At 33.2% G+C, this 54,653-nt stretch overlaps 3 protein-coding genes and 1 non-coding gene across 7 annotated transcripts; 2 read left to right on the forward strand and 2 right to left on the reverse strand.

Annotated features, from left to right (window-relative positions):
* Positions 1-9,253: 9,253 nt before the first annotated feature.
* LOC18595397 (RNAse THREE-like protein 1) lies at positions 9,254-11,046 on the forward strand. 2 transcript variants are annotated; one of them, XM_088807108.1, is made up of 4 exons: positions 9,254-9,428; positions 9,526-9,778; positions 10,288-10,417; positions 10,640-11,046. In XM_088807108.1, exons 1-4 carry the CDS (start codon positions 9,297-9,299, stop codon positions 10,809-10,811), a joined length of 687 nt encoding a protein of 228 aa, XP_088663234.1. In that variant the 5' UTR covers positions 9,254-9,296; the 3' UTR covers positions 10,812-11,046. The 2 variants fall into 2 exon arrangements, with proteins under 2 accessions (XP_088663234.1, XP_007023378.2); XM_007023316.3 differs by having other exon boundaries at positions 10,303-10,417.
* Positions 11,047-12,155: 1,109 nt separating this feature from the next.
* On the reverse strand, positions 12,156-17,163 carry LOC18595398 (plasma membrane ATPase). 2 transcript variants are annotated; one of them, XM_018123799.2, is made up of 15 exons: positions 17,025-17,163; positions 16,522-16,641; positions 16,318-16,416; positions 16,110-16,247; positions 15,669-15,983; positions 15,215-15,541; positions 14,975-15,094; positions 14,734-14,856; positions 14,554-14,658; positions 14,145-14,454; positions 13,445-13,959; positions 13,201-13,374; positions 12,912-13,094; positions 12,640-12,821; positions 12,156-12,545 (listed from the first exon to the last, which is right to left on the reverse strand). In XM_018123799.2, the coding sequence occupies exons 1-15, from the start codon at positions 17,076-17,078 to the stop codon at positions 12,449-12,451; spliced, it is 2,862 nt and encodes a 953-aa protein (XP_017979288.2). In that variant the 5' UTR covers positions 17,079-17,163; the 3' UTR covers positions 12,156-12,448. The 2 variants fall into 2 exon arrangements, with proteins under 2 accessions (XP_017979288.2, XP_088663392.1); XM_088807266.1 differs by having other exon boundaries at positions 13,445-13,998; positions 14,118-14,454.
* A 16,048-nt stretch (positions 17,164-33,211) lies between these two features.
* Positions 33,212-38,407, reverse strand: LOC18595399 (plasma membrane ATPase). Of its 2 annotated transcripts, XM_018122610.2 has the most exons (15): positions 38,354-38,407; positions 37,743-37,862; positions 37,548-37,646; positions 37,316-37,453; positions 36,870-37,184; positions 36,383-36,709; positions 36,093-36,212; positions 35,777-35,899; positions 35,583-35,687; positions 35,181-35,490; positions 34,336-34,850; positions 34,091-34,264; positions 33,810-33,992; positions 33,523-33,704; positions 33,212-33,426 (listed from the first exon to the last, which is right to left on the reverse strand). In XM_018122610.2, the coding sequence occupies exons 1-15, from the start codon at positions 38,405-38,407 to the stop codon at positions 33,330-33,332; spliced, it is 2,862 nt and encodes a 953-aa protein (XP_017978099.1). In that variant the 3' UTR covers positions 33,212-33,329. The 2 variants fall into 2 exon arrangements, with proteins under 2 accessions (XP_017978099.1, XP_088663212.1); XM_088807086.1 differs by lacking the exons at positions 37,548-37,646; positions 37,743-37,862; positions 38,354-38,407 and having other exon boundaries at positions 33,523-33,571; positions 33,638-33,704; positions 37,316-37,357.
* Positions 38,408-53,534: 15,127 nt separating this feature from the next.
* On the forward strand, positions 53,535-53,627 carry LOC148761994 (small nucleolar RNA snoR8a). The gene has a single exon (XR_016027262.1). It is a non-coding gene; the product is annotated as a small nucleolar RNA snoR8a (small nucleolar RNA).
* Positions 53,628-54,653: the final 1,026 nt, after the last annotated feature.

A 54,653-nucleotide genomic window follows, 5' to 3' on the forward strand; every position in this document is an offset into this window, starting at 1 on the left:
ATTGCTTCAAACCATATAATGCCTTCTTTAACCTATAAACCTTCCTTTTAGTCTTATCATCATCAAATCCTAGAGGAATTTCCATATACACCTCTTCTTCCAAGTCTCCATGTAGGAAGGCATTCTTGACATTAAATTGTTGTAGGTCCTAATCAAGGTTAGCTGCACATGATAACATGATTCTGATAGTATTCATTTTTGCAACAGGAGCAAACGTCTCTTGATAGTCCACCCCATAGGTCTGGGTGAAGCCCTTTGCCACTAATCTAGTTTTGTACCTTTCAATTGAACCATCTACCTTATGTTTCACTGTAAACACTCATTGGCATCCAAATGGTTTCTTTCTCAATGGGGGAGTAACAAGTTCCCAAGTCTCATTTTTTACCAAAGCCTTCATCTCTTCAACCATTGTCTCTTTCCATTTTGGATCATGATATGCTCCTTGCCAACCCTATGGAATAGAAATGGAGGAAATAGACAATACAAAAGCTCTATAGGAAGGAGACAAAGAATTTTAGGAAACAAAATTAGAAGTAGGATGTTTAGTACAAGTTCTGACTCTTTTTCTGATGGCAATAGGAACATCAAGATCATTAGCAATGGGATTAGAATTAGGGTAATCAAAAGGTAAATAAGACTCACCACATGTATCAAAAGGTAAAGAAGACTCACCATATGTATTTTTAAGGACTGAACTTAGAGATGGCACTTGACTAGGTATAACATGCTCGATGGCTTTATCTGTCTTGTCCCGTCGTGTGTAGGTTTTCAAATCTAGCCTATCTAATTGCCTAGTTTTAGGTTGTTCCTTGTCATCACAAGGATTTTCACTAGAAAAATGTATATAGGTAGGTGCTATCACCTCCACCTTTTCCTCCTTATTCTCCCCTGAAGAGGTGACTGAGGTGCATGAAAATAAGGCTCAGACTCCCTAAAGGTAACATCCATACTTACAAAGTACTTTATCGAGGGTGGATGATAACACTTATATCCCTTTTGAGTTACAGAGTAGGCAACAAACACATATTTAAAGGCCCTAGGTTCTAATTTACCTACGTTCCTCTTATGAACAAAACATACACCTCCAAAAATTTTTAGAGGAACAATATATGAATTACTACCTTGTAGAACTTCTAAAGGACTCTTAAAATTAAGTGTTTTTAGGGGCATTCTGTTAATAAGGTATGTGGCTAAAAGTATTGCATCGCCTTAATAAATCTTTGGAACATTCATAGTAAACATGAGAGATCGAGCCACTTCTAATAGGTGCCTGTTCTTCCTTTCAGACACTCCATTTTATGCACTAGTGTTTACACAACTAGTTTGGTGTAATATTCCATTGGAATCTAGATATGCCCTAAACAAGCCATCCATATATTATGTACCATTGTCGGTTCTCAAAATCTTAACCTTGGCATCAAATTGTGTACAAATAATTTTGTGAAATAATTGAAAATAAGAAAAAACCTCATTCTTTGCGTTCATAAAATAAACCCAAGTTAATCTAGTACAACAATCGATAAAGGTAACAAACCATCTGTAACCGGATAGAGAAACTGTTCGACTAAGTCTCCATACATTAGAATGAATAGTCATAAAAGGAATTGAACTCTTATTATTAGTTGAAGGATAAGAATGTCTGCTGTGTTTAGCAAATTCACAAGCGTCACAAAATAACAAATCCAACTTGCATTGTTTAAACAAACTAGGATATAATTTTTCTAAAACAGAACAAGATGGGTGTCCTAATCGTGTATGCCATTAGATTATTTCTTGGTTAACATTCATAGAGTCTCTTAATAGGGCTCGAGTTATACCAGGAATCAAGTTACTGCAACCTTCCTCTAGTAGATACAAGCCATCTTGCAATTTACCAAAGTCAATCGTTCTCCCTGTTTTTAGGTCTTGAAAAACACAATGAGTTGGAAAGAATTCAATTTTGCAATCAAATGCTTTTGTAATTGAACTAACAGGTAAAAGGCTAATAAGAAAACTAGGAACATGAAGAACTGAAGATAGATTAATGGTGGGAGTACATTTAACAGAACCTGTTCCAGATATAGATGCTAAAGATCCATCTGCTATACGGACTTTATCATTGTCTAAACACAGAGAATAAGTTGAGAATTTATTGGAAGAGCTTGTCATATGTTTGTTTGCTCCAGAATCTATAATCCATGAATCATTATGAGTATTAACATTGCCAAGAAAAGCAGTATCTGTTTTGACAAAATTGGAGGAAGCAGTTGTGGTTGATTGAGACTCAAGCTGAGACAATAAACGCCTTAGGGTTTTTACTTCTTCATTGGAAAGACTCCTAGTATTAGTTGTCTCTTTAGGTATTTCTACTACTTCGGATAGGTTTGCTTGTGGTCTTGTTGAGCCTGTCCGTTTACCTCCACGACCCCTAGTTGGTCGACCATTCAGCTTTCAACAAATCTCCTTAGTATGCCTTAGCTTCCTACAATAATCACAGTGTAAATGATCCTTGTTTAATAGACCTTGGTTATTGACTTTCAATTGTTCACGAAAGGAATTTGCAATTAACCCTACCTTGTCTACTGAAACTATGTGTATCATGGCATTTCTTCAACTTTCTTCTTGCTGCACATATGAATAGGTTTGCCTTAATGAAGGCAAAGGATCCTTATCAAGTACCTGAACCCGTATTTGATCATATGCCATATTTAAACCAGCAAGAAAATCATATATGCGTTCTTTTTCCACTAATTTTTGGAATTTGGCTGCATCTTCAAAACATGCTACTTGGAAATCTTGGTAATAGTCGTTCCTACCATAAACCACTCAATTCAGCAAAGTATTGAGCAATAGTCATCTCACCTTGTTTCTTCTCATGCACTTTATTTCGTAATTCATAAATCTATGCATCATTGCCCACTTGAGAATAGGTTTGCGAGGTTGTATTCCAAATCTTAGATGCAATATTCAGCAACAGATAACCTCGGGCAATTTAAGGTTGCATGGAATTAATGAGCCATGACATTACAAGAGAGTTTTCAGATTCCCACTAATTGTAGGTGAGACTGGTGACGTTTGGCTTTTGTTTATCTCCAGTAACATATCCTTTCAGACCTCTAGCTTGGATGAACAATAGACAAGATCTTGACCATGCAAGGTAATTAGTTCCATCTAGCTTTATGGGACTGATTTGTAATGAAAGATTCTCACCGATCAAACCAACCTTATTTTCAGTAGTTGTTTTCTTCCCATCAGCCATTATTTGAAACACTAGTCAAGCAAGGCTTTTGACGGCTGTCAAGAGTAGCAGACAAGATCCCCTACTGCCGAGCGATAAAAAATATGACTTTTTTAGTTGGTAGAAGCTCTGATACTATGTTGGGAGGAAAAACAAGAGAGTTTTTTATTCTCTGTCATATGCAAAATTATTTACACCAGCTTATATATTTATAGATCCATGGTAACCCTAAAACAAGAAGTTATCACAAATATAGAAAGCATAATATTAAATCCTAAAAATCAAACACAAAAATACAATAATTCTTAAAATTATTCCTAAAAGATCTCTACCAAACACCAGTCAATAGTAAGGTCTTTCCTTTTGTGTTTTTTCTTACTTTCCTTCCCTAATTTTGGTTGGCTTTTTGACTTTGATCTAACATCTTTGTCCACAGACGAAGGCTTCTTTAGCTTAAAAGGTCTTTTAAGGTGGAAGATAGCTCTTTTTTCCTTTAGCCTTTTTGTTTGGTTTTGGACTTTACTATAATTGGTTCCGTTGATGATGAATTGATAGGTGTTGGTGGCTTTGATTGAGGAGGTTGGGCAGCTTTTTCTTTTGAGTGTGGAGCATATTGGGTTTTAAAGGCTGAAAGCTTTAGGAAGTTTTAAGATATGGTTTTTTCAGATGACAAGCTTGGATGATATGGGATAAGCTTTGTTTAGGGTTGGGCTTTGATGTGTAGGTTTGGTGTTTGGCTGTGGGTATGAAAGGAAGAATGACTTGGGCTTATATTTGTGTTTGTGTGGGCTGGGTTTAATAAGGTTGGGGTGTAGGTTTGTAGGGTGTTTTGTCTTTTTGGGCTTTTATGGGACTGGGCTTGGTTTGGTGATGGAGGGGCTGAGTGGTGATTAGATAGTTGAGGGCTTTTGCCTTCGGTTTGGTTATGGGCAAGCTTGTTGTTGGATGGGTAAGTTTGTGATGTAGATTGAGAGCTTTGAATCCTTATGTGTTCGGGTGATTGGTCTTGGAAAGTGAATGGGCAGTCTTTGTCAAGATTGTGCTGGGTTCACTACTTGATGTTGATTGGCATGGGCTGTCCCATCTATTAGATTAGGTAGGATACTTGGCGTGGCTATTTATAGAATGCACAGTGGTTGGCGTTTGGTGGTGGCATGCCTTAGTTAAAGGCGAAAAGGTAGAGTAAGGGGGTTGACGATTGTAGTGGAGAAGTGGGATGTCGGTGACCGGTTCTGTGGACAGTGCCAACTGGCACATGTTTTCATTGATCAAACAAGTCACAAAATGAGGAATGAGAGCTTCCTTTTTTACAGAGAGGAGGAGCTTAGCCATGTCCAATCTCCTTCTTTTTATGGTGTTGTCATTAGTTGAGATGAAGGATCCCCAAATCTCCCATATTTCTTTAAAAATTTGCATCAAACCAGAGGTTGAGCAAAAAGTTCTTGACTTTTAATAATATAAAGCGTTTGTCTGGATAAGAGTGTTCCTCCCATGGAACCACTTTTTTGAACCATAAATTGAGCCAGACTTTGTAATTACCAGTGCATGCCTCAAAATCCTCTAATGAAAAAAAAGTGACAAACACTGAGTTTCCTTCTAAGGGCCTAACAACACATTGGAATCCCTCTGAGATGAAGATTTCTTGGAGGATACTGTGATCCACATAATGGATGAGGGTACCCACTGCACTACTCTTTAGTCAATCCGTATCATTTGGGGTAGCGTCAATGACGTAACGGTTTTGTTGTTGTTGGGTTGGTTTTGCGCGGGTTGTTGGCTGTGGATTAGAGTTATTGGCAAGAACTTCTTTGTAGGTTCTACCATCTTTAGGGGAATTGGGAAATGGTCTGCTTGGTGGTCAACTTTAGGGTACTAAGAGTGGGTGCTGAGTTATTGGCAATTTGACTGGTAACGACCTCTTGTGATCCCATTCATAAGTTGTTTTCTTGACAGAGATGGGATGGCCATCGAAAATGATACCATTTGCATGCTTAATGGCACTGTCCATTCCCCATTTGTCACGGAAGTGAACAAAAGCAAAAGTAGTTAGTGAATTTCCATTCGGTCGGAAAGATATGAAGACATCTCTAACTTAGCCATAGCAAGAGAAAGCATCCCTTAGGCTAGTTTTTGAGATCTTGCGACTGAGGCTAGCAATGAAAATGGTGAACAGGTTATATCTCCAATCTTGCTGTGGTGGGTTTTTTGTTGAAAGTGGGTTGGATGGCTGTGTTTTAGGGGGATAGGATAAGGTTATGAAGGGTGGGGGCGACGGAGGGTGATGGGCCCAATGGGTGGGGTAGGGGTGGGCAAGGGCGGCCTAATAAGTTCAAAGGCCTAAAACGAAATATTCAAATGAGGCTTTTTTTATTGAAATTAAAAAAATTATTAAAATTTTATTTTTCTAGCTTTTTGAGATGCAAAATTTTTAATTAAACTTTTATAATCAAGTTCTTCTAATATTTCTTTTTCAATTGATAATATAGCCAATCCATTTAATCTTTCTTAAGACATTGTTGATCTTAAATAAGATTTTATTAATTTTAGTTTTGAAAAACTTCTTTCTCCTGAAGCAACACTTACTAGAGTTGTTAACATTATTCTAAAAGCAATATATACATTTGGAAAAGAATCAAGTCTTCGTTTATGATTAAGTATGTCAATTGGACTGTTTTCTTCCTGTATAATTTCTTTTAAAATTTTTAACTCTGAAAATAAATCTAAAACATCAATATCAGAATAGTTGTTATATTTTAAGGAACATTCAAGATTAAGGCAATATTCTTTCAAACTATTATCATCTAATGACTTCAACTTTTTACCGCTAAATAAAAAACCAAAATATTTTCATATATCTTAAATTGTTCAAATCTACGTTGAAGTGAAAAAATTGCTTGATTTACTATATACAAGAAGTAATCAATTCTAAATGATTCTTCAAGAGATGTAGTTATTTCATTATCAACATTCTCACCAAATTATTTTTTCCTACGAATAATACGTGTATCACGAAATTTAGATTCTATATTCATTTCAGATGCAATTTCTTTAGAAGAAATCATAGCAGATGCAAATCCATTTTTTCTATATTTTTCAAAAAAAGAAAGAAGACCTTTTAATTGTTCTATAGCAACATCAATACACATATCTTTTGATTGCAAATTTTTGCTAACAGAGTTAACAGCAAACAATATATCATACCAAATAGTCATGCCCAACAAAAACTCAAAATTTTCAAGCTCATATGTTGCTAAGCAATTAGCTTCACTTTTAGTTTTAGGATCTTCACTAACTTCTGCTAATTTCAATAAAGCATCTCTTATTTGTGAAACTTGGAATCTTATTGCTTTAACACTTTCAACACGACTTTCCCAACGTGTTTGTGACAATGATTTAAGAGTTAGACTAGATATATTGTCTTGTAAAATTTTCCATCGCTTGGTAGAAGAAGAAAATAGTGAATATATTCGTTGTACCACTCCAAAAAATGATATAGCTTTAGTGCAAGAATTTGCCATGTCACAAAGTACTAAATTTAGATTATGACAACCACATGGTGTATAAAAGGATCTAGGATTTAAGTCTAAAATTCTTTTTTGCACTGTTTGTTGCTTGCCCTTCATATTAGATCCATTATCGTATCCCTGTCCTCTTAAATTATTAATATCAAGCCCAATATTTTTTATTTCATCCACAATGGCATCAAAGAGACCTTTTTTAGTTGTATCATCTACTTTTAAGAATTCAAAAAAATACTCTATAACTTTAATTGGACTTGATGAAATATTAACACATCGTAATATAAAAGACATTTGCTCTTGATGACTTACATTTGGAGTGCAATCAAGTATTATTGAAAAATATTTTGCTTCTATGAGGTTTTTAATAATTTTATTTCTAATTTCACTTGCTAACAAATTTATCAATTCATTTTGTATTTTATGTCCATGGTAATAAGTATGAATTTTATTGTCTTTAATGCGTCGAATATGTTCTTGCATCACTGGATCAAATTCTGCAATCATTTCGATTAGACTTAAAAAATTTCCATTACTTTCTTGATAGATCTTCTCATTTTTCCCACGAAAAGCCAAATTATTTTTACCAAGAGTTTTTATTACAGCAAGAATTCTTGTTAATACTTTTTTCCAATGTTCTTCATCTTTTTTTATTTGTTCTTGAACACTTTCATCAATTGTTTTATTTTTCAATAATCTCATTTCTAAATCAATCCAAGAACTCATATTAGTAATATGCTCATTACTCATTTCATGACTCTTAAGCTTAGCACTAAGGTTTCTCCAATCTTTGGTGCCAACATTAGCTAATTTACTTGTACTAGAAGCCAAATTAAACAATTTACAACAAAAACAAAATACTCTATCTAAGTCTTTCGAATAAACTAGCCATTTTCTTTCATGTGTCTCCCAATTTGCCAACTTTTGAATATAGTATGTAACAGAAAAATGTCTTGAAAACTCATCTTTGAGAAAATCTAAATCATTAACTTTAATTGGACCTTTTTCTACTAATAAATCTCTTAAATTTGTGTCAATATTTGTCCATTGACTTCGATCATAAATATTTTTAGGAATGCAATCATTTAAATTATTAGGTTGATCCTCTTCACCATGATTTCTATGATCATTTTGAATCTCTTAATTAACTTCTTGTTCTAGTATTTCATCATCATCTAATTCTCTAAGATTACTAACTTGTTCGTTCAAGGGACATTTATTAATAATTTTTGATTCATTATTTTTATCACTTGTAAAAAATTTATCAAGAGCTCCTTTTTGAGATTGTATTAAACTTTCAATTCTTCTTTTTTTTTTTGTAAGTTTTGAATAACCAGATTCAAATGTTTGATTTGGCATGAGGTGCAAAAATATTTAACTATTATAATTATCTTATATTTTTTAAATGGCCAATAAAATCAACAATCAAAATTTCTAATTCAAATAAATGAACTATCACATAAAATAAAAATAATATAACAATATAATATAAACTCTAAATTAAAGTAAAAAAATCTGTAAAGATTAGAATAATAGTACCTAATTGTTGAATGCTTATTGCAAACCGTAAATGAGACTCACAGCTTTATGAAGATAATAAAAGAACAGATTTCTTGTGTATTCTTTGGAGAAAAATTGAAGTTAAAGAAAGAAAGAGCAAATGAGAATGGAAGATTTTAAAAATAGATATTATACATTGAAAAAGATAATTGGTTTTATATATAAGAAAAAAAATAGCTGTTGAAAATCATTAAATACATTGATTGGAAATAAGAGACATAAATGAGAAAAAAATAGCTGTTAGAGATGATTAAATACATATGACTGTTAATTTATTAAAAATAAGATAATATAATTGAGAATTAATAACATTCTAGAAATAAAAAAGTAATAGAAAATTAATATTTATTAGATACATAATTAAAAAAAATAAAAAAATAAATAATTTTATTAATTATTTTTTATTTTTATATTTTATCATTTTTATATATATTTAATATAATTAATTATATTATAAAATTATAATTTTTTCTTAAATTTGAGGCCTCCCCAAAGGAGGCCTAAAGCCCTTGCTTGGGTGGCTTCACCCAAGGGCCGGCACTGGGGGTGGGGTAAGGTGCTGCTAATGTTTTGGTAGACTACTGGGCGGTGGAACTTTGGTGCAGGTCCTAAGGGGAGCTGCATGTTTTTTGAAAGTTTTCTTTGCATGTTGTGTATTGAAAGTGTTAATTCAATTAATAAATGAGAATTTGCAATTATGAGATTTTTCAAGAAAATTGTAGAGACAAACTTGTTGAAAATTCTTGAGGTAAGGAAACATTTATAAATTTCATCAAGATATTGAAAGAATTTAAAAGATTATCCAATTAAAGGGTTTTCATTTATTTAATGAAATTAAAATTATTTAAAAAATAATAAAAACACCATTAATAAAATAAATTTAAATTTTAAAATCAAGATCCTCTACTATAAAATACCGACGCATCCAAGCAAGTTGCTTGTTTTGCCCTTTTACCACCACAATTTATTGCTGTGCCTTTTGTCTTATTTGCTATTAGGATATGGCAGAAAATTTATGTAAGAGAAAGAGAGAGATGGAGAAGACAAAAAGCAACAGAAAACCTCAGAAATTCATTGTCAATCTCAAGGACCTTCCTCCTATCGATCCTTCACTCATCACCCCACTCTGTCAGGTAAATAACCCATAAGATAAAAATTTACTAGCTATTCAATCTGCTAGCTGAATTTTTTATCACATAACTGAAACCTCTTTGTTTTGTGTTTTTCCAGGACAAGTATGAGAACCCCAGTTCCAGAAATGACCATAACGTAGCAAGGCGAAGCCCCAAAGAAGGAACGAATCTGGTAGGATTTGATGAGGGTCTCAGAATAGCAGATATTGCTGACAGAAATCTAGGACAGGATATGAAGGTTGAGGAAAGTGTTTGTTTATCTTCAACCAAGTTAATAGACTCCAACAACGCCAAAGGCTTCAACTTCAACAGGGAGAATGAGAATTGCCATAATAACTTGGCTATTCAAGGTGAGGATCCTGTCGATTCTGAATTTTTTTTTCCCATTTTTGTTAATTGAGCCCATTAGACTATCAGCCAAATAGCTTTACTCATTGAGGGCAACTTAGTAACTGAATCTCAAGTCTCAATGTGAAAAGACAAAAATGTGCATTCTTTCTCTTTTATACCTTATCTTTCAGTCCTTTAGTATGTTCGAAAGGAAGCATTCTCTACCCGCCAATTAGTTTAACTTATTAAGGGCAAACTAGTAAATAAACTTTACTCTCAACTTGAAATGACAAAAATGTACATTCTTCCTTGATTAATACCTATCTTTTTTTTTTTTGGTATTCTGTCCTTGAAAGTTATCCATTCAATACTCATCAAAGAGTCACTTTTCCACACTATTATTTAATTTAAGGAAATTGAATTTAATTTAAGTGTTCATTCTTTCCTTCCCTTTTTATTGTTGTTACCAAAGCAAATTCCAATTGGTGAATTGAAATGAAATCTACTACTAGGATCTAATATGATCTAGTGCTTTATCTGTTAGATGCTCCTAAAAGGGTATCAGCTAAATCAGAGTTGCATGAGATATGTGCTACAAACAATTGGAAATTACCGTTGTATGAATGCTGCAAGGAGGAAGGCCTTTCCCACATGAAATTGTAAGTAACATCAGCTGCAGTTCTTGAGCCACTTCCCCTACATATCCTTTTCCTTCCACTGAAAAACAGAAAGAACAGGACAAATTATAGTTTAGTTCCTAAAGTAAGCTATAACCGTAGAAGCTATTCTAATGATCCATGGAATTTGTAAATCTTAATATTGCCGATTTATATGGTGACTATGGGATAGCTAACATGTGACTAAATTCATGTATTAAACAGATTCACCTTTAAGGTTGTTGTTGAGATGCAGAAAACATCGACTACAATTTTGGAGTGCTTTAGTGATCCTCAGCCCAAGAAGAAAATGGCAGCAGAGCATGCAGCTGAAGGGGCATTGTGGTACTTGAGGCATCTAGGGTATTTTTCGCCCAACAAGTCAAAAGCCTGCTGACTGATAGGATCAGGAAACTCACATGATTAGTTGTTTCTTTTCTTTCTAACAGAAGGTAACAGGAAATTTTCAAGTTGTACCTATTGCTGATGATCTAAATATCTTGTTATATCTTCATTTTTAATAACAATATTGCTTAAAGCATTGTAAAATATATGTAAATGATTATAAATCTTTCATGTAAACACACAATAAGGAAATGAAAGATCCAAGAAGCCTTCATGATTCTTGAAAAGCATAAATTATAGAAGCAAATATATGTTTATGAGTATTATATATGCCAGAAATTGAATAAGCAGTGCATGATGTATCTGATATATGGTGGATAGTCCATGGTCTAAAATTTTTCAAAACGATATTGTTCGGGGTCAGTTGGCATTCCTGGATTATGGCCTACCCCTTTGGACCATGGGATTGGGCTCTGTATCCAAAGGACTTAAACCAATTTCATTTTATTTTCTCTTTGTTTTAATTTAATATATTTTTTAATAAATATGAACAATCTCAATGATGAAGCAAGAAGATACTTGATAAATGACTCAATTTCTTAATTTAGCTAAAATCCTTTCCCAGTACCATATGCGTTCAGATTTTTTTCTAATTTTATATAAATAAAGACTTATTAAATTTGGTTTTTTTATATTGTAAGTTAATGAAATGGACCTGTACGTGTTTGAAAGCCATTTAAATCTCACATATCATTATTTATTTTATTATTATGATCTTAAAGAGTTGTTGAATGTTGATAACTTTTATGATATTGGTAAATTATTGGCCTTTATAGTTAGGAATAATATGAGTTTCTAATTTCTTATAATGTTGTGGAGAACTTTGTTGATAGATTTAGAGATTTGCAAATTTAATTGAAATTTATGGATTTGTGCAATTATTAAAATTGTGACAAATGAAGTTAATCTTCCTGATTTAGTATGGTATCATGGTAAGTCATAATTTAGTAAGTAACTAGCTATGGTAAGTGGAGTAGCTCTTTTGGGAGCCCTAGAGAGGGCAACCTTGTAATTGTGTCTTTTACTCTAGGTGGAGTTGGAGTAGGTGTAAGTGAGTGGTCTTCTGAGACTATTGAGAAAGAGTGCATAAAAGGGTCTTTTCTTTGATTTGAGAAACCGTTGAAAAAGATTTTATTGTACTTTAATTTTTAATAATAGAAGAACTGTTTCACTCGTGGCTATAGACAAGAAACCAAATTACGTAAATCTTTGTGTTTTTTTATATATTTGATTTCTTTGAATTTTATCTTTAATGTTTATGAGCAATTTTCATAATAGATTGATTTTTGAACCAGATTAAATCAATAGGACTAGCCTTATGAGTAGATATCCAGGATCCAAGAATTTATTGACACTATCGTAATGAGCAGAATTCTTGTATGCTTGCGCATACTACATTTTGAATAAAAATGATGTAACAAAATCTTTGCATGCTCCAAGCAAGGATTGTCATGAGTTAACTAAGACAATCTCTTGTGTTGGATTATTCAAAACATTATTCCAATACCATGTCTTCTCCTACTACAAATTCATCAAATAGGATACATGCTGATTTCAAGAGCCTAAAACTTCCTTTATCTCTTCTAGCTTTCATGGCATTAGCAACAACTCCTGTTCTATTCTTTCCCTTCAAACAGTGTAGTGCTGTTGGATGGTGTCAATGTCTAGTCCTTTGAGTTTCACTACAGATTCAACATGTCCTTTGAGAGTATGAAGCTCCCTCAACCTGGTAAACAGAATTTATATAGATTAAGCAAGAATCAGTATTATAAATACAACTATTGGAAGTAATTTTGAGTTTAGCTTCGAAGGATTATCACCTTGCAACTTCGGCACGCTTCCTGGCTTGCTCAGCAATCTCTGACAGTTCTCTATAGTTGGTCTTCTCGTTGAAGAGATCTGTCGTTTCAGGAGGCTGCAAGCCATGAAGGGTGCGTTGAGCCATGGCCCATTGTGCCTCCCTCTCTCCTCTTCCATAATCCTTCTTTGTTGTGAAGGCAGTCTACAAATTTGTATGAGTGTAAGACAACTGGCAGGGGAAGTCAAACACGAATTATTGTTCACATTAAGAAACTAGTAATTAGATTATTACCTTATTTTGAAGCAAATTATCCCAAGCCTTGCCACTCAAAGAGTACCGGATCAAGAACTTGAGCACATCAAGTGGGAAGTAGAAGACTACGCTATATATCCAAATAACACCAGCCCAACCCCATCCAATGCCTTTGATCCTGGCAAAGCCCCAGTTTGCATAAACGGCAAGTATCGTTGCCACCTAAAAGTTTATACCAATGGGAAAACAAATATCAGCAAGTTGTTCTTGAATAACTTGTACAACAATTTTATTCCAACGAATTGACTTGAAATTTTATAAAACTCACAAGTTGTGCTATAATGAAGGCAGTGACAAGCAGGAGACCAGGGCGTTCAATAAAAGACCAGCTCCGAGAGCGAGTGACAAAGATGAGTGCCTGACTCACGATACTCACTTGGAGGTAGACGGCGGCTGTAAGTTCCTCATGACTGTTCCTAATGGATCTTACCCCGAACTTGTCCTGCAATTGTTATCAACCTTTAGTTGATACTTTAACTAGTTTTAGGAGAATCTAAAGAGTCTTTTCTTACAGAAAAGAAGTCGGACTCTTGAGCAGCCCAAAAGAAAACAACAGTCATGCAAGCAAGGTAGGCGCCAAGGACAATGCCAGTGGCAAAAATCTCCTTGAGCTTCCATGAGTCTGGCATAGGAGATGGCTTAACCCTGTCCTTGGAAATGGTCATAATTGTTCCATCATTGAGTATGGCAATGATCAAAACCATGAAAGGCGAGAAATCAAACTTCCATATTAGAGCAAGGAGCATGAAACCCGGTACAATACGGATAGTGATAGAGACAGCATAGATGGTATAGTTTTTCATTCTCTGAAAAATTGCTCTGCTTGTCAAAACAGCACTCACGATCACACTTAGTCCTGGTTCTGTTAAGACTATATCTGATGCACTTCGAGCTGCATCAGTTGCATCATCAACTGCAATTCCAATGTCTGCCTTCTTAAGGGCTGGTGCATCATTCACACCGTCTCCTGTCATGCCGCATATGTGATTTCTTTGTTGTAGCCTCTTCACGATCTCATACTTGTGCTCTGAAAGGTAGCCATCAGTTAGGACAACAACGACACTACCTCGAAGATAACCATCAAATTAATACCAAAATGATATTCCATTTCAGGAAGAAGGACAATAAATTTAAAAAATCAAGTAAATTAACACAAAGTGAAAAGGGAAATCTCACAAGTTGAACCCAAAGACGAAAAATGTACTAAGTTACCAGGGAAAACGCCTGCAAAGCCATCAGCCTTCTCAATAAGCTCGTCAACGGCAATTGCCTCAATTGTCTCATCCTTATTTTGACCAAGGAGAGCAGATGATGGATACATGTTGGTTCCCATGCCGAGCCTGCGACCAGTTTCCTTCCCAATGGCTAGTTGATCACCAGTGATCATCTTCACATTGACACCAAGATTTAGAGCACGGCGAATTGTCTCTGCACTATCATGCCTTGGAGGATCAAACAGAGGCAATAAACCCACAAATTGCCACGATTCTCCAGGGCTCTCCTTGGTTTTCTCTGGCACAGTCTACAAAATCAAAAAGTTCATATCGATGACAACCTTTTCTTCCCACTTACTACTCGATAATTCAAACAAAATTGGGGAGAAAGTAGCATAGAAACTCACTTGTTTAGCCACAGCAAGAGAGCGAAGCCCACGATCAGCAAAGTTAGCGATGACATCATGAGCTTTCTTCTTTAACTCGTCTCGGAGGTTGCATAGTTCAATAATCTGGTAGAGATATCAGGTACAACGTATTAGCAAAGAAAAGGAGAAGAACTGTGATGATAAGAAAAGCACATTTACCTGTTCGGGTGCACCTTTGCTGACTCGATGCCAACTACCATCAGACTCAATATATGTCATGGCTGTGCGCTTGTCCACTGGGTTAAAGGGGAAGAAATGCACCTCTGTAATACCTGCTCGGGCCTGAAAATAAAATGAAAGGTAAATGTTATATGTTATTAGTTATCACGATACAAGGTAAGGTTTAGAAAATTAAATGCTTAATTTGCTCCATGAGACAAGTAGCTCAATCGTAACTCACCTCCTTGGGATCACCTAGCATTCCAACAATACAGGCATCAATGGCATCTTGATTCTCAACCCTGGAAGCTCTAGCAGCAAGTAGAATGACCATGTCCTTGTCGACATTGTTTGTGAACACCTGAAATTTCATAAAATCATTTCCAATGTCAACTCAACAATTAATGTTTCTCCTCACAAAGAGTCATGCCCTGTTTTTTATGTCTCTCCTTTTATTTATGTCTTCAATTTAAAGACCAACCTCAATCATACTCTTGTCTACAGTAAGCTTGTTGAGAGTAAGTGTCCCAGTCTTGTCACTGCAGAGCACATCCATTCCAGCCATTTCCTCAATAGCTGTCATTCTCTTAGTGATAGCTCCTTGCTGTGAAAGCCGGTGAGATCCAATGGCCATTGTCACAGATAGAACTGTTGGCATGGCAATTGGAATTCCTCCAATGAGAAGCACCAACAGATTATCGATTCCATCTCTGTACCTGCGGTGCTGGATTGGATACATCACCACTACCTCGATAATCATTCCTACTGCAATTGAGCATATGCAGAAGTTCCCAATTGCTGTCAGCACCTAATTAAAGTAATCACCATTCAGATACAAGTGAAGAACATCTGCAAGTTCCATACTTAGAAATGCTGCTAAGTTTTAATATTCTTCTTCAGCACAAAAGACATTTCAGCACAGCTTGTGATGTTACCTTCTGGAAATGCCCTACGTTATTGGTGCTATCAACAAGGTGAGCAGCTTTGCCAAAGAAGGTGTGGACGCCAGTGGCGATAACAACAGCCTCAATCTCACCTTGCTTGACAGTAGAACCAGAGAATACCTCATCCCCTGGGTTCTTGTTTACAGGCAAAGACTCGCCAGTAAGGGCAGACTGATCAATCTTAAGTGGATCACCTTCAAGGAGACGCGCATCTGCTGGGATGATGTCTCCCAACTTAATGCTGATGATGTCACCCGGTACCAAAATTGCAGCTTCTTGCTCGCACCACCTTCCATCTCTTAGGACCTTCAATAATTCGAACATTAAAGGGTTAGAGACATTATTCTCCTCTCCTTGCAATATAAGTCATTTCTATTGTACATTTTAAGTTAGTAAATATTGCATTTTCAAGTTATTCATATTCTTAAGCACCTTGGTTTTGGGAGCAAGACCAGCCATAAGTGCTGCAGCTGCATTGCCTGCATTGTTTTCTTCAACGAAGCTAATAGTGGAGTTGATAAAAAGCAATACCAAAATGCCAGCAAAATCTTGCCAATCTGGGGGCTTGCCCTGCATTTATTCATAGAATTAGAGAGTGCTTTTCAAAGTCTATTCAAGCACGAGAGAGAGATGAGCATACTCCTCCATTTGCCAAACAAATGGCCATAATGGCAGCAATCTCCATGACCCATGAGAGAGGATTCCACATAAATCCCAAGAACTTTAAGAACTTGCTTTCCTGTTTGTTGTCGTTTTACACTTATCATTTTCTCCGCGCATTAGAAACAATATGGAGATTAATAAAGGGGAAAACAAAAAAGGGTTGAAATTATAGCAAATTTGCCTTTTTCTCTTCAAGCTTGTTTGGGCCAAAGATATGCAGCCTTTTTTGCCCTTCCTCACTTGTTAGCCCTTCCTTGGTGCATTTCAACTGTTGAAACACTTCTTCAACGGGAATGCGCTCCTGCAAACCACATTTTAAAGTCAAAACATAATTTCTCACAACCCTGAAGCAAACTCTAAATAAAGCAAGTCACCATTACCAAACTTGTAATGGGATTATTAGAAATGATGAATAATGAGAACAACTATACATATATAAATGCCCAAGTTAGTATAAAAACGAAAAACTAACCAACAAGTGATGAGGCGAACCAAATCAAATCTTGGCTACTTGATTTAGATAATGTATCAAATCATGTATATGTATATATATAGAAAAGCCCCTAGGGAAGTCTTCATTCAGATTAACAGCGGTTGATTTAAATATCAGAAAAAGAAGACAAAATCCCTTAAGAAAACCAGAAACAAATAACGCTTTCATGGAAACAAAGAAAATATACTTACAAGGTCGACGGTCTCATTCTTGATTTCTTCCAAGCTGATGCTCCTATCCGCCATCTTTCTCTCTTTCTTCTAATTGCTTTCACAAGAAAATTAAAAAGAAACAAGAAATGCAGTCTCTTTCTCTACTTTTGCATGCAAAACAAAAAGTAGGTTATAACGTGGCAGCTGAGGCTTCTCACAGTAAGCCCACTTCTTTCTTCGAGCTGCTAATTATGTTACACCTTCTGCTACTTCTTTTCATCTATAATTACTTTTTCTTCTCCAAAGCAAGAACAAACAAGAACACCTAAATCACTGCTACCCTTTCTCGCTTTTCTTCTACTAGGTATATATACTTTTTTTGGATTTCTTGAAGTCTGGTTTTGTTGTTACTATAATACACAATATACAATGAGAAAATTAAAGCTGGAGTGCATTCCTTGGCCTCTATATACCAGAGTTTCGGTCAATGTATATGGAATATCAACTGTAAATGAGCGAAGGAGCGGGAGTCTCTTGGTCGACGCAGCCCAGGTCAATCGGCTATCACTCACATTTATCTTAAACCGTAAAGTCTTCTTACTTTTTGTACTACAATTTGGGCTTAATGTTGTGTGGAGGATGCTTCAATGTAGCCCCATCATGATACAACCATTTAGGGAAGGTGCTGAATCCATTGACACTTGAACTAATTTCAAGCATGCAAGGAGAGAGAATTTTGGGATTCTCTTTGAATCGGGAAATCATGTAAAATAAAATTTTCAAGTGTTCGACTATTTGCAAGATTAGAAATTAACAATGGACACATATCAAGAAATATTTATATGAAGAAAGAACTCTCAAATTTTCTATTTTTTTTAATAAATAAAATCTATCCTCTAATAGTGTAATAATGAATCTATGTTAGATCCCTAGCTGATTTTTGCTTGAATTCAGATCATAAATTTCATCTCCATTTTACATATATATACATATATAAATCCATGTTAGAATAGCTATTAGAGAGACCTCGCTGATTTCTTCTTGAATTCAAACGCTTTCTTGTCTAGGCCTTGATCTCTTCTTCGTTTACCTTTTTTTTTTTTTCTTTCAAACCACGTATCAGATATATCAACCCTCTAATGTCAACTTAAGTTGGCAAGTTAAGTGCAAATTGTGGTATTTTACCCAATTAGAATATGGTAACTAGTTGAAAATAAAAACAAGTACACTTGTTTACTATAGCTCACGTGTTTCTCATGTGTGCTAGCTAATTAATTAAGTTAATTGTACAGTATTAGTATTTAGTAGAAATAATTTCGGTAGTAATTTTTGCTTTTGTTACGATTTTGACTTTTCTGCTTTGATTACTCGGTAACTGTTGGAGTAGTTCAAGGACAGAGTTAGCTAACTTTTATTGGAGGGGTCAAAGATGAAGAGAAATAATGTATAAAATATAAATAATTAAATACGATATACGAGATTAATAATTTTCTCTTATATAATCAATATTGTTTAAAAACTAAATAGTCAAAGATAATTTTCTTTCAACTAAATATAAAACATAAGGCACATAAAAAATATTTTATATAATCAAAATTAATAAAAAATGATATATTAGTAAAATTTTAAGCAACAATCAACAATGCAACACTACAATGCATATTTAAAAATTACATAATAATTTTTTAATTTTTAAAGACTAAAATCATGAACACATAATCAAAAAAAAAGAAACACATGGCAAGTAGAAGATAGAACTACATAACAAAAAAGAAAAAAGAAGAATATAGTAAAGGATTTGTAGAAATTTGAAGAAAAAAATCTATAGAAACTTAAAACATGTGATCAAATAGATAGAATTGAAAATAAATAATAATAATAATAATAATATAAATAGAAAAAGAAAGATAAAAAAACTTTACCTCTTTGTAATTTCATAATGAAAGGACAAAAGAGAAGAGAAAGATGTGTGAAGAAACTTAAAAGGAAAAAATTTAAGAATTAGGGTAAAGCTAAATGGATTTATATGGCCATTTCTTATTTTTTATTTGTATTAATAATTTAATAAAAAATTATTTTAGGGGCCTATTAAAATATATATATATATATAACATATTGTATTAATAATTTAATAAAAAATTATTTTGGGGGCTCATTAAAAAATATATGTAATATATAAAAATTTTTAAACCCTCTATTGTAAAGGGACATTCCGCCCCTAGAGCACTTATCTTTTCTTTTCTTCTTTATTGTAATATAGTTAAACCTCTATAAATTAATACTTTTGAAATCATGAAAATTTATTAATTAATTGAGATATTATTTACTCGATAAATTAATAATTTATTAATTTATACATTAATTAATAAAAATTAATTTATCAAGGTATTCTTTATTTTTTTTCCAAAACATTGAACTTAATATACTTGTATTGTGCATAATTTTCTCTTACAATACAAGAACACTGCACCAAAATTTCTTAATGTAATAAGAAAAGTTAACTATAAGATCTAAGGACATCAATTTTAAGAGGAATATTGGAGTTATATTTTACAAAGATCTCATAATTGAGTCATGTATATATATAATTTTGATGCGTAACGAGATTATTAATTTATATATTAAGTGGGACCTATGTGTTTCTATAAAATGTATTATCTTATAAATTTAGCGAATTATTAGTTTATCATATTGGTCTCAAATCCGAACAGACCAAAAATATTATTTAACCGAGGTTATTAATTTATTGAGTATTAATTCATAAAATTTATTGTTGAGTATTACGCAACATGGAAGAGATTATACATAATAGTTCTGTTATACACAATGGAAAACAAAAAAAAAAAATCTAAACAAAATCTCATGCCACCACCCATGGATTACGTTAATGGTTTTAATACAAACAAAACCAAAAGAGATGAGTAATCATAAAAATAAAATTACCTTTGCCAAGTGATGTGGCTATCCTCTTCGTTTTTCTAACCCGTGAATACCACAAAGGAAGCAAAAAGCCCGAGCCATTCAAATGCTTGACCTTACGCAGTTGCACACACGGTTGAACTTAAACCTTCACAAAAAGGGAATTTTCTCAACTATGTCTTTGTGCTAGCAAAATGGACAACCACTTGTCCTCTCCACACAATCACACTCTTCCTAGCTAAATCATAAAGTTGAAAAATTATTTTTTCAAAATTTATCAAGAAAGGGTGTGGCTAGGGTATTCTATTTTTCTTTTTTTTTTTCTCTTGTGAGAAGTGGCTAAAAAGTGATATTTATATCTAAGTTAATTAACTTCTTAAATTGCAAATAAGGCCTTAATTATAACCCTTTATAATATTGGCCTAACACTTAATTAAACCTTTTTAATTAAGTCATTGTGAATTAAAATCAAATTTAATTTACTTTATTTGTTTGTAATTAAGGCTTTAACATTATAACTAATTATAATATTAACCTTACACTTAATTAAACTATTTTAATTAAGTCTTAGAGGTTAAAACCCTAGTGTATAATTTAAGTCTAACTTAAATCATTACACTCCCAATTTAATTAACAATGCAACTTATTGTGTGTGACTCATTAGATTCCTAACATGTTGGCAATGGAATTGAATTATAATTTTTATTAAATTAATTGATTCAATTCCATAGACTAAGATTGACATCTAGTAATGCATCATGGCCACCCGATTGTTAGGAGAGTCAAAGAGTTCTTTAACAACCTTTCAATGCACAGTCTATCAATGTATTCATTCCCTTATTATATATCCCTAAAAAGATAAAAGCATAGTATAGTGTCTACTCTTATTAATCTCCACAGTTGCTCAAAGTTAGATCATTAGCTTTATAGAAACTTATAAAACTCTTTTCATAATCTCCAAGTCATATTGGCCAAGGATTTCAACAAGCTAATATCAACCAAGAATTGTTAGGATATGTCCCATAAATCATTTAGGGTGATAATTCCTTTCTTGACCACTTAGTTGCCTTCACATGCTTCATGCTACAACCAACTATATCTTGTTTTGGTATCCTTGGTAAGATCCATATGGATATGATCAAATATATAACACTCTACATATAAGACAATCTCGTATCTCAAGTCTAAAAAGTATTTACATAACTGACACATGAAAAATATTTGCATGGACACTAGAGTGAAATGCCAAATGCATTTTGCATGTCAAGTCATGTTCAGTGAACTTGTTTATGAAACAAGCATTTACATTTTAGTTCCAAGTATCTTTATACTTCAACCTATGAGATCGATTGCTTATTTCACAAGTAAAGAATATAGAATGCACTAGTATTTAAGTATCATTAATGTTTAGTCTCAATGATATATCGACCATAAACATTTAGAGATTATACTTTGATGCATAGGGATCTTATAATTGTAATCCATTACAATTGCCTTGCAAGACATATTAATCTCATGGACTTCATCCAATAAACTTATAATTTTTATAATTAATGTCTTATTGATGAATGAAAACCTCTAATCATTCAATGTGAATGATATAATTGCATGTATGGAACTAAGCCTTAACTAATCTTAATTAGTTGTAGGGGTCATTCCAATATTCTCTCACTAACACAAAGCCAATTGCTATTTCATCTTATGTGAATCCAATCCATTTGGCAATCATGTCTTTAATGAGCCTCGTTTGTGCTCTTTAATGTGATTAATTGCTTTTTTATTCATTCTATGATGTCTAAACATCTTATCATATTACTATATTAGATCCAACGAGACCCAAGTTCTTTTAGTATTGCTCCATTATTACATTAATGATGTTCATATACCATTATTAGTTTCATAAACTAATGATCTAAATATCTTCCTATCGGAGCTTTCTACAATAAGATCTATATGACTTTATTTATATACATGTATAGTCTATTTTGCTCTTTGAAACCATTCCAACTGGTCTATGCTGCATGCATTATATGCATGTGTCACTTCGTGTTATGCCATCCACCCCTTAAAATTTTGTAGTTTCTTTGTATACACATTACATCTTATGCAACTGTATCATTAAAGAATCAGATTCACTCCCACTAACCTCCTTATGTGTATAAAATAAACTACACTTGTACATTTTAATAAATCCAACCCTTTTGGATTCCCTTTTAAAGTGTACAACTCTAACAATAACTTATATTTAGTAAATTCATCTAATATGAATAATACATCCTGAATGCATCCTATTGAATCCATAGAGTTCTTATACATTTAATTATGCATCTTTATACATAAACTAAAGTGTTAAATTCCAATGAAATTAAGTAATGCCGAAAAAAGTTATTTTCTTAGCGTTATGATGCTCCCACTAAATGCAAGATCCTTTGTAAGAGTAATATTCAAACTCTTTTGAATATTCCATGATGTTATATACATACATACATACATACATATATACATATATATATACATCTCGATCTATGTTTGGAATCTTATTGGTTTGGAATATTATAATGGGTTATATATATCTATGTGTGTGTGTGTGTTAGAAAGGTACAAACCAAATCATATATTGTTGTATAAATTTGCTTTCTTTTTTGAATAAACATCTCTATATTCTATTCATTTAGAAAGTTTCACCTTTCATGAATTTATATTCACTATTTTGATCAATTAGCCATGAACTTATGTGATCTTTTACAAAGATCTTCTTTAAGTAAAATCACATAACTTATCGAGTGATATGAATTTCCTATTCAAACTTATTTAAAATATTTGAAATTCATAATTGATCAAATATAATTGTCAAGCCCTGCTCTATAAAGTAATTACGGTGTCATTCACATACTTGATAGAATGTTTGTATATATTGAGAAAACCCGAGAAATTGACAAAAGACGATATTGCCCCTAGAAGTACAGTTAAGTCGATTAAACATCAAACAAGATAAAATCGAGATCTTAAAGAAGAAATTGAGAATTTCACAGTCTAGGGATGATTCAAAATGGTAATTTGGAGTCAATCTGGAAAATTGACCGGTTAAGGGCAAAATGGTCATTTTACAATTTGAGGACAAAATGAAAATTTTTAGAAAAGATTTTCTTAGCCCCATTTGACATGTTTGAGTATGACATGAGTATTGAAGTACAATTGGAAGATTTAGCAGTGAAAAATATGAGTTTTCGGTATTTTTAGAGTATAGGGGCAAAATGGTAATTTTACCACCCGAAATAGAAAATTTAATTTTTGAAAGGATTTTGATCAAATTTAATTATTTGGAGAGTGAAATGAGTATGAGGAGTGAAAATTATGCATTATGGCAAATTTTCAATTTTTGGGGTAAAAATGTAATTTTTGAAAAGTTCTGGGACAAAAGTGTAATTTTGAAAATTTTGCTCCACCAAAACTTTGAAAAAATCTGAAAATTTCACTTAAGACTTGGATAAGTCAAAGGGAATGCATGGTGGAAAAAGTAGGACAAGTGGATGGCTAGAAAAAAAAATCAATTAATAAAATATTCAAAATATGAATAAAATAATATTATTTCATTAAACTAATAAAAAGGCATAAAAAAAATCAGCCTATAACCCATTCTTCTTCTTCAACATTCGGCCAAGCAAGAAACAAGAGAGAGAAAGGAGAAAATAAAACCCTAGCCAAGAAATTTAAAGGGAAAATAGGTGGAAATTCAAAAATCAAGTGAAAAAAAGATAACATTTCTTAAATTTATCTTGTGCTTTACCTTTCCCATGCATTTCTCATCATTTTCATGGTTGAATCATGTGATTTGAGGATGATTTCAATTCTGGTCATATGGGTTTAGAGAGAGAAAGTTGTTAGATAAATTTAATTTTGAGCTATGTTAGAGTTTAGTGTTAGTTTAGCATGTTTATGAGTAAAACAACAAGAAAAATATTTATTTTCTCCATGAATTTCTCTAGGCCGAATCTAGCCAATGGTATGTGAGGATGAGGTTGACTTTATTTTAAGAGAATTGGGTGGAAAAATGATGAATTATGAGGTCGAAAATTAAATGAGAATTTTCGGTGCAATAAATTGAAATTTTTATCCACTAGGGGTAAAAGCGTGATTTATAGTCCAAACTGATAAATTGGACCAAATTCACAGTCATTGAGGTATTGTGGATATAATTGGATAATTGAAATTAAAATGGATGGAATTGGAGTTAAATTGGAGATTTTAAGAATTTACACCGTGTGTAGGCGAGTTAGGTCAGACACCGCAATTAAGCGATTGTCTAGACATTTCAAACCCTATCTAGTGCATACGCATGGATAAGAGCTTGAAATAAGTTATGATAAATTGACACAATTTATTGAATTTTGTGTCATGGATTATGGATAGGTGGTGAGTCAATTGTTTCGGGTAAGAGACTGCACCCGAGAGCCGAGGATAGGAGTATTTCTACTCCTAATACTGTGAGTAAACTTATTATCATTTAATTTATCTAAGGTAGTTTTTATGAATTTTAAAAATTTTATGAAAAATGGATTTAAAAAGGATAAATTTCATGTTTTATAAATAAATATGTTTTTATAAAATGGTTTTATAAATTATTTGAAATTAATGATAAATGTTATTTTTTTTAAATAGAGTACATGGAGACTGTGGTTGTTAAGTATGAATTGTATTTTTAATTCAAATGGCTTATGATAGTGTGAGCATGCTTGGTTGATTTATTGTATTGAAATTACATGAACTGTGGTTTGCCGTGCAAATTAGTTATTATAAAAAAATTACCTTGCTATGCTGTTAAACTATTTTATGATTATGGTGGGGCTGACCTACACTGCAGTGGTGGGTTTCCGTGGACCATCCTATTAGAGGGGCTCGGTAAACCCGACTAATTTATTTTACATCTGTGAGAGAGGCGCGTAGGGTAACTCTTGTGGAGGGGTTTGAGTCTACTTCACGCTTTACCACCACGTGAAAGTGAGATTTAGCCAACGCCAAAGGACAGTTATTTTATATGAATAAGTCGTTTTAACAGCCTTGGCGGACTCGAGTGGATGCTTTGATGACGATCAAGTATCTCCGAGGATGATTTTAAGCATGAGCCAAATTTTATGAGAAACATAAGCCTTGAAAATCATTTTAATTGAATTATAATTGTTTTCATGGGATGGAATAAATTTCTAAGTTATGAAATGCATATTGGGATGGGATATTTTATTGTCTCCATTTACTCGGTTTTAGATACTTTAGATGGTATCTGTTTACTCACTAAGATTACAAAATCTTACCCCTTCTTCCTATATATTTTTCAGGCTCAGGACAGTTTGTAGATAGTCGAGTAAGACGAGAACTAAGCTCGGAATTGCATTATAGAAAGTAAGAGTTCACAGTCTTACATCCTCTTGGTCAATTGGGGCCCACGTGTCATTGCAGATCAAATCTTATATTTTGGTTTTTTGTATTTCTATTCATACAATTTTTACTTTACTTTCATGTGCGAAAAAATTATTTACGAATATTTCTATAAAAATTTATTTTATGAGAAAATAGAATATTTTATTTATTATTTTTGAATAGTACTAATTGTCAACAATTTGCTTTTAAATGAACGTTTTAGATATCAAAACTTATTTCTAAGTATGAAATATGCGTTTTTCACCTAATTATTACATTTTTAACTTGTCTCGAATTTTTTGACGAAAATGACAAAAACACCCCTATGAGGCAGAAATTAAAATTTTATTGTTTTTGGACAAAAAAAATGATCTGTATTGTTTTAAAACATGATTTTTGTAACAGTAAATCACAGGGTAGGTGAGGAACTAATACAAGAGCCTTGTAAGGTCTCGATAGGGTACTCGGAAGATGAGTGCCTATCGGGACATCGCGGCGGTTGTCACGGACTCGAAGGTGGTTCTGGGTCGTGACAATAATTGCAAAGATAAATATGAAATGTGGATAATTAAACTGATATAATTATTCCAAATAATTATTTAACCATGAAACATATAAGTTTTCCACATCAAATGTCAAACATAAATGTTTCACTAGCCATCTATATGGCAATAACAAAATGATGTTTCAAAAACATTCCAATAAGTTATCCAACATATCAAAATAAATAGAAATGTAACTGCCTAATGTGGCATCTAACGCTCTATGTAGTTCATCCATAAGGTCACCTCCTCAACTAAGATCTTACTCATATTTGTCTTTGGTTCATGCAATTTGTCATACACATGAAAACCAATTTTAAGATATCATATACCTTTAAAATATAAAGTTAAGTTATTTAGCAAATAGTACTTGAATTAGAAACTTCAATAAGCTTCTTTTTCTAGCTCACAGTAGCTAAGTACTCCTCGTTAGTCCTTTTCTAATGTCTTGGTTTGCCATAGTGATGGTAAATCCCCTTATCCTTTTTAACATTTTCCTTAGGCTTCAGTGGCTTTTTCTTTTAGAACTCTACCTTCTTCCCTTTTTGGGCTTTATTCTTCTTTGGCTTCTTTTAAGCCCTTGAAGAAGAAACAAGGAGTAAAGCTCCATTATCCTTCCTAATGAATTTCTCTACCGTGTTTAGCATGTTTAGAAGTTCAGGAAGAGTAGTTTCCAAACGGTTCACAAGAAAGTTCAATACAATTGACTTAAGCTGTCAAGAAGAGATTGAATAATTAAGTCAATACTTAGCACATGGTCCATCGTCAATCCCAATTGTCCAAGCCTCTCAATGAGTCCAATCATTTTTAGCACATGGGGTTTGACAAAACTATTTTCTGTCATCTTACACCAAAACAATTCTTTAAAGATATCATATCCCTTAGTACGCCCTTTTCTATTGAATAATTCTCTAAAGTGAAAGATCATGGATTGGACATCCATGTGCTCGTGCTCTTTTTGAAGCTTAGGAATCATGCTGGCCAGCATCACACATGTTGCCTGATCATCATCATCCTTATGACATTAATATGTTTCCCAATCCTCAGAACTAGCATCATCAGCAAGGACTGGTAGAGTAAGAGTGTCAAGGATATATGATTTCTTCTCTTATTTCAAAATGATCTTAAGGTTCTGAAACCAATCCAAGAAGTTTGGGCCAATGAGTTTATTTGCATTCAGGATGCTCTGTAGTGACAAATTATTAGTCATTGGCAATGTATATAAATATACTTGAATAAAATAAAGCAATTGGTAAACAACATGCAAAAAACTATTTAAAACAAGGTTTTAAGATTTTAAATAGTTCTCCCACTATTTTATATGTAAAATTACAACCTTCAAAGTCATTTCAAAACGTCTCTACTAAGATCTTTCTAGTGGGTTAGGACCTCATCCATTTTAGTCATGGCTTTGAGTTTTCTCAACAAACCATGATAGGTGGATTAGGTAGGTAACTATGCTTACCAATTGTATCTTTATACAACTCCTAGATTAATAAATGGCAACACATTGCCTAAACATATCATACATGTTTCACTTAACCATTGCCTCTAGCTTCTTAATAATCAAGTTTTCATGCATATAGATTTTATGAAACTAGTTAAGTAGGACCCACCACTAGCTCACACATACTCATATAAAAGTTTGGCCTTGAATTTTCTTAACAAGCCTCTAATTAAAAGAGCAGCTAGATTATCTTGCTATGTGGTAGAAGGCAACTTAATCATGCGTGACGTGTGACTCAATATTTTCACGAGGGATTTTATCCTTTTATTTTATTAAAATCTCATCTTTGCATGCATAGCATTTATTAAATCGCATAAAATAAATCTATTGCATGCATACTACTTTGCATTGCATAGCATTCATTAAATCGCATAAAATAAATCTGTCACATGCAAACAACTTTGGATGATTATTGACTTTAACTATACAATTTCCTTGAGTCATCAAAGGAAATTAGCTTGGTCAAACCTAGGAGATTACATACAACATCTTTAAAGTCTGCTTGTAATCTCCTTGTCCTCTTTGTCTCCTTGGTTCTTCATCTTTGATTTTACAAAAATTAATTCTTAATCTATCCTAATTCTAATTACATATGAAAGTAGAAACCTTTAAGTTACATTCGAGGGGACTAAGATGAAGAAAGAATTTTACAAATCAAGATAAAGAGTTAAAGCAAGACATGCAGACCCTCTTTAAAAAATACCAAGACTTTACATCCAACCATAACACAATGATATTGAGTCTAAGTCCATAATCATGCATATACATTCATCAATATGAATAAAATTTAAAGATATATCTAATTCAAATTGTTAATTATGTAAGGTATTTGAGATTAGCAATTTTTCAACATTGGAATTTGCCAATTTCAAATTTTCGAGTAACCAATTAATTCTATACATATATATATATATATGGAAAGTATTGCTACCAAAATTAGCAACTTATCCATTCCTAATCTTATTAGGATCAGAATCAAATTTCCATTGCAAATTAAAACATTTTTAATTTATATTTTTAAACACTTTAAGTAATCAATTTAATTAAAACAGTATATCTTCTATAACCTAATCTCATTAGGTAATTAAGATCTAAGATAACAATAATTTTAATTAATCTTACAAGTTAAAATAATTTTTTTTAATTTTAATTTTTTTCCAAAACATTTTAGGTAACTAATTTTACTAATCGAATCTAATTAAAGATTGCATGTCTTACCTAATCTTATTAGGTTATTTAGATCAAAATCTAAGAAAAGATAATCTTTAATAGTCATAACGTCTTATTCAAATTTCCTTCCACAATTAAAGGAAATTTATTCATGATAAAAGACTTGTTTTTATTTGTTTTGACTTCCATAATTTTAGGAATCAAATTCCTTAATTTATGGTGTTTACAAATATATTTTCTAACATCCTTAAATTAAGGAATCAAATTCCCTAATCCATCATGTCAAAGTTTATTATCTTTATGAAACTATTTCAATAATTTATAATCAGCCAATGAATAATTTTGAGTGTCATAATTTTAAGAATCAAATTTCTTAGTTTATGGATGCTAATTATCTTAATTTTGATAGCCATGGTTTTAGGAATCATATTTCTTATTCCCTTATGTCAAAATTATCCCTTTTATGGAACCTTTCATAAATATTTAGATAACGAATTTGTAATTTTAATTGCACCAATTAAGAATGCAATTTAGGCAAGTCTCAATGCCAAAATCATGACATTTATCAACTGCTGATAGTATTGGTGTAGCCATTGTTGTGTGGTTTTATGGGAACTTATATCTAGGAATTTAGGCAAGTGGACAACCACTTGTCCTCTCCACACAATCACACTCCTCTTAGCCGAATCACAAAGTTGGAAAACTATTTTTCCAAAATTACTCAATAGAGGGTGTGGCTAGGGTTTTCTATTTTTCTCTTGTGAAAAGTAGCTAAAAAATTATATTTATATCTAGGTTAATTAACTTCTTAAATTGCAAATAAGGCCTTAATATTATAATCATTTACAATATTAGACAACACTTAATTAAACATTTTTAATTAAGTCATTGTAAATTAAAAATCAAATTTGATTCACTTTGTTTGTTTGCAATTAAGGCTTTAATATTATAACTAATTATAATATTGATCTTACACTTAATTAAATTATTTTAATTAAGTCCTTAGAGGTTAAAATCTTAATATATGATTTAATTCCAACATAAATCATCACACTCCCAATTTAATTGACAATGCAACTTATTATATGTGACCCATTAGATTCCTAACATATCGGCAATAGAATTGAATTATAATCTTTATTAATTAAGTAAATCAATTCTGTAGATCAAGATTGGTATCTAACAATACATCATGGCCACCAAATTGATAAGAAAGTCAAATAGTTTTTTGACAATCTTTTAGTATACAGTCTATCAATGTAATTCATTCTCTCATCATATATCCTGAAAATGATAAAAACATGGTACAATGTCTCTCTTATTAATCTCCATATTCGTTCTTGAATTTAGATCATTAGCTTTATAGAGACTTATGAAACTTTTTTCATAATCTCCAAGTCGCCTTAGCCAAGGACTTCAACAAGTTAATACCAACCAAGAACTATTAGGATATGTTCCTTAAATCACTTGGGATGATAATTATTTTCTTGACCACTCATTTGCCTTCACATGTTTAATGCTACAACCAATTATATCCTGTTTTGGCATCCTTGGTAAGACCTATAGGGATATGATCAAATCTAAGGAGTATTTACACTCCACATATAAGACAATTTAGTATTTCAAGTCTAAGAAATATTTACACAACTAACACATTAGAAATATTTACATAGACACTAAAGTGAGATACCAAATGCATTTCTCATTTCAGGTCATGTTCAGTGAACTTGTTCATGAAACAAGCACTTACATTCTGGTTCCATGTATCTCTATACTTCAACTTATGAAATTAGTTACTTACTTTCCAAGTAAAGAACATAGAATGCACCAGTTTCTAAGCATTATTAATGTCCAGTCTCAATGATACATCGACCATGAACATTTAGAGATTATGCTTTGATGCATAGATATCTCATAATTGTAACCCATTACAATTCCCTTGCAAGGCATATTAATCTCATAAACTTCATCCAATAGACTTGTAACCTTTATAATTGATGTCTTATTGATGAATTGACACCTTTAATCATTCAATGTGAATGATATAATTGCATATTTGAAACTAAGCCTTAAGCAATCTCAATTGGTTGCAGGGCTTATTCCAATAGTTATACTAAGTAATGAAAATAATCCTCCATTCCTCTTCTAGAGTTGATCCTCTCTCATAAAACTAATATGATATCAAAGTGGGTTAGGATTTCTACTACAATTTTTTTTTCCAATTTTCTTCCAAATTTCTTTTCAAACTCGATGATTCCTCCTTAAAATTGATTTCATTTGTTCTCATTCTCAATTTAATGGCAAATTCTTCAAATTCAAGATCAATTGTTTTTCCTCTTGATAATCCCCATTCGTCATTCTTTTGACATCATTTTGATCATCACGGATCAGTAATTGTCTACCTTAGGCTCACCTTGAGCAATTATGCATCACGTAGAAGATCCTTCATCTTAACCCTCTTCATCCAAAACAAACCAAGGCTTATTGAATACTGTGTAATTCCAAAACCTAAGGTTTCAGATGAATTGCACATTCCTTGGACTCAATGTAACAACTTGATTGTGGCATGGTTACTAGAATTGATCACTCCACTAATTATCTCGATAGTGTTTTACATGAACTTTGCCTCACAGATATAAGACACACTTAAAAGAAGGTTTTCTCAACCTAATAATGCTTAGATTTGTAATCTTTAATTTTCTCTCTATAATGTCACTCAAAGGACAAGGTGGGTGGACTCTAACTTTACTAAATTAAATGATTTATGGGAAGAACTGAGAAACTACCAACAATTGCCCCATTACAAATGTGGTAATTACAATCAAAATTGCTTCGAAAACCATATAGACTAGTGTAAAAAAGGCAATGTCTTCTAGTATTTGAACGGATTGAATGAAACATATTATGCATTAAGATCTCATATTGTGATTTGAAAACCCTCTCAACACTAGATAAGGGTTACAATCTAGTCTTGAGAGAAAAATCACAAAGGAATCTACACTTGGAATCACAACCCATAATTGAGTCATCTACTATGATAACAATTAATGAAGGAAAAGAAAGGGCAAGCATGAGTTGATTTGCACTCACTATGGCAAGAAAGATCATTTAAAGGAAAAATGTTATAGGCTTATTAGTTTTCTCGATGATTTTAAGTTCACCAAGAATAAGATCAGTCAAAAGAAAGGGTTTTTTTTGTTAATAGTATCATTAATCTTACTCAGTTAGATCAAGGAGAAGAATCAATTGCCAATTCCATGTCACAATTTTCACTCATAAGCAATCATCTATAAGTTAATGGCTCTCATCGATGAACATGATTCAGACAATGAAGCTGTGTCCATTCATCAAATAGTTAACAAACAAGGCTTTTTTAACTAGTCAATTCATCCTTAATAGGTATAATTTCTAATCCTACCTATTTTAGTGTACATAATATTCCTTGGCATAAATCTAAAAAAGGCCATAAACTTTTAAGAAAACTCAAATAAGCTCTTAGTTGTTTATTGTGTTCAATCAAGTCTTTATACTTTTATTTTGAACCTAATAAGCCCTTATGACTAATGATTAACTTAGTCAAAATGTTACTTGTCGATCTATGCCATGTGACATTGACGCAGCATACTAACATGTCATAATTAATAATAACGTGGTCATATGACATTTTTACCTTTCACATCAACACCAAATGGGTAAAAATGACAAGTGACATTTTGATTAATGATATTTAGTCAAACATTAATCATAAGGACTTATTTGACTCAAAATAAAACTATAGAGACTTGATTAAACGCAATAGAATAATGGATTTTTTTTAATAGTTCATGAGCTTTTACAAATATTATGCCATATTCCTCTAATTAAGTCACAACACTTGGATTCTATCATGGTCAAGCATGATACCTAGATAGTGGACGCTGGTGCTTCTGATCATGTAGACTATTTCATAAACTACTTTATTTCACTAAGACTAGTGCATAATATGTTTGATCAAATGCCTAATAATGCCAAGGCTTTTGTTACACATGTAGGCACAATCAATTTGACTCCCTCATTGGCTTTGAATAATATTTTATGTGTGCCTTGATTCAATTTTAATCTTGTTCCTGTAAGTGAACTAACAAAAATCAAAGACCACTGTCTTATGTTCAATGCATTATTCAGGGCCTCACCTCATGGATATTGATTGAGCTTGTTAAAGTAATAGTAGGACTGTACTTCATGCAAGATAATCAAGATGCACATTTTTTTCAATTTGATAAGCTTGTTAAATTTCCTTGAAATGTGTCTATCAAATTGACACAGTTTGCAGATTGCATTTTGTTTTTCATTTATCCAAGGATTCATCGGGGGGTCTTGCTTGCTTACATTTGTGTCTTAAGCTCAAATTGTATAACCTTTTATTATTCCTTCGCAAATGGTATTATGTACTGTTAATTTGCTAATTTTAATAGTGCTCATAATTGACAACAAAAAAGAAAATACAAAGAAATAAAAGTACTGGAAAATTATCAAAACTTAAGGGGGTGTCAGAAGGAACAAAAACTAATTGGAATTAATGAACATTCCTTCTATCATTTGGAAGAAATGGAAGAACTGATTTTTCTTAATTAGATTGATTGCTGACAAGAACAAGCTTCTGCTGTATGAAATTCCAATTGGTTAAACCCATTGGTAACTTAATTAGTAGGAAAAGCCATGCTAAACATTACATTTTGCTATTACAGAACCAATCAATAAAGAGAAAACTTTGGATGTCTGCTAATTTCTCATGGTCAAGTCCCGTCTTTCTCATACAGTGTAGTGTTGTTGGATGGTATCGATGTCAAGTCCTTTGAGTTTCACAACTGATTCAACATGCCCCTTGAGTGTATGAAACTCCCTCAACCTAGTAAGTAAGATGTAGACATAAATGATGTTAAGACTGTTCCAAGAATAGAACAAGCTAGTAAAACAAAAAATCATAATCACTAGTGACCATTACCTTGCAACTTCAGCACGTTTCTTGGCTTGTTCAGCGATCTCTGACAACTCTTCGTGGCTGTTCTTGTCATTTAAGATATCTACTGATCCGGAAGTCTGCAAGCCATGAAGGGTGCGTTGAGCTGTGGCCCACTTTGCCTCCCTCTCTTCCCTTCCATAATCCTTCTTTGTTGTGAAAGCAGTCTACATATAAAGTGCATCATGAGAGGGAGAGTTAATATAGTGGAAAACTTATCAAGAAGGAACAGCACTCATTCTCCGTTTTCACCAAGAAAATGATTTACATACCTTATTCTGAAGCAGATTATCCCAGGCCTTTCCACTTAAAGAATATCGGATAAAGAACTTGAGAATATCAAGTGGGATGTAGAAAACTATACTGTAGATCCAAATAACACCAGCCCAACCCCATCCAATGCCTTTCATTCTTGCAAACCCCCAGTTTGCATAAACAGCAAGTATGGTAGCCACCTCAAAAAGTTCAACCGCAGAAATATACCGGTCAGTTGTTGTAAAATAAATTCTGTAATGATGTCAAGCAGTTGGGACTGAAATTTTATAGAACTCACCAGTTGTGCTATAATGAAGGCAGTGACGAGCAGGAGACCAGGGCGTTCAATGAAAGACCAGCTCCGAGAGCGAGTGACAAAGATGAGTGCCTGACTCACAATGCTCACTTGAAGGTAGACGGCGGCTGTAAGTTCCTCATGACTGTTCCTAATGGATCTTACCCCGAACTTATCCTGCAATTGTTATCAACCTTTAGCTGATACTTTAAATGGTTTTAAGGAGAATCTAAAGAGTTTTTTCTTACAGAAAAGAAGTCGGACTCTTGAGCAGCCCAAAAGAAAACCACAGTCATGCAAGCAAGGTAGGCGCCAAGGACAATGCCAGTGGCAAAAATCTCCTTGAGCTTCCATGAGTCAGGCATGGGAGATGGCTTAACCCTGTCCTTGGAAATGGTCATAATTGTTCCATCATTGAGAATGGCAATGATCAAAACCATGAAAGGTGAGAAATCAAACTTCCAAATAAGAGCAAGGAGCATGAAACCGAAAACGATGCGGATAGTAATAGAGACAGCATAGATGGTATAGTTTTTCATTCTCTGGAAAATTGCTCTGCTTGTCAAAACAGCACACACAATCACACTTAGCCCTGGCTCTGTTAAGACTATATCTGATGCACTCCGAGCTGCATCAGTTGCATCAGCAACTGCAATTCCTATGTCTGCCTTCTTAAGAGCTGGGGCATCATTCACACCATCTCCAGTCATGCCACAAATATGGTTCCTTTGTTGTAGCCTCTTCACAATCTCATATTTGTGCTCTGAATGGTATTCATTAGTTAGGACAATAATGACTGGTTTTTTTAGCACACTAGCTATATGAAACAACTATCAAGGTAGCACCAAAATGAAATCCCATTTGAAGAAATTAATTATCATGTGGTCTTGCTTACCACACTAGTGAAAATCGAAATAAATCAAGATGTGACAAGCCAATAAAATGTTTCATGGGAGTGTACATCCTAAGAAGGAACTATTTACCAATTTTCCTTAGGGATAACAAGAAACTTAAGAATCAGGCACACTGAAGCTCAAGTAATAAAAAGAAGATACCATAATTTCAGGAACAAAAAGCTTGTCAACTCAATTACCTGGGAAAACTCCTGCAAAGCCATCAGCCTTCTCAATAAGCTCATCAACACCGATTGCATCAATTGTCTCATCTTTATTTTGGCCAAGGAGAGCTGATGATGGATACATGTTGGTTCCCATGCCAAGCCTCCTACCAGTTTCCTTACCAATAGCTAGCTGATCACCAGTTATCATCTTGACATTGACACCAAGATGGAGTGCACGACGAATTGTCTCTGCACTATCATGTCTTGGAGGATCGAAGAGAGGCATAAGACCCACAAATTCCCAGGGATCTCCTGAGCTCTCTTTACTTTTCTCTGGCACAGTCTACAAAATCAAAAAGTTTATTCGACAATAAGCTTTTCTTCTCATTTTTTCTTAAATGAAATAGTTATGAAGAAAATAGCATACAAACTCACTTGTCTAGCCACACCAAGAGAACGTAGTCCACGGTCAGCAAACTTATCAATGATATCATGTGCTTTCTTCTTCACATCTTCTCGAAGGTTGCAGAGGGAAATAATCTGGTAGAGATGTCAGGTAAAAATAAGAAGCAGAAAAAACTATGAATATAAGAAAAAAACTTGGGCATAAGATCCTGCTGATCCTTTACCTGCTCTGGTGCACCTTTGCTAACTCTATGCCAACTGCCATCAGAGTCAATGTATGTCATGGCTGTACGCTTGTCGACTGGGTTAAAGGGAAAGAAATGCACCTCTGTGATATCTGCTCTAGCCTGTAAAACCAAATAAAAAGTGATGTTTATTGCATTTCATTAATATGAGATATAGGCCAGAATGATCAAATATAACAAACAGGCTCTCTGAGGCAAGTAGTTGCCATGATCAGAAAGCTTTGTAGCTCCTAAAGTGAAAGGAGTCAACAAAAATATGGAAGGGGTTGACATATGCAAGCAAAGAATGATTTACCTCCTTGGGGTCGCCAAGCATTCCAACAACGCAGGCATCAATAGCATCTTGATTCTCAACCCTAGAGGCCCTAGCAGCAAGTAATAGAAGCATGTCCTTGTCAACATCCTTTATGAACACCTGAAATTTCACTTTCATGGTCAATGATTTATGTTTCCCAACGACTATATGATTTCTTTGATTGGCTCCCATATTTTAAAGTATATTATGTTTAATTACTGCTTTTGAATCCTAAATCATTAAAATATCCCTATTCTCTATTTATTTATGTCTTTAATTTAAAGACCAACCTCAATCATGCTCTTGTCTACAGTAAGCTTGTTGAGAGTAAGTGTTCCAGTCTTGTCACTACAGAGTACATCCATTCCAGCCATTTCCTCAATAGCTGTCATTCTCTTAGTGATAGCTCCTTGTTGCGAAAGCCGGTGAGATCCAATGGCCATTGTCACGGATAAAACTGTTGGCATGGCAATTGGAATCCCTCCGATGAGAAGCACCAACAGATTATCAATTCCATCTCTGTACCTGCGACGCTGGATTGGATACATCACCAGTATCTCAATAACCATTCCTATTGCAATTGAGCATATGCAGAAGTTTCCAATTGCTGTCAGCACCTGATCAAACAATCACCATCCAGTGTACATCAGATACAAAGTGAAGAACAGCTGTAATTTCAAACTTAACAATATCGATATAGGATCTCCTAATGCAGTTATATAGTTATGATATTTCTTCCTTTGCCACAAATTATTTAAATTTAGCTTGCCACATTACCTTCTGAAAGTGCCCTGCGTTATTGGTGCTATCAACAAGGTGAGCAGCTTTTCCAAAGAAGGTGTGTACGCCAGTGGCAATAACAACGGCCTCAATCTCACCTTGCTTGACAGTAGAACCAGAAAATACCTCATCCCCCGAGTTCTTGCTTACTGGCAAAGACTCACCAGTTAGGGCAGACTGATCAATCTTGAGTGGATCACCTTCAAGGAGACGTGCATCTGCTGGGATGATATCTCCTAACTTGATGCTGATGATATCTCCCGGTACCAAGATTGCAGCTTCTTGCTCGCACCACTTTCCATCTCTTAGGACCTTTAATCATTCATACATGCAAGGAGACATCAGTGCAACTATCATAGGTGCAATTGTAATATTAATCTTTCAATATATATATATACAGCATGCTTGTGTTGCGTTAGCCAATTATTGATATTCTTAAGCACCTTGGTTTTTGGAGCAAGCCCAGCCATAAGTGCTGCTGCAGCATTGCCTGCATTGTTTTCTTCGATGAAGCTAATGGTGGAGTTTATAAGAAGCAACACCACTATTCCAAGGAAATCCTGCCAATCTGGGGGTTTGCCCTGCATTTTTTTCGTTGAGTTAAAGATTGTTTATCTAACTGGAAACAATTGCAAGGATAGATATATAGATAGATAGATAGATAGCGATTAATACTCCTCCGTTTGCCAAACAAATAGCCATAATTGCAGCAATCTCCATGACCCAAGAGAGAGGATTCCACATAAAACCCAAGAACTTTAGAAACTTGCTTTCCTGTTAAAAATTTGCTCAACAATAATCAGTTTCTGTCCTCATTAAATGAGAGAATCAAAATGGGGAAAGACAAGGCCTAAGATTAGCATTATTTACTTTCTTCTCTTCCAGTTTGTTTGGACCAAAGATCTGCAGCCTCTTGTGCCCTTCTTCGCTTGTCAAGCCCTCCTTTGTGCATTTCAACTGCTCAAACACTTCTTCAATGGGAATCCGCTCCTACAACCACACACAAAATACCGTTTCTATTAATTAACAATCAAACACCCCTTAAAGATGCATATACCCAATATTAATTTTCAATAGTTAAATTTTTTTAAAAGAAAAAAAAAACAGAAAGAAAATGCTTCCTTTCAAACTACAAACTCAATCATTAAATAAATAATATGCTGACATGCATGCAATGAGCAGTAGTACTAAAGACAATCAACAGTTAATAGTAAGTAGCACAAAATGAAAACTCAGAAGCCATGAAAAACAAAATTGAATCTGGTGTTACATAATTCACAGTATAGTACAGAATATATATATGTGTGTGTGTGTGTGTGTGTGTGTGTGTGCTCAGGAAAGATTCACCTGAAAGAAAAGGAGGCAAAATGGGAAAAGCAAATCATAAACTTAAACATGCAATTCCAACTTTATGGAACATATTATGTCAGTATACCCCAAATGCTAAAACCTAAACAAATAAACAAAGGTAACATGCTTACAAGGTCGACGTTCTCGCTCTTGATTTCCTGCAAGCTGTTCTCCTTGTCCACCATCTTTCTCTCCTTTTCTTCTTCGTTGCACGTTGCTACTCTTTTCAAAACTTTTGGACTTGTTATATAGCTTTTGTCTTGGAAATGGATTGCTTTCTTGTTTTCTTTAGTATTCAATTTTACTTTGGTTGTTTATTGGTAAATACTCACAAAATGAACAGCTGAAGTGAGAGTTTGTAAGTAAATATATATATATATACAAATTATTCCCTCCTAAAATAACAAGTTTTGGTTAGTGTATTTGGGGTACATTCAACTCTAAACACGACCAAAATGAACGAAGGAGCGGGACTCTCTTGGTCTACGCTGCCCAAGTCATTCGGTTAGAACACTCACTTTCTACTCTCTCATACCTAGTCCTCACTCTCCAATCACACTTCGCCATCTGTCTTCAAACTCTGACGTGGCATTTCGTCCTTGGTTGTGATAGAAATCATTGAGAAAATTGGGATTTACTTCACTTATAATTCATGTTAAAGTATTCATGGGTGTGAAATCCATGTGACTCTATTTAGAATTCAAATGGATTAGGACACAATACACGTCTGAAGTTCAATAATTATAAAATTATAGTTGATATGAACGCAAAATGGGAATCACGTGTGGAATTAAATCATTGAAGAATTGTAACTAGAGACGGAGTTCGATGCTAGGGGGGACGTGCATGGAAATGTGGAGCAAAACAGATAGGAGAATATTTTGGAGGGTGCTTGACTTGGTATCAAACCTAATACTATAATTGAATTGGAAGATATGTTTGTGTGGGATAGTAAAAGACTTTTCTCATTTAGTTCAAATTTTTATATATCAAAGACAAAAGAAAACTAATATGGCTACGTACATATTTAAAATTCAAAATTTATATTGACTTAAATATGAAAAAAAATCTTCTTAACTTAATTGATTCTATCATTTAAACTATGTTCTTTTATTACAATTTTTTGAACCTCGTGCAATTATTATAATAAGAAGAGTAACTGGGGACAAGTTGAGTTACTTCGATTGATTTATCTCATGTTGAACGAAATTTCATATTTAGTTTAAATCAGCTAAGGTTTAGGTCATTTCAAATTTTGGTCGTTCAAGTTTAATATTCAAGTTATTCAGGTTCATATCATGAATGAATACTGACGATATTTATGATGAATGAATACCAGCCTTTAAAAAAGAAAGTTTGAGATATCTAAGATTAGTTGTTTAATTTTGGGTCACTTCAAATTTAAGTCAATTCGAATTTAAATCATTTAGATTTCAAGTTATACCTGATTCGAGTCATTGACTTTTTCTAATCAAATCAAATCTAACTGGATCAAGTTCAAGTTTGGGCAAGTCAAGCAAGCTTTTTAAGGTTCGGATCAGCTTTACCCTCTCTAAGTTATACCTAATGAAGCGCTCATGTGGATGAAAAATGGTAACCTCCATTAGCTAAATGCCGACATGAACCTTTTTGCCACATGACAACGATGACATATGAAAATTGTTCATGTAACATGTTGACATTGAAATTTAAGAACATTTCTTTATTACTTTTTATTTCTCTTTGCCTTTTCATTTTCAATATATTTTAACTATTTGATGAAATATAAACCACGTCATCAAAGCAACGTGGCATTTCCATCTTAGTTGACAAAGGGAGTTAACAACATCAACGATTTTATGCACATAAAAAAGTTTAATTGGGTGTAAATAATATATATATATATATATGTTATAAGGTACAATGACAGATCTATTAAATTTGTCATGAGCCTAATTCTTTTATTGCAATCAATTAAACTCTCATACAATTATTTACATTAAAGAAGGCAATTGAGTGAGCTGAGTAGGGTTTGGTCGATTCATCATGAGGCAAAGAGAATCCGAGTCATTTTGAGTATGGGTCATTTTGGATTCAGATCATCTCGAGTTCAGGTCAATTCAAATTCATATCTATCCAGATTGACATTAAAATTACTCAGATTCAAGTAATTTAGGATCGAATCATTTCATGTTAACTTATTGACTTTTAAAGTAAAGTCAATTTAAGTACCTATTGTTTCGGATAAGTTTTTCAAGTTGTTCAATTTCAGATTATTTCATATTTAAGTCGATTCGAATTATAGATTATTTAGAGTAAGCTTAATTGTTTGTCCGTAGTAAGGCCGTACATATTCGTATTAGTTCAAATTCAACCTAAAAAAAAAGCATCTACAATCTACTATGACATATCGTATTAAATTAGTGATCATTGGATTATCACTAAGTCAAATCATGATTAAGATCTGAACATTTAATTTAATATATTTTGAGTTCAAATCTTCATTTGTCAAAATAAAAGAAAAACTCGTGTCGGATTTAGACAAGCTTAAGTCGAAGGCCAAAGCCCAAAGGCTAAAAGCAATAGACACATACGCCATCCATTGACCAAGGAATAAGCCGGTTGTAGAGGTGAAAGCTGTTTTCAGCAAATATAAGTCTTTATTGGCAGCCCAATGACTTAACCTAAAGTCCAATAACAATAACTTTATAAAATGCAGGTAAAGCAATTCTATACTAGCCAATATAGTGTCTTAAAAAATTCTCTTTTATTTGCATCATAGAGTTTTAACTTCACCGGGGAGGCTAAAAGGTTGAAATTTGTCCTATTAGAATATATTTATAAAAAAATTAAAAATTAACTAATAATTACAAAAATATTTGACAATTATATATCTAAAATTATTTGTGATCTGTCGTGTCCATGTATAGAATAATAATCCTATTTTTTTTAATTAAATTAGGAATGAATAATCATTTTCTTTCTTTTTAATTAAATAAAAATTCTATTCATACTACTTAAAAAATCTCTAAAGTATTTTAAAAATTCAAATAAATCTTTATTCTTTTAATTCGTTTAATCAAACTCTTGTATTTTTATTTTGAATCAAATAAGTTTTTATAACTAATGGTTGGCTCACTATTGTTAACCAAAATAACACTTGTCATTCTATGTCACTTGACATTAACATGTCATAATAAATTATGACATGACATATTTGTCACAGCCCAATTTTCGGGCCATGACTGGCGCAAAGGCCAAATGGGCTCAGCCCACTAAGCCCAAGCAAGCTTACTTAATTGATCTTATATATTAATCATATTCTTTTAGAATCCAAAGCTCGAAATGTTCAAATACTGTTTCTTTAAAAACAATTCCTAAAACCCAATCATACATTCATAACGGCATCATCCACCAATATATTCATAAATAGATTAACAAATGATTCTTAATGTTTCATATTAAATATTCGTATACACATAATTAGACCTTAACCGTCAGCGGAGTGACTCTGGGCACGATTGATAACACTTAGTGTCACGTTAAACCTACCGAGCAATGTATAGGGAGGAGCACATTGTCCTAGGATCCAATCACCTTTAACTCAGGAAACCTAAAACATGAATTTTAAAAACGTGAGTACAAACTCAGTGAGTGAACATAGGAAGGGAACAAACAACTTTAAGGAAGGTTTAGAAATCATGATGCACATTTTGAAAACAATGCAACTAAGTTCAAGTTCTTATTAAAATCCCTCCATTAAACCCTTGGTTATTAAATCATTTCATGATGAAGGAACCATTTTTATCATGAAATCGAAAAAAGAGGAAATTTCCAGAAAACATTTTATCTCACCCAGCTCATGTGCATCCCACCACATCGTGCACATAGTCAGACACCACACCTCACCCAGCTCATGTGCATCCCACCACACCGTGCACATAGCTAGACAGCACATCTCACCCAGCTCATGCATGGTTACATTTGTCACACAATGGTACCATTTATGACAGTGCATATATATATATATATATATATATATATATATATATATATATATATATATATATATATATATGTGTGTGTGTATATAAACATTATACAAAAACATATGGATTCATCCTTTTACACATTTCACATTTCACAACATCAAAACATTTTATCAAGGACTTGTTCCCAGACAATTTTAAAGCAAAAATCGATAAAATTCCTAAATGATTCATTAAAACACGTAAACATTTCCCCAAAACATTTTGAAATGCAAGTTCACTCACCTAGCAACAACGAGATATTAAATCGCTATTTGTTCAGAGGTGTCTCTAACTATTTTCACTGGTCGGTCGCTCGTTATTTACTCTGGCACGCCACCACAGTACTCTAACCTTATCTCTGCACTTCTTAGCAATAATACGAACTCAATATATTTAATTACATACGTATACGGGCAGCACTTCAATCAATTAATCCTTACTCAAATTTATATTTTTCATCCTATCATGAAACCATCTTCAATTAACTCTTAATACATTTTTACTAAAATTACTTATATCCATTGCTTACGTAATTCCTTAGATTATATCACCTGTAACTTATTTATGATGTCACGTGCCTACTTCAACCTTTCTAAATAATTTCTGCCCAAATCCATTTTATATTTCCACACATAATCCACTTATGTGGCAGCAAGAATCATTCTCACTTTCACTCGATTATTTCCTAGTTTACATGCATCGTTATCTATCTAACTTTCAATACTTTGTTTCTCAATCCTCTATCCACAATATTCCTTTTTCATTTCTTTCAAACAACATGCCATACAATCTTAATAATTTTCAACTAGCTTAGGCAAATAAATCATTTCAACAACCATAATTCTTCACAATATTCAACCAACCGTAGGCTTTAAAATATAGTGTTAAGCTTACCGTTTTCCTTTTTCACTTTGAGTCTTTCATGTACCCATGGATTTATTGACTTACATGTTACTAATTTTTCTCCAATCAAGCCAATCTTTTCTGCCACAAGACATTTCTCTAAGTCACTAACTCATTTTCAAAAACTACTCAAGCCAAAAACAAGAATTCTTACCATTCCTTGCTTGAATCACTAAAACCAAGCTTTTTCTTCCTTTCTCTCTTTTTCTTTCTTCTCTTCCTAGGTTTTAGATGTGCTGAAAATTGGGGTTAAAGGCTGTAAATTTAGTGCTCAATAAGTTTGGAGAAGAAAGGAAAAGAAAACATGGAAAGGAAAAATGAAGAAAACTTGGTTTCATGGTGGACAAAGAGAAAATGGCATGGAAGCTTCAAGAATGGTGTGGAGCATGGAGGAGAAGAGGAAAAAACCTTGTTGGAGGAGATAAGAACGGTTTTGGGCTGAAAAAAATCAGAGTCAAAGCTTCCTTTGGAAGCTTTGACCAAACTTCATGTAAAATTATTGTTTTGCTCTTTTTGTTTCTTTCCATTTTAATTTAGCTCTCCCAACACTCATTTAACTCCAATTTCCTTCTATTACCTTCTTTTACACATGTACAAACAAAGTATGAAGTTTGTACTCCAACTCGGTGTTCTCATAATATTTAAAATATTTATTTACCCGCGTTATCTTTACTTAATAAAGACGAGCAGCCCCATTAACGTCATTTTTCTCCAAAATTTTTCTCATTCTTCTTCTTCCCCACTTAGATTGACCATATATTCCTTTTTCATGAAAAATTTCAATATTGAATAAAATATTAATATTTTAATATTATTTTATTTTAAAAATTTCCTCTTGTCTCCTTGGTACCCAAAATACCTTATTATGCCTCAATTCACTTCCGAATCATTTTTTATCTCGTAAATATTTTCTCGATAAAATATTATTATTTTATTAATATTTTCTCGCGTGTGAAATATTTTATCTCAACTGTTCCTTTCATCTTTCATCACTTTTAAACATTATAATTAATCTCAATTGGCATCCAATAAGCTTTATTAGTCACCACATCAAGTACAGGGTATTACAATATTGATATGGCATGATAACATGGTCATGAAAATATTTTCACCTCGCACGTTAGCATCACGTTAACATTATGTCAATGCCACATTAATGCTATGTCAGCACCATGTAGGCATAAAAATGATATATAGTATTTTGACTATTGGTAATTAGTCAATATTTAGTTATTGAAGAGATTAAATGCCTTTTGTCAATGAATTTTCATTAATGTATTTGTACAACATTTATACAACAATAGAATTGACCAGTTCCTACAAGAAAAGCTAGAAAAAGGAAAACTAATATTTACAGATCTTGAAATCATGTAAGTCCTAAAGTCATGCTATGGTCAAGAACAATAATCAAGGAAGTTCCTAAAATTAATATTTCCATTACTTCCCCTTAAATTGGTGCATGGAGCATCGAAATGCCCAACTTGCCAAGGATCTCATGAAAGCGATCACGGTCAAAAGCTTTAGTGAAAATATCTATCAGCTGATTCTGTGTGGAAATGGATCAAGGTACCAAAACATGAGACTGAATAAATTGATGAATGAAGTGACAATCAATTTCAATATATTTTGTTTCCTTGTGGAAAGCAATGTTGGCTGCAATATGAAGTGTTGCCTGATTATCATAGAAAAGAGGTATTAGAGTGTCACAAGGTACTTGTAGTTCTTGTAAAAGATGATCCAACCAGATGATCTCTTTAGTGGTGGTGGCCATAACTCGATACTCTATTTTCGCTAAATAACTAGATACAACCATTTATTTCTTAGATTTCTATGAAATAAGAGAGGATCCAAGAAAAATAATATAACTAGTAGTAGACTTATGAGTAGTGGGGCAACCTGCCCAATCTGCATCATAATAAGCTCGCAATGTTAGTGGGCTTGTACTCGAAAACAAAAGACCCTGGCCTAGTGAACTTTTGAGATAGTGGAGTGCTCTAACAACTGCTTTTATGTGTGATTATCGTGGATCATGCATAAACTGACTGAGGACATAAATGGCATAACTAATATCAGGTCGGGTAACAATGAGATACAAGAGACGACCTATCAATCGTCAATAAACACCAAGATCTAAACATGTAGGCCCAACTTCCAAAGATAACTTATGCTATTGATCCATTAGTGAGATTGTGGGCCTGTAACCTAAAAGCCAACATTGTGTTAGTATGTCTAGAGTATACTTAAGCTAGCTAAGTACCAGTCTTGCTAGAGACCAGGTTATTTCTATGCCAAGAAAATACTTTAACTTCTCGAGATCTTTGATTTTGAATTTGTCATCCAAAAATTTCTTTAAGGAGGCGATGTAGACCAAATTATGAGTTCTTGTGACTATAACATTGTGAGACCTTGACCTTTATAGACTCATAAAGGGAAGTATACGTGATATCCCTGATCAGGGGTAATTTCGTCATTTCCTTAGTAAGCCCATAAAAGTAAGATTTTTAAATAATATTATGGCCTAAGTAGGCCTAAGGCATAAATGAATGGTGAAATTAGGGGTAAAATGGAAACGAAACCAAAATTTTGATGATTTTCATGATAGGGGCAAAATGGCCATTTTTCATCTCGAGTTAAAATTTTAAGTTTTCATGAACTCGAGTATGTCTAGACCATTATGGATCTTGTCCCAGTGTCAAAGGAGTAAAAAGATTGCACAAAGGGTTGCATGAGAACAAGCTAACTAGTCAAGGGCATTTTCGTAATTTTAAGGGAATGGATAAGTTTGGCCTATAAATACTTTTTTCCAGCAGCTTCTTCTCCCATTTTTCCAGCAGCTTGTCTTATTCTTCTTTTTCTCTTTCACGTTGCTTCCAACCTCCATGGAAGCTTGATATGGAGCTTGCATGATTTTCTCTCTCTAACTCTAGTTTTCATACTTTTGAGCCCTTATGAATAGAACCCTTGTATTCTTCCACTCTCTCTCCTTAAAACCCTTGAAAAATCTTATTTCTATACTTTCTCTCACTAGTTAGGCGTTCTAGAGAGAGAAAGAGAGAATTACCCCATTGATTTGGAAGCTATTGAAAGAGAATTCGACTACAAACGAGCCCTAGGATAAGTGATGAACTAAGCTTGATTTTTAGTTGTAAATAATGGCTAGTAATTGGGATTATGAGTTGTTTTATTGTTGAGTATGTTCATTCATTTTATAGTGATAAAGATAGTGAACATAGATAGCCATTTAAAATGACAATTGAAAGCCAGTTAAGAGATAGCATTTAGGGTTTATAATTTGTGAATTAACATAATGGTGATGTTAATGTGATGGTAGGTTCCAAGAAGCCCCATCATCCCATTTAGACAATTAGGGAAAATTAGAGTTAGTGAAAGACTCAATAATATATCAGTGAGTGGACTTGCATTTCAAACTTGTTTTGGGGAATATGAATGATTTTGTCCAACTTGTCTTTGAAAATGTATCTTGGGAACAAGCCTTTGGTGAGTGATTTTATATTGTGAAAATGTGCTATACAATGGGTTATGTGTTATCAAAATATAATAATATGCATGATATGCATTGGGTGCTTATTTGTATATTGATGTGGACTCGGCTATGTACGAGTGGGAGTGCACATAAGTCGTTGCTGACCCGGCTATGTGCGAGTGGGAGTGCGCATAAATCGTTGTATATGAGATGATGATGATGGGAGAGTGTATATGATGATTGATATCTATATATATATACATATATGCTATATGGTTTTAAATGCAAAAATGTGAGCATTTGAATTGTTGAAATTTAAGAGTTTGCATGTGTTACATGTTGCTTTTGTTGTTGAGCAGGATGGCTTTGTTTTAAGGGAAAAGGGAACCTTTTTTTTCTTGATGTTTTTATTCTTGCTGTAGCGAGAAACTCTCAGGTGTTGAAAGGGTAGGCTGGCCGAAAACTTGCTGCAGCGAGAATCCATTTTTGCTGCAGCAAGGCAGGTACAGTAGCTTATAGCTGCAGCGAGATTCATTCTCGCTGCAGCGAAAAACTTTTTGTTTTATGACCAAAATCTCGCTGCAGCAAGATTGAATCTCGCTGCAGTGAAAAACTTTTTGTTTTTCACCTCATTTTGAACAATTGTTGCCCTATTTTCCACTTCTTTGCTACTATATTTGAGCATGGATTTCCAACATTAAGGAATAAGTGAATTAAGCTTAATATGAGGAGGTTTGGTGAAAAACCCTTAGCCAGTCAAGAAACCCTCAGTTAGTTGATAATTTAAATCAAGTGTCACTGTAGCAAAAATTCATTCTCACTGCAGCGAGGACTCGTCATTTATTGACTTGATTTGCATGAATGCTATTAAAGTTTTCACCCTCCAAATCCTTTGTTGAGCATGGACTTTTTCCAATAAGTGATTTTTCTCATGTGGGGTTTACATGAGGGGTTTAATAAGATCAAAAACAATTGCATTGTTTTGAAAAAAAAAAAAGAATGCATCATGATTTCATTAAACATTCCTTATAGTATGCTTGTTCCCTTTCTTGTTCACTCACTGGGTTTATACTCACCGTTTTCAACTTCATGTTTTCAGATCACGAGGCAACCGGTAACTAGGATGAGGTGTCCTTGTAGACGTGTATACATCTTTTGGTAGGTGTCTCGGCATTCAGTAGCTATACATTCATCCGAGTCCCTCCGTTGAAAGTAGAGTATTATTTTGTTGTGTATAGACGAACCTAATGTAAATTGTTAAGATATATGTTGTAGACAATGTATATACACTTGTTTGGTATGCCAGTATGAGATGGCAATGTGTAGTATTATTTTGATTCTAAGTTACGAAATGTGACTTAGCAGTTTATGATGGAATGATAAACATGTCAGATTAATAGGCTTGTTTGGGCTTAGTGGATTACGTCCATTAAGCCCATGTGCCAGTCATGGCTCGAAATTTGGGTTGTGACAAACATCATCTGCATAAATGACTAAAACAACAAAAGATGACCTATTATTATAGGTAATCAAGGAATGGTTGAAAGAGAAGGCTTATAACCAATCTGTAAAACAGAAAAGGTGAATTTCTAGTTCCAATTCTTAAACACTTGTTTAAGGCCATACAGTGATTTCTACAACATGCAAACCCCGTTACTCCACCTCTTAGGCAAACCCTTGTCGTATTTTCATCTATACTTCTTCCGTAAGCTCTTCATGTAGAAAAGTATTGTTCACCTCCAATTGATGCAATGGCATATTCCGAACTGAAGCTATGCTCAACAAACACTAAACTGTGACTAACTTCGCCACAAGTGCGAACTTTTCATGATAGTCCATGTCTTCAATTTGTGTATAACCCTTCACAACTAGATGCTCCTTATATAACTCTATGCTTCCATCTGGGTTGTTCTTAATTTTGTATACCTATTTGGAATTAATTGCTCGTTTCCTTGGAGAAGTGTTTGTAAAACCCATGTATGATTTTTTTTTAGTGCCTGAATTTCTTTTACCATTGCTTTTCTCCAATGTTCATGTTTAATGTCTTGAGAAAATGAAGTAGGCTCATTTAAGGAAAAAATGGACGCTAGGAAACCTTTGTGAGCACTAGAAAATCTTAAATAAGAAATAAAATATAAAAAATGATATACCATCGAGTTGGCCGATGGTTCAAGTGAGTGCAAAGATGAAAATGAAGGCTTAAGAGAAGGAGACAAGTCTAGTTTATACCCAATCAATCGTTGCAAGATTTACCTTGCTCTTATACTTGTCTTCAAAGTAGGTGCTATTAGTCTTGTTTGCACATGAATTTCACTTTGTGTTGATTGTTCTGCATAAATAGCAGCCTTATGAGTTGGTTTTGGCCCAAATACTAGTAGATCAAGTTACTTGGATGCCCCGAGTGATGGATCTGGTAACGTGGGCACACTTGATTCGAGCCGAACTCACGTAGGTAGGTTAAGTCGCATGGGTGCCCTTTCATTGGATCAAACCACACGGTCCACGTTGGGCTCGAGGCCCATAAAGTTTTTGTGAGGTGCGGTCCAATCATGATATATCCAATTTTGAGCACTTGATGGTTGTGAATTGTTAGTTCCACGTGAGGTGTTAAATGAAAAATTTTCTTCACAAAAATAAATATCCCCATATGTATATATATGGTCTGCTGCTAAATCAAAAATGTGATACCCTTGCTGACCATGTGGGTATCCTTAAAAAATCCCAAGCTTGGAGCAAGGTGCAAATTTATCAAGAGGTATGTTGTGCACATGACCATCGCATAGACAACCAAAGTCCGTAGGTGTTCATAAGATAAGACTTTATTAAATAATACTTCATAGAGTGATTTATTTTGCAGGATTGATAATGGCATCCAGTTGATCAAGTAACTGCTGTTAAAACACATTTGCCACAAAATTTAATAGGTAAACTAGCTTGGAATCTCAGTGACATAGCAACTTCCAATATGTGCCTATGCTTTCGCTCCACTCTCCTATTTTATTACGAAGTATCAGTGCAACTCTTCTGAATTTCAACTCCATTAGCTTAATAATACTCAAGTAAGTCACTATGCCAAAACTCTATCCCATTATCTGATCTCACAATTTTCACCTATAAACCAAATTGTGTTTGAACCAATATGAAAAAATGCAACAAGCAAACATGCATTTTAGATTTATACTTCATAAGGTACATCCATGTCGTTTTACTGTGATCATCAACAATGGTTAAAAAATAGTGTGCACCAAGTAAAGACAAATGGTCATTATGCCCCCAAATATTAATATGAATTAATTTGAAAGGTCTTCTTGATTAATTTAGACTAATAAGGACAAATAAACGGGTTTGTTTTGCCCTACAGTAAGCATCACAAAACAAATTGTTGCTAACATGAAAAGATTAACCATCAACCAAAGACATTCGGTTCATCGGTAAATGTCCCAATCTGCAATGCCAAATATCTACATTCTTTGAGTTCTTTACCATCAAAGCCTTCCCTTCTCTCACTAGCTCCAAATAAAATAGCATGTTTCGCACTTTACCCGTTCCAATCGGCTTCATCAAAGGTAGGTCTTGTATCACACAAAAATTTGATAAAAATGTGAATGCACAATTCAAATCTTTTGTCAATTTGCTGATAGAAAGTAAATTATCAAAATTTTGGCACGCCAAAAACTCCTTCCAATGTTAATTTATCATTTAATTGAACACAGCCCATTACATGCACTGGTACTGATTCACCATTGGGTGTTTGACTTGAGCAATGTTGGGTTTGACAGTCCTTTGGTACAAAAGGCCTAATTCACTTGCAATATGATCCATCGCATCCGTATCTATGATCCATGGGTTCAAATCCAAAACACGATCCTTACTAGAAAAATTTACCATTAGATTGACAGCTAGGTTGGTTGAGTTTTCAATTGTTCCCTGTTCATCGTTCACTCCTTTCATGTTCCCAAGAAGTGCCAAAACTTGCTATTGAAATGGATTGAACACTGTTAAGCTACTATTTCCATTCGTGACTACCACCATTGCCAATCGTTCTACTTATTACTTGTGTATGTCTGAGCGTTACTGGTTAGACTGGTTCAGTCGCCAACGTGGCTACCAGTTTGTTAAGTACCCAATAATTTCCTAACATTTTTTTTTTTTGCATGACTTGTTTTGCAATAGTGAGAACATCGTCCCTTATTGGATTGCCTAGGATGATTATCCATGCCTCATCATTTGTTGTTACCTCTTCCTCAACTTCCAGCAACTGCGTTTGCTGTTGATTGCAACCCTATAATACTAGCCAAAAAAATGGCCATCTTTATACCCAGTGATTATGCAACATTCACGAGCTTCTACTTTTCCTCTTATGCCACCACTGCATATGCTCGCCCAATGTTTGGTCGTGGTTCAGTACTTAGAACTTGTGAATGAAAGATGAAGAACTCTTCCCCCAATCCCATGAGAAAATCAAATAACTTCTCTTCTTCTTACATTTCTTGCACCTTTCTCAATGTTCCACAAGTGCAGCCACAATTACATTCCAAGATAGGTCAAAAGGATTAGATCTCATTCCATATTGATTTTAGTTTCCCATAATAAGAAGAGATAAAGTTTTTCTCCTGTTGTAAAAGTGCAATTGCATCCCTCAACTCATATACACAAAGAACAACCCCTTGTGTGTAGTGTTCCTGTAAATGGTTCCATAATTCCTTTGCAATATCAACATGTGCAATAGTGTTTTAGAGCTCCTTACACAACACATTTACAAGTCATGATTGGACTATTGCATTGCATTGCATTGAGCCCACGATTGAAAATCCAAAGTTGATACATTTTACCTTTTGATTGATCCATCCATAAAACCTTCTTTGTTTTTGGATTAGAACATGTTCAAAAAATTCTTTCTCCAGGTAAAGTAATTTTCATCATACTCAACCAAAGGATGAGCCACAAACATGAAGCCTGGATGATTAGAGGGATGCAAGTAATATGGAGAATTAGTGTCGATTGCCTTGCCTCATGATGCATTACAACTCGCTACCAATCCTTCACTTTCCTAACTTGCCTGGCCCTTGTCTTCGACCATGATTTTAATGATTGAATTGCTTGGTCACTATAACTTGGCTCTAATACCATAAAAAGATTAAATGTCTCTTTTCAATGAATTTTCATTGATGTGTTCGTACAACATTTATACAATAATAAGACTGACCAGTTCCTACAAGAAAAGATACAAAAAGAAAAACTAGTATTTATAAATCCTAAAATCATGTAATTCTTAAAGTCATGCTATGGTCAAGAACAACAATCAAAGAAGTTCCTAAAATGAATATTTCTATTAGTTATAACATTTTATTCAATCTAAAATAAAAATACACAAATTTGATTTAACACAATAAAAGAATAAAAATTTATTTAAACAGTTTAAGTACCTTTTCAAGTATTATATCTAAATTCTACAAATGTTAAATTTTTGTCAAGAAAGTTTTTCAACTTATCCAATCATTTAAACAGGTTGGAATTTTTCATTAAAACGTGCTTTTCCAATTTTATTCTCGTTCAATAAAACTCCTTGAAAAGACAAAATCTTTGGAGAAAAAGTCAATTCAACACACAAAAAGTTAACAACCCATCTTCAAACCCTCAGAGTTGAATCATACTTTAGCTCAATGGCACCAAAAACATTATCAGAGGAAAAAAAAGAAAAGTTCCACTGAATCATCTAAGAAGGAGAAGAGCCAGAGAAACAATATTCGCAACATACATTTCTCATCAAAAGCCAAAAGAAGAGTATTTGATAAATTTATGCTTCAAAGAAAGTAGTCCATGGCAGTGTGATTGATTTAGATATGTTTAATATTGATTTTCGATGGCCATACATTGAAAATCTAAGAGAACTAAGATGGTATGACTATTTGCATATGAAGAGGAGAGTATATGAAGACCTTGTCAGAGTGTTCTATTCAAATTGAACAACAGTCTATGAAGGCAAAGATGATAAAAATGAAGTTGATCACGATCATAAAAAATAAATAAATAAAAACATTAAATTTTCGCTATGGTTATTGAAAGTTGAATCAAACAATTTCTTTTGGGACTAGTGTTGAGGTCAACAAATGTGGTCAAAAAACCTAGGAAGTCCCTATATTAAGTTATTTTATTCAATTTAGTCCCTTCACTCAAAATCGTAATAATTTAGTTTCTCGATTTTGGGAATTTCTTCAATTTAGTCTTTCCCTCTAACAGCATCCAATTTTGTCATTAAAAAAGATGACGTCAATACTGACGTTGCACATTTTGATGATGTGGCATTGTCATGATGATGTAGTAATGCCACATGGCACTAATATGATGACATTGCAATGCTGATGTGGCACTAATATGCTGGCTTGTCAATGCCACGTGGTAGATTAAAAAATTTTCAAAAAAATTTATGCCACATCATAGGGATTAAATTGAACAAAAATTTATAGTACAAGGATTAAATCAAACAAAATTGAATGTTCAGGGACTAAATTGAAAAAATATTTAAGTAGATGATAAGTATACTATTAATAAGCTAAATATTTAAGTGTAAAAGATCTATGATGTTAAAAAATATATAAATATTTTATTGCTTGATTATTTGATTATAGAATATGTACATTAATTTATTTTTTTGCAAAAGCTAAGTTTGAATTCTCCTTCTATAAAAACAATTTGAAAAAAATTTCATACCTAAAGCCAAATTTAGATGAATAACTTAAATTATATTGAAATAAAATAATATAAAAAGACTAAATGAATTATTTTTTTTCTTCTATTTATATTAGTACAAAAATTTAAAATTTCTTTGACTTAGTTTTTAACTTAAACTGAATTCAAATTAGCAAAATAGGTTGATTTGGTTTTTACTTTTAAAAAACTAAGAAGAGAGACATGAAGTTAACATTGATTAGAAAAATAATTCCTTGTTCCAATTTGCTTAATTTGGGCATGACAAACCTCTTATTACACCTATAGAATCTAAGCTACTCCACCCCTTTAATTTTTATTTATTTTTATATTTTTATTTTGTTTAATATTTCAAGTTATATTTTTTAGGTTGAAATTTTCTAAATTAAAGACTGCATGTATGATTAATAGAGTTAATTATAATTGTAAATATTTGCACCATTTTATTTAGTATTTACAATTTTTTTGTAGATCCAAATTCATAATTTAAATTTAAATTTAGCAAAATTTGATTGTGGTATTTAAACTTAAATATAATCATTTTATAAGAAACCTTGAGTAAATTTTAAAAAAATAGAGTAAGGGTTGAATAATTCTAAAAGAATGGGTATTTGTAAATTGTGAAAGTTGTAAATAAATCAACTGATTTTGATAATTTGAGTTCAGCTCAAATTAAAAACTAAGTCAAATATATTTCAAATTTTTATACTATTATAAATAGAAGTAAAACGAATTTATTTAATCTTTTTATATTATTTTATTCTAACATAATGCAAGTTATTCATCTAAATTTGGCTTTAAGTATGAAATTTTTTTCGAAATTTCTTTTATAAAAGGAGAATTCAAACTTGATTTTTGTAAAGAAAATAAATTAATATACATAATCTAGAATTAAATAATCAAGCAAGAAAATATTTATATATTTTTTAACACCATAAATCTTTTACACTTGAATATTTGGCTTATTAATAAGTATAACTATCATCTACTTATATTTTATATTTTTCTAATATTTTTTCAATTTAATCCCTCAATTTCTCAATTTTGTTCAATTTAGTCTATGTACTATATATTTTTATTCAATTCAGTCTCTATGATGTGACACAAATTTTTTGATCTATCACGTGTCATTGACACGTCAACATATCAATGTCACGTTAGCATCACCACATCATCATATTAGTGCCACGTGGCGTTACCACATCATCACTCGGTGCCATATGGTAAGCCACATCGTCATATTGGTGTCACGTCATCAAAATGTGCCACATCAGTGCTGATGTCATTCTCGTCAATAGTAAAATTGGATGTCATTAAGGGAAGGAA

Source organism: Theobroma cacao, chromosome 6 (assembly GCF_053813885.1).
Source record: "Theobroma cacao isolate CCN51 chromosome 6, ASM5381388v1, whole genome shotgun sequence".
NCBI classification, from domain to species: Eukaryota; Viridiplantae; Streptophyta; class Magnoliopsida; order Malvales; family Malvaceae; genus Theobroma; species Theobroma cacao.

What these genes read in the sequence shown, in the direction of transcription:
- LOC18595399 (XM_018122610.2), bottom strand. Translation starts at nt 38,407, where the DNA reads ATGGTGGACAAGGAGAACAGCTTGCAGGAAATCAAGAGCGAGAACGTC. An exon ending in TGCTTGGCGACCCCAAGGAG is followed by an intron (nt 35,900 to 36,092) that starts GTAAATCATTCT and finishes TTGGTTTTACAG; the next exon opens with GCTAGAGCAGATATCACAGA. An exon ending in ATAATCTGCTTCAGAATAAG is followed by an intron (nt 33,705 to 33,809) that starts GTATGTAAATCA and finishes CTTTATATGTAG; the next exon opens with ACTGCTTTCACAACAAAGAA.
- LOC18595397 (XM_088807108.1), top strand. Translation starts at nt 9,297, where the DNA reads ATGGCAGAAAATTTATGTAAGAGAAAGAGAGAGATGGAGAAGACAAAA. An exon ending in TAATAACTTGGCTATTCAAG is followed by an intron (nt 9,779 to 10,287) that starts GTGAGGATCCTG and finishes AATATGATCTAG; the next exon opens with TGCTTTATCTGTTAGATGCT. An exon ending in GGCCTTTCCCACATGAAATT is followed by an intron (nt 10,418 to 10,639) that starts GTAAGTAACATC and finishes TGTATTAAACAG; the next exon opens with ATTCACCTTTAAGGTTGTTG.
- LOC18595398 (XM_088807266.1), bottom strand. Translation starts at nt 17,078, where the DNA reads ATGGCGGATAGGAGCATCAGCTTGGAAGAAATCAAGAATGAGACCGTC. An exon ending in AGTACATTTTTCGTCTTTGG is followed by an intron (nt 13,999 to 14,117) that starts GTTCAACTTGTG and finishes GTTATCTTCGAG; the next exon opens with GTAGTGTCGTTGTTGTCCTA. An exon ending in AAGAGTCCGACTTCTTTTCT is followed by an intron (nt 13,375 to 13,444) that starts GTAAGAAAAGAC and finishes TAACAATTGCAG; the next exon opens with GACAAGTTCGGGGTAAGATC.